Raw genomic sequence first — 71,731 nt, 5'->3', positions numbered from 1 at the left:
GCTCTACCACTGAGCCACGCCCCCAGCCCCTCACTAGGGGATTCTAGGCAGAGGCTCTACCACTGAGCCACACCCCCAACCCTTCACTGGAAGATTCTAGGCAGGGGCTCTACCACTAGGCCACGCCCCCAGCTCCTCACTGGGAGATTCTAGGCAGAGGCTCTACCACTGAGCCACGCCCCCAGCCCCCACTAGTAGATTGCAGTTAGGTGCTCAACCTTCAAGCTTCATCCCAGCCTTCCTTTAATTTATTAAGCTCCATTTCAGTGGTTCTCAGCCTTCCTAATGTTGGAACCCCCTAATACAGTTCCTCACATCATGGTGACTCCCAGTGATAAAACTATTTTTGTTGCTACTTTATAACTGTAATTTTGCTACTGTTATGAATCATAATGTGAATATTTTTGGAGACTTGGTTTTTCAAAGGGGTCGAGACCCACAGGTTGAGAACCACTGCTTGATTCCTAATTTATGATTTTTTTTTTTTAAGTTGAAAAGGTTGTCTTAGGAGGTTTATTGCTGCAAAACAAAAACAAAAACAGACAAACAAACAAAAAAAAACCCAACATGATCCGAGGCAAATTGTGATGGAAAGAGTTTATTGTGCTTACATTTTCACACTGTAGTCCATCACTGAAAGAAGCCAGGGCAGCAACTCAAACAGGGCTGAAACTTGGATGTAGGAGCTGATGCAGAGACTGTGGAGGCATGCTGCTTACTGGCTTGTTCCTCATGGTTTGCTTAGCCTGCTCTCTCTTTTTTCCATCTTTTTTCCATTTCCCTTTTTCTTTTCTTTCTTTTAATTTTTTTTTTTTTTTTTTTTTTTTTTTTTTTGGAGCGGGTGTTTCAAGCCAGAGTCTTTCTGTGTAGCCCTGGTTGTCCTAGAACTTCTCTGTAGGGGGCTGGAGAGATGGCTCAGTGGCTAAAAGCACTGGCTGCTCATCCAGAGGTCCCGAGTTCAATTCCAAGCAACCACATGGTGGCTCACAGCTCTATCTGTAATGAGATCTGATGCTGTCTTCTGGTGCATCTGACTACAAACAATTTCACCTCTAAGAACAAAAATAACAAGAAGCAACAATCACTTTCCCTTAATATATCTTAACATCATTAGACTCAATTTCCCAATAAAAAGACATAGATTAACTGACTGGATACATAAACAGGACCCAGCATTTTGCTGCAAACAAGAAATGCACCCCAGTAACAAAGACAGACACTACCTCAGAGTAGAAGGCTGGGAAAAAAACCTTCCAAGCAAATAGTCCCAAGAAACAAGTTGGAGTAGCCATTCTAATATTCAATAAAGTAGACTTTCAACCAAAACTTATGAAAAAGGATAAGGAGGGACACTGTGTACTCGTCAAAGGAAAAATCTACCAAGATGAACTCTTAATTCTGAACATTTATGTTCCAAATGCAAAGGTGCCCACATTCATAAAAGAAACTTTACTAAAGTTCAAAGCACACATTGTACCTCACACAATAATAGTGGGAGACTTCAACACCTCACTCTCATCAATGGACAGATCATGGAAACAGAAACTAAACACGGACACAGTGAAACTAACAGAAGTTATGAACCAAATGGATTTAACAGACATCTACAGAACATTTCATCCTAAAACAAAAGAATACACCTTCTCATCACTCATGGTACCTTCTCCAAAACTGACCATATAATTGGTCACAAAACAGGCCTCAACAGATACAAGAAGAATGAAATAATCCCTTACATCCTATCAGATCACCATGAACAAAGGCTGGTCTTCAATAACAGAAACAATAGAAAGGCCACATACATATGGAAGCTGAACAAGGCTCTATTCAATGACAACTTGGTCAAGGAAGAAATAAGGAAATTAAAAGACTTTTTATAATTTAATGAAAATTAAGGCACAACAAACCAAAACTATGGGATGCAATAAACGCAGTGCTAAGAGGAAACTCATATCTCTGAGTGATTTCCAGAGTGGTTGTACCAGCTTGCAATCTTCAGAAAATTGGACAAAGTACTACCTAAGGACCAAGCTATACCATTTGCTGTTGTGGTAAAAATAAAAAAGGTTCTGTTCTGTGAGAGCTGCTCCAGTGTGGAGCCGGAGCACAGTCCCCTAGGCGGTTAGTTACCAAGCCTGGTACCCACACATCTCATTCCACAGGCCCACATGCCCTCACCATGCGCAGGCAACAGAGCAGAAACTGCTGGTTTCAGCTGCCTCTGAGTCATTGCTTTCACATACTGTTCTCCACAGCCGGTAAAAACATGACTCAACAATCAATAACTCATCAAACAGATTTATATGTTAAATTCTCAGTCCACAATTTATCTAAGCAATAAATTCATTGCCAATTAATAAAGATATAAATAGCCCATCTAAACAAAGTAAAACTGATCTGATTCACCTCCATCTGAACCATCCTCCTCTGCCACCTCCATTGTGAATCTCCCGCTTTCTCCTCCTCTTCCACTTTACAAAAACTTTGTTCCTGCCCACTCTCTACTGTTCAACTCATGGGCATATACCCATATATACGCATGGGCTTAAATATATAGCAAGGACACATGCTCCACTATGTTCATAGCAGCCTTATTTATAGTATCCAGAAGCTGGAAAGAACCCAGATGTCCCTCAACAGAGGAATGGATGCAGAAAGTGTGGTACATTTACACGATGGAGTACTACTAGTCAGCTATTAAAAACAATGACTTCATGAAATTTTTAGGCAAATGTATGGATTAGAAAATATCCCGAGTGAGGTAACCCAGTCACAAAAGAACACACATGTTATACACTCACTGATAAGTGGATATTAGTTCCGAAGCTTGGAATACCCAAGAAACAATTCACAGACCACATGAAGTTCAAGAAGAAGGGAGACCAAAGTGTGAAGGGTCTCCCTTAGAAGGGGGAAGAACAAAATACTCATAGGAGGAAATACAGAGACAAAGTGTGGAACAGAGGCTGAAGGAAAGGCCATCCAGAGACTGCCCCACCTGAGGAGCCATCCCATATACAGACACCAAACAGACACTATTGTGGATGTCAAGAAGTGCATGCCAACAGGAGCCTGATATAGCTGTCACCTGAGAGACTCTGCCAGAGCCTGACAAATACAGAGGCAGATGCTCACAGCCAACTATTGGATTGAGAATGAAGTTCCCAATGGAGGAGTTAGAGAAAGGACTGAGCGACCTGAAGGGTTTGCAACCCCACAGCAAGAACAGCAATATCAACCAACCGAACCCTCCAGAGCTCCCAGGGACTAAACCACTATTCAAAGAGTACACATGGAGGAACCCTTGGCTCTAGCTGCATATGTAGTAGAGGATAGCTTTGTCAGGCATCAATGGGAGGAGAGCCCTTGGTCCTGTGAAGGCTCGATGCCTCAGCCCGTGTGTCTGTTTCAACTGACTTCACTCTGCAAATTGGCCTGAGCCCACAGAAGCGGCAAGAAACTGCAGCACACCACCAGGAGTTTTCTGGCACATTTCTCTCTGTGGAGTCCCAACAAATGCAGCTCGGCTATGCAATGCGAGGCAGACCAATACATGCATGTTGTTAGTGAAGACTCCTCCATCACATGTCCTCATGTCCTTTCATGTGCTTCCTTTAGCAGAACATCCTCTCTCCTATGTCTGCTTCAGCGAAATGTTCCTTCATGAGTCTGTTCCTTCTTAGCCTCTCAGCTGTGTTCACTTCAGTGAAATGTTGGCCTGGAAAACACCATCCAACACAACTGACTTTCCAAGAACCCTTAAGTTTCCACAACTCAGTCACTTGACTCTGGAGCCCTCTGGTTTGGTTAGAATGTCAGGCCTTGGAGCCCCAGGGACTCCGTCCTGTTCTCTCTAGTTTGGGGCAAGCTGATAACTCACAGATTCTTTTCCCTCCCTAATACAAGTTCCCAGGGTCTGAACTCAGACCCTCATGTTATTGCAGCCCAACTAATTTCCCACTGAGGCAGCTCCCTACTGTACCTCACCTACGCTGGCACGTGTTTAGAATCACAAATACCCAGGTTCAAATCCCTCAGCTGCACTGTGAGTGTGAGGCTAGCCTGGGCTACTTGAGAGTTCATCTGTACCCTCCCCCTACATTACAGCAGCAGCAAAAACACAGCAAAGAAAAACAAAACTCCAAACCCAGATTTTCTGCCTTAATGATTATTTCTTCTGGTGTTTTATTATTAAGTTATTAAAGTTACTTTTTATTAACTTACAAAGACTTAGGTTATGTCATTTTCCACTTCCCAGTGGTAGGTCAGGACTTCATCATTCCCACATGACCAGGATTTTCTGTCCTTGTGGTCCTCTGTCATAGCTGTTTTGACTGGGGTCAGATGGAATCTTAATGTGGTTCACATTTGCTTTTCCCAGATGGCTGTGGATGTTGAACATTTACAAAAGTATTTCCAGTCATTCAGTGTTTCTCCACTTCAGAATTGTCTGTTCATTTCAGTGGCCCTGTTGTTGATGGGCAGGATTGTGGTTGTGTTGTTTCATTTTTGGAGTTTTGGCCTTTAATCCCAGCAGGCAGAGGCAGATCTCTATGTCAGATCTACAGTCTGGTCTACAGCAGGAGTTCCAGGACAGCCAAAGCTACACAGAAAAGCCCTGTCTCAAAAAAATAAATAAATTGCAGTTCTTATATATTCATCAGTGCCTGGACTACATACACACACACTCCCTACACACAACACATACACACACATATACACACACACACATACTCACATATACACACACATACACACTACACATACACACACATACACATATACACACACCACACATACACACACATACACACACACTACACACACAACATACATTCCACACACACCCCCACACACATTACACATATGCTCACACATACACCACACACATACATACACACACACCAATACCATAAACACAACACACCACACACACACCCCACAAACATCTTTTTTTTTTTTTTTTTTTGAGACTGGGTTTCTCTGTGTAGCCCTGGTTGTCCTGAAACTCCAGCTGTAGACCAGACTGGCCTCAAACTCAAGAACTGGCCTGCCTCTGCCTCCCAGTGCTGAGCTACATTTATTTAGCAATATTCATATTAAATATAATGTGTATTCATGTGCTCGTGTAACTTTTTGCTACATCCCCTGAAGGTTTAGTATGTTTGCTTTCAAATGAATAGAGCAAAAGCTACTGATTCCATTTCTAAGGATTTAAGTAAGGGCCTTGTACTTTACCACTAAGCTACACCCACAGATTTGAAAACCTTTTTATTTGGACAGGGTAAGCCTAAAGTAGCCTAGGCTGGCTCATAACACAGCCAAGACTCTGCAGGGCGGAGACTGTCCAAGGAACAGCCATTTACAACCCTAGGAGAAGCTCCAGGGGCAACGGAACCTGAGGACCCCTTGATCATCTACTTCAGCACCAGGACAGCATGCCTTTCTGCTGAGGAAGCCTCCAGGTCTGAGGAGATGCAGTACAGCAGGCGGGCGGACAAGCACAGCCCCCAAGGCTGTAACTTCAGACTCTAACCTGAAGGGGGCGCTATGATTTGACTCCGGGACTGCGGGAGTAGGTCCAGTTCTGTCCACATCACACATAACTCGCAGCCTAGTCTGGTACATGAACTCGAGCATCCCAGGCCTTGGCTGCATCTCAGATGATGCTTCTGGGTTTCCCTTTGCAGTGTGTCCTGCAGTCTCTGAGGGCTCTTTGCTGCGGTGGGATCGTTTTCTTTTCTGTGCATGTCAGGATAGTGCTCATGCACAAAAGCCACACCTCCAAGCCTTTGTCTCACGCACTTCACTGGAGAATGAGTGTGAGGACAGACAGTGACCTAAAGAGACCTCAGACTTCCTGACACAAGTGTGCATAATGTGGAGCCTTGGGTGGGTTAACCCTGAGGGCTGTGCTGAGGAGGACAGGAAGAGGTAAGAAACAGCTGAAGACAGGGTTGAGATAAATGAGACCCAGCCAAAAAAGAAATGAGTGCAGAGAACTGGGGCGATGGGGGGGGGGCGAAAATGGCGGAAGAATGGAGAGAGGCAGGGAGAAAGGGAAGGAGAGAGGGAGAAAATGAGGGGGAGGGGGAGAGGGAGAGAACAACGATGCTGAGGTTGAAGGATGATGGGGCACAGGAGTTACGTGTTATTCACAAAAGTTAAATCATGGAGCCATCTGGCGAGCCTGTCAGAGAGAATGGATAAGGAAAATGCCCAGTATATATACCATGACTTTTTTTCCCCCAGGCACTAGATGAAAAGAAAGCATGCCATTTTGAGAAGATGGGTGGAAGGTGAGATGCTCAGAGAAAGTAAACATGACTTAATCCCAACCCACATCGCAGGCTGGAGAGATGGCTTGACAGCGAAGGGCGCTTCCTAGCAACAAATCCCTGCTTCGGATCTATTAGAGACTGGTTTCACGCAGTAAAACCCCTCACCAGGCCTGGTGGCTCACACCTGTAATCCCAGCACTTTCGGGCTGAGGCAGGAGATTTGCTGCAAGTGAGAGGCCAGCCTGGACTGCATAGTGAGTTCCAAATTAGCCTGATCTGGTGTAGGAGATCCTGACTCAAGGAAAAAGAAAATCTTCATTTTAAAATAAACAAGTTGGAGAGATTTTTTTTTTTTAGGGGTTAAGAGCACTGGCTGCTCTTCCAGTGGACGAGGTAAATTCCCAGCACTCACCTGGCAGCTCACAACTCTCTTTAACTCCTGCTTCAGGGAATCTGACACCCTCATACAGACACACATACAGGCAAAACACAATTGCACATAAAGTAAAAACGAAGTATAAAAGAAATAAAAGTGAGAAGCAGAGTTAAGCACCGTCTTTCTTTGTTAAAGCAAACCCAGGAAATTCTTAAAATAGTTATCCCTGAAACTCAGCAAAAAAACCCAAATTGTTTTATTTTAAGGTGAACCACTTAGAACGACGGCCAAGTCAAAATTAGAATTTGCCAGCCACCCAAACATTCCTCCCTGTTAGCTCAGCCTCAACTCTTCTCTCCAAAACTAAGTATGCACTGACTTCCCGCATAACACTCTCAGATTCCTGTCTTTCCCTGTATTTGCGCAGGGGAAGGAACTCAAGGCCGTGTTCATGCCACGCCCCCAGCCCCTCATTGGTGGATTCTAGGCAGGGGCTCTACCACTGAGCCACGCCCCCAGCCCCTCACTGGGGGATTCTAGGCAGGGGCTCTTCCACTGAGCCACGCCCCCAGCCCCTCACTGGGGGATTCTAGGCAGGGGCTCTACCACTGAGCCATGCCCCCAGCCCCTCCCTGGGGGATTCTAGGCAGGGGCTCTACCACTGAGCCACGTCCCCAGCCCCTCCCTGGGGGATTCTAGGCAGGGGCTCTACCACTGAGCCACGCCCCCAGCCCCTCACTGGGGGATTCTAGGCAGGGACTTTACCACTGAGCCATGCCCCCAGCCCCTCACTGGTAGATTCTAGGCAGGGGCTCTACCACTGAGCCACGCCCCCAACCCCTCACTGGGGGGATTCTAGGCAAGGGGCTCTACCACAGAGGCAGACCCATAGTTCTTTCTCATTGATGGATTATAAATTTGTGCTCCAATCCTGAACCCTACCTTCCAACCAGTGTTTCTTTCTCTCTATGAACGCAGAGAGGCTGGGAGAGAGAGTGCCTTCCTCGTGACTTTGCCAGCAGTGTCACCAAGCATTCAGACTTTTTCTGGGCTTAGGTGATAAGACAAATGGAGTCCCAGAGAAATCTTTACTGTTTGTCCTTCCGTCTTCCTTTTTTTTTCTTTTGGGACAGGGTCTCAGTCACTATGTATCTCTGGCTGTCCTGGACCTCACTCAGTAGAATACACCGATGTTGAGATCTGCCTAGGATCTGCTGCCCCACCACACCTGGAGGTGTGTGTCTGCCTCCCTCTCTAAAAAAAGAGTGTGTAATTTTATTTTCAGTTATGTGCATGTTTATTTATTTGTGTGTAGGTCTCAGTATACATATTCTAGAATATAGCATAGGATCTCCTGGAGGTGATGTGACAGAAAGCTGTGAGCGATTCACTGAGCGCTAGGAACCAAACTAGGGTCCTGTGTAAGAACAGTGCACACTCTTAAATGCTGAGCCACCTCTCCAGCCCCTTGTCTTTCTTCCTCTTCCTTCCTTCCTTCCTTCCTTCCTTCCTTCCTTCCTTCCTACCTGCCTTCCCTCCTTTCTTTCATTCTCTTCTTCCTTTTCCCCTTCCTTCCCTCCTTTCTTTCATTCTCTTCTTCCTCTTCCTCCCTTTTCTCCTTCTTCTTTGTTTCGGAGTCAGGTAGCTCAGGTTGGCCCTGAACTCCTGGCTGTTCGACTTCAGTCTTCCCAGCTCTGGGATGCTTAGATTGCAGGAACTTCCATAACCAGCTGAATAGGTGCTTTTTCCTTATTCATACGTACATACGCGCACAGGGTATTTGAATGTCTTGTGTGTGAATTCTCATGTATCTTGCCCACTTTTTCTTTTTGAGACAGGATTTCTCCATGTAGCCCTGGCTGTCCCGGAACTCACTCTGTAGACCAGGCTGGCCTCGAACTCAGGGCTGTGCCTGCCTCTGTCTCCTCAGTGCTGGGATAAAAAAACGTGCATCACCACTGCCTGGTTATCTTGCTTATTTTTCATAGGTTTCTTCAGGTTTCTCTGTATTTTTACTTTAAATTTGTTATTAATATTGCTGTTAATATTCCTTGAAGTTTTTAGAGACAGAGTCTACTTAGCCTAGGCTGGCCCCAAACTCCTGATTCTCTTGCCTCATTCTTCTGAGTGCTGAGACTACTGGTGGTGTGTTCTACCAAAACAAGTGTGTGTGTGTGTGTATGTATGTGTGTGTGTGTGTATGTGTGTATGTGTGTGTGTATGTGTATGTGTGTATGTGTGTATGTATGTGTGTGTATGTGTGTGTGTATGTATGTGTGTGTATGTGTGTGTGTGTGTATGTGTGTGTGTGTGTGTGTGTGTGTGTGTGTGTGATGTCAGGCTTGGCTGCAAGCACCTTTCTCTGCTGAGCCCTCTTACTCTCCTGTCCATACTGTTTTACTATCTGACAGGGCTACCTTGTTTGTTGACTTTTAATTTTGTTTCATTTTCCCCATGATTTGCCTGTTGAACTTACAGAGAAACCTGCTAGCAGAGTTCTCTAGTCCTAGAAACTATGAAAAACAACAAAACTATGATCATCCCCCAATTCCCACTTTTCCCTTCTCCCTTCGGGGAATGGGGGCAGGAGGCAGACAGACACCAATCTTGAAAATCGCTTCCTCGTGGTCCTTTTCTCCCCCGACCCCAGTCTTTCTGCTTGTTTGTATCTGTATTGGGACGGAGATGGGTTTGTGGACGCCTGACCAACAATGACCCTGTCTGTTTGCCTTTATCTTTGGACTTCTGTTGCCACCTGGTGGCCATCATAGGCAACAGCAGATTTCTAGATTTAAAAAGTGAAAAATCCCATTGCTCTAGGCAGTAAACATTTTATCTCATCCATTTTAAATGGGTCAAGTACTCCGGAGCGGATTATCTGGTGGTTCTGTTTCAAAGACTGTCCAGATCTCCCATCATCTGATAGCTTGACTGGTTCTAAGGGATCCTCACAAGAGGGTCTCATTCTCATACCTGGAAGACAGGGCTGGCTCTTGGCCAGAGGCCTCTGTTCTGACCAATGATGCCGTCTCCCTAGCAACCCGGTGATGATGTATCTGAGTCCCCCCAGAACAAGTGAACCTTCATAAGTAAGGAAGAAGTTGACTCACTTATTTTCAATGTAAAACATTTAATTTAAAAATGCTCATTTACGTGTGTTTTCTTTCACTAGATATACAAAGGGATCCCCCCACCCCTTGAGAGGCCAGCAGCATGGGAACAGAGACCTATGGCTCATAGCCACCTTGTAGGTGGTTTTCTCTCCACCATAAGGTATCTCTAAGGTGGTGGGGTTAGGGTGGGGAAATCCTCTAGTCTGGGCTTTTAGGAAATTTAATTTTTAGAACATTTTTTTATTTTTGTGTCAGGCCCCACACCCCTCCGTGTGAACACTAGCCATGTAAGCAGGGGTGTGCTTGGGAGCAGAGAGTCAGATGCCCTGGAGCTGGAGTTATGGGAGCATGGTGTAAGTTGCCAAACACAGATCTTGGGAGTTGAACTTGGGTCCTCCTTAGGTCTGCTGGAAGATCAGCTCTGAGCCATTTCTCCTGCCCTGATAATGTCACTATTGAACAGTTGCAGGTTTGCTGTTCAAGGGACTACTCAAGAGGATTGCTTTTTAAACTAAGTTTATTATGTGCGGGGGGGGGGGTGGTGTGTGCCTTTAATCCCAGCGCTTGGGAGGCAGAGGCAGGTTGATCTATGTGAGTTAAAAGTGAGCCTGGTCTACAAAGTGAGGTCCAGGATAGCCAGGGCTCTACAGAGAAACTCTATCTCTAAAAACAACCAAAAAAGCTTATTAGAAAGGTTATTAAATCCCTGGATAGCTCACAACGTGGCAGAGGCTCACTCGGCAGATTGAAGGAATTTCTTTTTTGTTTCTTTGGTTGATTTTTTTTTTTTTCAAAACAGGGTTTCTCTGTATAGCCCTGGTGGTTGGAATTCACTTTGTAGAGCAGGCTGGCCTGGAACTCAGAGATCAGCCTGATGCTGCCTCCCTAGGACAGGGATTAAGGCATGTGTCACCACTGCCCCGCATTGTGAGGGTCCTTTCCTGTACCTAATTCAGGGAGATGCCCTACGCCGTGTGATTGTCAGGTAATCTACGATGTGTGCTTGTAGCTGGGTCTCTGGTTCCTGGACACCAGGTTGGAGGGGGAGTTTGTTAACTTGGGGCCTACATGGAGAGTGAGTTATGAGTTTCAGGGAAGAAATTTAGGAAAACCAACTCCTGGAGGAGAGCCATAGCATGGCTTTGTCACACGGAATGGGGGACTATACTTTGGTCTACTGAGCCTCATGCCTTGATCCCTATAAAATGAACTATTTTTATATAAATATATTTATATTAAAATGTGAAGTAAATCGGTAGCTTTTTTTTTTAACTTTTGTTAGTCCCCAATAACCACACAGAGAAACCAAGCTGCACCTCAATATCGGGCAATTATTGATCTATTCATCCTAATTCCATCCCATGATACTTGCATATTATTATTATGTACCTGGCTCTTTGGAACTCACATGCTTTTTCTCATGCATCTTTTCAGACCGTCTCCTGCTCCTGGTGATTTGAACTCCCCCTCTTACCCCTGCCCCTGGCTGGTGGACGCCCCGCCCTCTTCTCGCTTCTGCCCGGCCTTTGGGTGGTCAGCGTTTATTGACTGGGCAGAGAATAAATGGTAAGAATTGTTTATAGAAACTTGAGGCAGGAGATTTTTTTTTTTTTTTAATCTAAGTATTACAATGTTCATGTTCGGATTGAAACAGGATGTTGAGGGGAGGAAAATCAGCATTTGAAAAACCCAAGGATGACCTTTACACAGGACACAGAAACATTATGGCTACTATTCGTTGAAAGCTTGCTCGGGTGCTCCTGTGGGTTTAGTGGGATGGAGGTTCTGAATCAGACTTCCATGAGCTCCTTACCTATAGCAAGCCTTGTACCTGTGGCCGCAGCACTGTCTATGTAGTGGTTTACAGATGCATGGTTTCCCCACAGACCTGGCTCTGTAAACACACTGTTGGTCCAGCCAAGTGTGTGAAATCTGAGCGCTAAAGAAAGGATTCTTCAGGCTGAAGAGATGGCTCAGTGGTTAAGAGCACTGACTGTTCTTCCAGAGGTCCTGAGTTCAATTCCCAGCAACTACTTGGTGGCTCACAACCATCTGTAATGGGATCTGGTGCCCTCTTCTGGTGTGTCTGAAGAGAGTGACAGTGTACTCACATACATACAATAAATAAATAAATCTTTAAAAAAAACGGGGGGGTGTTCTTCATCAGGTGTCATATGCAGACCAGGAAACACCCACAATGCTTCTGTTGTAAACAGACATGTTTCTTGGCTTCCTCAGCAAGGCAGGAACTTACTGAAGACTTGGTGTGACATCTTAGGCAAATGGGGGCTGAAGGTTGGGGAACAAGATGCTAGAAGCTGGTGTTTATTATGACTTCTGTTTGCTGTGAAGAAAAGTGCAGACTCCCACTGGTTGTTTTCTGATAGGCCAAGTGAATACCATGGTGTATATACACAGCCTTGCCCACAAAACGGGGATACTGACTCCTGGAAGGTTCCGGAACACCCGGTTCTCTGAACTCTCTGACCTAAATGAACTAGCTGAAAACCAACCATTTCCTTAGTTCAGTCTTTTCAAATTTATCACAGTCCGGTAGCAGGATTTTAAATCCATTGCACCTGGCATTTCCTCTGAGATGATGGCCATTTTGCCTTATAGTATATCTGTTGTAAATTTTCAGTGGTTGCTATCTGAGTTTTACGGGGTTCATTTCTATTGGAAACTTCAGAGCCTTAGCATGACTTCAGCCATAAAACATTCTGGGCAAACCTGGAATTGTTTAAGATAACTCAGTAGATCTGACACGAAATTTGGGTATTCGGGGAATTGACTTGCTAAAAGGCCTTTTGTGTAACAATCACAAAAGCCCTTCAGCGAAGCTGCTAGTCATCAGAGTGGATCCCTCTGCTTCTGGGAAGCCTACATTCATTCTGCAGTGTCCCTCTTGCTTTGATCGTCCAGAAAAACCCAGAACACTGACACAGTCCCTACCAGAGCACAGCGCCGTGGAATTCTGCAGTGGGTCTCAGGCAAAGCACGATCAAGTCAGGAACATCTCGACCTAATTTTACTTCCTAGTCTGCATTTAAAAATTAGGCTTGTCTGTTCACTCCACAGGAACGAAAATCAGTTACCTGAAAGGATGGAAAATACAGCCTAACCCTCCAATGATCCCAAGAAGTCAGAAGTTTAGAAATGTGATCTCACTCTAAAGGAGCCCTAACTCCAGCCTCCTAAGAAGCCCTAAATACCTCAAATTCTAGACTCTGCTCTCTGCCAGTAAATAGGTAAAAGGTCACACTGCTTGCTGGTCTAGAGCCTGCTTCCTAGAGGAAAGGGCGTAAGACAGGCCCTTGAATACGTGATCCTGGCCTAGTAAGATAACAGGAAATAAGCTGACTAACCACTTATCTGTAAACTGCTTGCACCATAAAGGAAAGATTACACACTGGAAACCCCCGGTCTAACTTAAGCCCTTAACAGCAATTTGTCACCCCCACCCAGGAGCCAGCGCAAATGCGGACCTCTGAGACTACAGGGAACTGATTGCTCCACGGAGCTCAGGCTTAGATGGTTTAAAATGGTTGGCCTAGAAACTACAGAGTGGTACAAATCGATTGGCTCTTGATGCTATGGCTTGCGATGCGCGGGCTTTGTTGTAAACCCTATAAAAGCTGTCCCGATCTGCACTTGGTCCTCTTGCTGTTTGCATCAAGACCATTTCTCGTGAGTGATTTGGGGTGTCTCATCTCCTGAGACAGAGCGTGGGGGTCCTCACTTTGAGGGTCTTTCATTACCCACAGAACCCGGGAGTACAGAGACGAGCCTGCTCTCTAAGGAGGAACCGCCGTGGGAACTCCCACAAAGCACTGGGCGCAGCTCACGGATCCGCTGGCCCGAGTTGCATGCTGGGATATCCCGGAACCAGGGATCGCTTTGCTTTTTGTAGTTTGGGCCGGGGGACTATATTTCCCAGGTAGCACAGGGTCGGAAGTAAGTCATCAACTTCTGGCGCGCTGGCGTGGGTACGGTGGACTGTCCCGGGGGGAGTAAGAAGTCGCTGGCTGGCGTAGGGCTCCATAGAGTAAGGCAGAGACAGCAGGCGGGTGTGGGTGTGGAAGGGGTGAGTGGATGCTGGTGTGTGTGTGTGTGTGTGTGTGTGTGTGTGCGTGTGTGTGTGCGTGCGCGCATGCTCTGTGCTTGTCGCTTTCTGCTCCTGCTTTCTCTCAAGTCCACAGGGGCTGAAGCAGAGAAGCAGCTTCAGTAAGGAGAGGTCAGGTGCGGAGTCTGAAGGGACGCTTTCCCTGAGGTGCGGACTTGAGCTTGGGTCCTGCAAGTGCCTCCGAGGGTCGCCTGGGAGGGCAGCGACTTGTTGCGCTCCATGACTTTCTCAGATCTCTACGGAATCTGAGGGTCATAGGAAGAGAAGGAAAGTTTTCACTGAGGATGCTCTCAGATGTAGTCTGGGATCTCAGGCTTGCACAGACTCCGGTGTAGACCGTTATTCAAAAGGCTGGAGAAGAATGAAGATATTATTGCTACCCAATCTAAGATTCAGGAGCGAGTTTGCTCATTTATGTTTGAGAAATGAGGTTTTAGTTTTAGAATACAGAATTGTTAGTAAATGAAGCAGAAACACGCAAATTTACAACGCCACTATTGTGGTCCTTACATTGCCCCTTCCCTTTGCACTGAGTATGCACATTATCTTTTCAATGACCCGTGACATCTTCTCTCTACAATCACTTCTATTTCCGAGCACGTTATAGATAGGAGTCTCTAGCGATTAACGTTAGGGCTTACAAACTCCAATTTTCTAAATCAATTCCTATTTCGATGGCATCCCATGGCAGGATGACCTTTGATTTTTACAGGCCTTCATTTCAAAGCAGGGGTAGAAGGTAGACGATAGATGATCTATTTACTCTTGAGGATTTCGGGAGTGGAGAAGTGTTAGCACTAAATTCGGCGTCTTTGAGAGCTAGGAATTTTCAGAGTATGTGCATGTGTGTCATGGGTAACATTGGCCAGATCCAGGGGAGCAATGCTGTGGTTGAACCTGGGCATGCAGGTCTGTGGTATCCGGGTTGGAGTCTTGGTTCTGTCCCCTTCTGGCTCTCTAGGTCTGTCTTGAACCTTAGAATGCCTGTGGGGAAGCCTATGCAGTGCCGCCACATACTAAGGGCCTGGTGTGCTTTGGTTGTGGCTCCGTGAGGCCATTTTGGGTTCATTCTCCTCAGTGTTCTGCAGGACAAGGGAATGTGAGAAATAATGCGATTCTGGTTGGATAGTTGAGAAAATGACTCAAGAACTCTAGGCTTTATGGTGTACACTTAATCTCAGTACTTAGGAGGCAGAAGCAGGAGGATTGCTATGAGTTCAAGGTCAGTTGGTCCACATAGCAAGTTTCAGGCTCGCTGGCCAGACGGTGAGATCATGTCTAAAAAACAAGGCAAAGAAAATGAATGTGCTAATTAATGTAAAGAGGAATTTTCTTCATTTTAAGATTTTATTTTGTATTGTGTAAAGCACATGGATTCTTTATGTCCTTTGGAATGACTTAATCTAAGTCACATTTTTGTAGTGAGTACACTTAATGTCTACCCTCTCAGTCTTTTCTTTCTTCTCTTTTTTAAAGATTTATTTATTTATATGAGTACACTGTCGCTGTTTTCACACACACCAGAAGAGGAAATCAGATCCCATTACAGATGGTTGTGAGCCACCATGTGGTTGCTGGGAATTGAACTCAGGACCTCTGGAAGAGCAGCTAGTGTTCCTAACTGCTGAGTCATCTCTCCAGTCCCCCTCAGTCTTTCCAAAACCATCCATCACAGTCCCCACATTGCCGGACACATCTCTGAATTTGTGTCGTGTGCCTGAAATTCTGTGGCCCTTGATCATCATCGTCCCAGCTCTGTCCCTGTGGACCTGTGTCTCCCACTGTCAACCACGATGCTGCACATCCAGCCTCTGTCACTCAAGCCCCAGTGACCAGCATTGTCCGGTTCCTCGGAGAAAACAGCTTCAGGTTCTCCGTGGAGATCGTGGTTATTTGTCTTTTTGATTAAAGACCATTTTCATTCACAACCATGAGTGTGGGGTTATGTGCACACGAGCACAGGTGACCTCAGAGGCCTGAGGAGTAGGATCCCCTGGAGCGGGAGTGACAGGCACTGTGAGCAGTCAGGACACTGACCTCTGTCCTCTGGAGAAGCCGTAGCAGCTCTCAGGCTCTGAGCCATCCCCCAGCCCCAGCGTTTGTCTTTCTCTTTAGAGTATTGCACTTGTTACTCTCCGTGTGCATTCATAGTGTAGTAAATGGTCCACTGCGTGTGAGCCTCATTCTGTGTCCATCTTTGTGGGGTCCATTTGTCCATCCGTCTTTGGTGGGGTCCATTTGTCCATCCGTCTTTGGTGGGGTCCATTTGTCCATCCGTCTTTGGTGGGGTCACACATCAGCTATGGAGATGATGCTGGAAGAAAGGAGTGTAGATGTCTCTTGCAGATGGTGATTTTATTTCCTTTTATTATTTTTTTGGTCTCAATACTGGGATTGATGGATCAAGTGAGAATTCTCTTTGTAGCTGTTTAAGAGTCTCCTACGTTATTTTTTACGGTGACTGTATGAATTTACATTCCGTTCAGTAATGTGAGTTTTCCTCCATGTGCTCCATGTTATATTTTCATTCTGACAATAGATACTAAGTTTAAAAAGATTTCTTTTTTTTTTTTTTTTTTTTGAGGGTGTGCCAACATGACCTGTGTTCACTATGCACACGCCTTGAGAGGCCTGAGGAGGACATCAAGTCCCCTGAAGGTGGAGGTGGGAATGTTGGTGAGCCACGGTATGAGTCCTGGGAATTGAACCCGGGGTCTTCTGCAAGAGCATAAAGTAATGTAAAATCACTAGGCCATTTCCACAGCCCCTGATCACAGACACTCTTGACGGGCATGGGGAGGCCTCTGATTGTGATTTTAACTCTTTCTGATGCTTACTTTTCTTGTGTCTCTGATAGCTATACTGTGTGGCAAATGCCTATTTCCGGCTTGCCTGTCTCTTAATTAGGATGTTTCCTTGTCACTGGATTGTGTGCGTCCTTGTAAAGCAGCTGTGCAGGAGTTCAGATGTCCCCTCCTAGTCAGCTGTGTACTTTGCCACAGTTCTCTCCTTTTATTCCATCCCTCTATCCTGCTGTATCCTCTGCTGTGCAACGGTTTTTAGTTCCATGTAAATGCGTTTGTGCATTTTGCTTCCATTGCTGGTGTTTTTAGAGTAACACCCACATTTCCACTGTCCTGAGGGTTTTCTGTACAGTTTTTCCTATGAGTGTTAGTTACAACTTTTAATGTTTTTTTTTTTTTTTTTTTTTTTTTTTTTTTTTTTGAGTTGACTTTTGGCTGTGACATAACAGAAGACATTAGGATGTCATTCTCCTTAATACCCAGTTTACCAGCACCACTAACAAGGGCTGCCCTAGAACTCACATAGTTCATAGAGGATTGTGGCTTAATTGAGAGGCTTATCTGAGACAGCACAGTGTCATCATAATGAGGGAAGGTATCAGGAAAGTGCTGCATGGTGCACAGTCCCATTTACTAACAGTCGGGACAGAATGCTGGACCCTCCTGAGCATGGCAGCTGCAGCCCCTCCAGCCCTGCTGTGCTTCAGCCCTGAGTTTACAAAGGAGGTGCCATGTGGCTGCTGTCAGCCCCTGTCAGCCTTGATAGGTGGGTTCCAGAAGGAAGATGTGCTCACAGTAGGAGGAGCGGCCCAGGTGCAGGGCTAGCTGGATGTCAGGGTGGAAGATGGGGTCCCTTCTGCTGGCATCTGCTGGGGGAAGTTCAGGGCAGACATGTTTATGCCCTGCACTCCCACACTGACCCTCTGCAATGGTTGTCTGGGGTTAGGAGAGGATCGGCTTTGTGTAGACTCCTGTGTGCTTCTAATGTGTGTGTGGGAGGCTGTGAGCGGTGGGAGGGGGAAAGTGAGTGGGGATGCTTGAGAAATAAATGTAGTTGTTGGAGTCACAGTGACAGAAGTCAGTCTGGGAACATCAAGTCACAGTGCAATGAAAGGCTTTCTTTCTGTCCCCCAGGGGAGGAAGCCTGAAGAAGAATGGCCAGCTCTGATTCTCAGCACATGGTCTGTGTAAGTTGTATTTCTTTCTTTGACATAGGGCGACTTTCAGGTTAGGTGACTCCTTCTTGTCTTTCCCTCTTGACACTTGACACTTTCTAATGATCCAGAATCCCCTGGCCCAGGGTTGAGAGTTGGCAGGTCTGAGCCCTTCCTGTCTGTGCCTCTTCCCAGCTGGTCCTGGGGTTGTCTGATGCCTTCCTCCAGGTGTGCTCTCTGCTTGGTCTGTGTCAGGAGGACTGTCCCTGCAGCAGAAGTGTCAGTCCCACAGGGAAACAGGCTTTGGGGGCTTCAGAGCTTTGGGGGGATGGTCTCATTGACTGCACTGGGAAACCTGATTGACATCTGTGGTGGTGTCAGGCCGATGACCCAGGCTGGGAGAGTGAGTGTCCCCTGTGCATGTGTGTGATGAGGTGACCTGCTTGAGGAGGCTTTAGGAGAGAGTTCAGGTATCAGAGGGAAAGGTCACCCAGGCTGTGACAGGGAGGTGATTGCAGTCTCCAGAGTCAGGGAAGACCCGAGACATTGTCACCTAGAAAGTTTTTGTTTTTGAGAAAGGCAAAAAAGTTAAACTTTATATTCCAGTAAAAGTTATTTCACATTCTTTTTATTATTTATTTATTTAATGTTTGTGAGTACACTGTCACTGTCCTCAGACACACTAGAAGAGGGCATCAGATCCCATTATAGATGGTTGTGAGCCACCATGTGGTTGCTGGGAATTGAACTCAGGACCTCTGGAAGAACAAACAGTCAGTGGTTTTAACCACTGAGCCATCTCTCCAACCCCTCATTTTTTTTTTTAATAGTACAGAATAGAGTTTATTCAGGTCATGAGAGAGTTAAGAGGGTAGTAGAGGCAGAGAGAGCGAGAGAGAGAGAGAGAGAGAGAGAGAGAGAGAGAGAGAGAGAGAGAGAGGAGTAGACAAGTAGAGGCCGGTCATGAGCACGTGGAGGGAGAGGGAAGAAGGAAAGGGGAAGAGGAGGGGTAGAGGTCCCAGCCCCTCATTCTCTTTAGGCTGTTACATAATTAAAAAAAAAACATTCCCATAACTTGAAGCCTTTATGATACCATCTGATACCATAATAAACCTCAAGGACTCACAGTATTTCTTAGGTATTTTACCCTAACCCCTCATTCTCATAAACAAATTTTAATGACATCATATGATAATATAATCAATTCAAGGACCCACAGTGTTCCTTATGTAATTTACACTGACCCCAGGTGACATTTTTCCTTTGTGGGGATAACCTGAAGCATGTGGATGGCGTGGCGAGGATACTATTATTGGATATGTAGGTGGGCACAGTTGTTGTTTTTGGGGAGCTCGTGCAGTCAGGTGCCTTGAGCATTTCCTTATGGCTCCCGTCCCACACTTGAGTCCTTTCCCTTCTGTTTTTCCATCTTGAAAGCTTCCCCAATTTCACTCTACTTGTGTTTGCTCTTTCAGGGGTCAGTGACATTTAGGGATGTGGCTGTTGACCTCTCTCAGGAGGAGTGGGCCTGCCTGGCTGCTACTCAGAAGGTCTTATACAGGGACGTGATGTTGGAGACCTACCGCAACCTGGTTGCAGTGGGTAAGGCCTGTGCCCTGTGGATGGGGGATGTGTCCTGTATGCTGTGTGCTTTCATCACTCTGAATTGAAAGTCATGGTTGGGGCTGGAGAGATAGCTCAGTGGTTAGAGCACTGACTGCTCTTCCAGAGGTCCTGAGTTCAATTCCCAGCAACCACATGGTGGCTCACAACCATCTATAAAGGGATCTGATGCCCTCTTCTGGCCTGTAGACATACATGCAGGCAGAAGAGTGTATGATGTATACATAAACAAAAATAAATTAAAAAACAAAACAAAGAAAAGTCATGGTTATCCTTCAATGTTTTATTGAGGTTGGGTTCGGTGTCCCCTCCCTGTCATTCCTTCACTCAGAAGGCTGATGCAAGAGGATTGCTGTGAGTTCCAGTCACTCAGAAAGGCAGTAAGTTCCAGGCTAGCCTGGTGCACATGCTGAGTCCCTGTTTCCAACAAACCACAGTATCTAAATGAAATAAGTAAGTAAGTAAATCAATAAGTATAACTGCGGGCTGGAGAGATAACCTGGTGGTTCTTGCAGGGGACCTGGGTTCAGTTTCCACCACCATAAGATGACTTAAATGCACCTGTGACTCCAGTTCCAGGAGAAAAACTAATGTCCTCTTCTGGACTCCATGGGCATCGTGCTCAAACATACATGCAAACTGACATTGACATATGAAGAAATTAAATCAATTTAAGTCAACAGAATTCTAAAAGAGGGAGCTGAGTTCCTCCTTCATACCAACGGAAGAATGTGAGGTTTGTTGGATTGAAATTGGAGTTCCATGAAGCACCTGCCTGCCTTCCCCTTGTTGGTCCTCTCTGTGAGCTCTACGTTCAGTGAGAGACCCTGTCTCAAATACTAAAGTGCAGATCAGTCAAGGAAAGCCCTGACATTGATCTCTGGCCTGTACCACAAGAGTGCATTTATACTGAAACACACTTGTGTGCATGCTCTTGTGAACTATACATATGTTGTACATGCATGAATATATACCCAAACAGCATGCATACATACATAGGCAAATAAAAGACCAATAACCTTTATGCTTCTCTTACTAAGGAATCAATAACATTGATTTAAAAAAGAATTGGCCGCATTCTGTTTCCTCAGTGAACCCTTTCCCTGCTTTGTAGAGCAGGTTTTAGGTTGTGAATTTGACACTTGCACTGAGCAAACCTGTAAGAGTGGGGAGTGATTGTGAAAGACGGTAGTGTAATAACCATCATGATAACACTTCATGGCTAGGGATGTAACTCCATAGAACACGTCCCCGGGGTGCTCAGGCCTTACTTCCTCCCTCAGCACTAGTAAGCAAATGCATGGAAAATTAATAAAATAATGATTTTCTGTTACTATAGGTAATACAGTACTCAAATTATTTCAGTATAGTATTTAATCTTAATATCACCTCTCTCCAATAGATATCATAAGCCCCATCTGAATTATTCATATTATCATTCTATCATTTGGGGTTTTATGATGCCAGGCTTTGGGCTTGCTATGACACTAAATCTGTCCTTGAACTTCTATTTTTTCAAAAAGATTTATTTATTTTATGACTACACTGTAGCTGTCTGCAGACATGCCAGGAGAGGGCATCAGATCCCATTACAGTTGGTTGTGAGCCACCGTGTGGTTGCTGGGAATTGAACTCGGGACCTCTGGAAGGGCAATCGGTGCTCTTACCCACTGAGCCATCTCTCCAGCCCTGGCCTTAAACTTATCTGCCAACTTCCACTTCTCAAGTGCACCACCACGCCCAGTTTGAGAGGGGAAATTAAGCACAGAATCCCATGGGACTCTCCTGAGCGCATGTCATTAGCAGTGAGCTGCAGGGATGGGTCTACACTGGACCGTGCAGCCTCCCTACTCAGGTGTGCTTTCCTGTCACATGACGAGCGCTGTCTGCATTTGTGGGAGATGAAAACCCCGATCTGAAGCAGCTGGGTTCTTGCCAGTTTCATTCCCACCATCTGGGTTTATAGCATGGCTCGTGTGCCAGGCTGTGTAGACTGTTACGATTATTATGTCTGTGACTTTAAAAATCTACACTGGGGGTCGTGGTTGAATACACTTTCTGTGCATTTGTTTCTTTTTTATAGAGTTTCTCTATGTAGTCTGTTCTGAAACTCACTCTGTATACCAGACTGGCCTCAAACTCACAGAGATGTACCCACATTCTGGGATTTAAGTGGACTGCTACCTGGCTTTCAAGGTACTTACTTTTAATTTTAGCATTGGGAGGCAGAGGCAGGCAGATCAAGGTAAGCCTGGTCTACATATAACCTTCCAGGACATCCTTGGATAATTAGACTGAGTCTCAGAGGGAATAAAGTCTGTACTATGAGCCATCTCTTTCTTTCAAGTGGGGAGTCGCATTTCCAAGCCGGATCTGATCACCTTACTAGAGCAGGAGGAAGAGCCCTGGATGGCTGTGAAGGAAGAAACAGACGGGCCGAGCCCAGGTGAGTAAGAGTGAGGTGAACCTGCAGCCTGCCGGGCACAGCCTGTGCTCAGAGAGGCCACAGAGCTGACACTGCATGTGGCAGACTTCCTTCAAAGCCCCAGGGCCTGTGGGAAACAAGCCTGAGGCCTGGGAAGGAAGTCAGGGTCACAGCAGAGGCTGTGGGAGGGGCTTCTGGTTCATGAGTCTCTTCAAGTTCTTATTTTCTTCCCTCCTCGGGAGCAGGTGCCCTCTCTCTATAGCGTTTACAAGTATTTCATTATTGGTTGTGTGCACACACGTGTGCAGGTGTCCAGAGGCCATAGAGAGGGTCAGCTCCCCTGGGCTGGAGCTATAGAGAACCTGCTGGTTCTCTAACCCAGGGCCTCTGCTAGTGTTCTTTACCACTGAGCCGATACTTAGACAGTTTCAGCACCAGTGAAAGCTGTAACACAGGGAGGCAAACCGAATGTTTTAATTCTCTGTTTTCAATGAAGGTTCTTATTCTGAGGAACCACCACATTCCTTGGCCCTGGGATGGGGTGGGCAAATGAGGGTCAGGGTGTTCTTTCACACTATGTTTGCCCCATTTTTATTACTAGTAAATAATCGGGGTTAGACGGGAGCGGTGCTATTATTAGACTACTTGTTGAACAGGGATGTTGAAGTCCTTGGGCAAGGTTGAGCTTCACCGTGAGGGTACAGTTGGGTGCTGCAGGCCTCTGGCTTCATAGGTAGGAGCCAGGGATCCTTTAACAGGAACAGATTAAAAATTTGTTTGTAAATGTTTTTTTCCCTCTGTTGTTGAAGAAAGCTAGACAGGAAGTTCATGAGACAGTGTGTGATTAGTAGGATTAAGAAAAGGAGGAGGGAGCCTGGGGAGATGGCTCAGTGGTTAGAGCACCGACTGCTCTTCCAGAGGTCCTGAGTTCAATTCCCAGCAACCACATGGTGGCTCACAACCATCTGTAATGAGATCTGATGCCCTCTTTTGGTGTCTGAAGACAGCGACAGTATATTTATGATAATAAATATATCTTTAAAAACAAAATAAAAAATAATGGGACGGGGAGTATTCCAAGACTGGTCATGGGTGGAGACTTGAAATGTTGAGAGGTGTGCATTGCTGACCAGTAACTGTTGTGTTCTTCACCAAAGCTGTCTCAAAAGAGAGAACCCTTGCTTTCTCTTTCTCTGCGGAATCACCATGGCGGCTGGCACTCTGTACACATGCCCTGAAAACTGGAGGGCTTCCAAGGCCCTCCTCGCTGCTCAGTACAGTGGGGCTCAGGTCCGAGTGCTCTCCGCACCACCCCACTTCCACTTTGGCCAAACCAACCGCACCCCTGATCTTCTCTAAAAATTTCCTGCTGGCAAGGCTCCAACATTCGAAGGTGGTGACGGGTTCTGTGTGTCCGAGAGCCGTGCTGTCGCCTATTATGAAAGCAGCGAGGAGCTTCGAGGAAGTAACGCCAGTGGCAGCTGCTCAGGTGGTGCTGCGGGTGAGCTTTGCTGACAGCGACATCGTTCCTCTCGCTAGCACTGGCTGCTCCCCTCCTTGGGCATTATGCACCACAACAAACAGGCCACTGAAAATGCAAAAGAGGAGGTGGAGCGAATCCTGGGGCTGTTGGACACTCACTTGAAGACTAGGACTTTTCTGGTGGGTGAGCGAGTGACACAGGCTGACATCACAGTTGTCTGCACCCTGCTGTGGCTCTATAAACAGGTCTTAGAGCCTTCTTTTCGCCAGGCCTCCCCCAATACCAACCGGCAGCTCCTTACCTGCATTAACCAGCCCCAGTTCAGGGCCATCGTGGGGGAGGTGAAGCTGTGTGAGAAGAGGGCACAGTTTCATGCTAAGAAGTTTGCAGAGAGCCAGCCTAAAAAGGATACCCCAAGGAAAGCAAAGGGTTCACAAGAGGAGACACAGAAGCCCCAAGCTGAGCGGAAAGAGGACAAAAAGGCAGCTGCCCCAGCTCCTGAGGAATAGATGGATGAATGTGAACAGGCATTGGCCACTGAGCCCAAGGCCAAGGACCCTTTCGTTCACCTGCCTAAGAGCACCTTTGTGTTGGATGAGTTTAAGTGAAAGTACTCCAGTGAGGACACCTTCTTTGTGGCGCTGCCATATTTTTGGGAACATTTTGATAAAGATGGCTGGTCCCTGTGGTATGCTGAGTACCACTTCCCTGAAGAGCTCACCCAGACCTTCATGAGTTGCAGCCTCATCACTGGAATGTTCCAGCGATTGGACAAACTGAGGAAGAATGAATTGCTAGTGTTATCCTCTTTGGAACCAACAACAGCAGCTCCATTTCTGGTGTTCGGATCTTCCGAGGCCAAGAGCTCGCCTTTCCGCTGAGTCCAGATTGGCAGGTGGACTATGAGTCACATACATGGCGGAAACTGGATCCTGGTAGCGAGGAAACCCAGACCCTGGTTCGAGAGTACTTTTCCTGGGACAGCTTTGCCCACTTCCAGCACGTGAGCAAAGCTGTCAATCAAGGCAAGATCTTTAAGATTTATTTATTTATATATATGAGTACTGTAGCTGTCTTCAGACACACCAGAAGAGGGCATCAGATCTCATCACAGATGGTTGTGAGCCACCATGTGGTTGCTGGGATTTGAACTCAGGACCTCTGGAAGAGCAGTCAGTTCTCTTAATCACTGAGCCACCTCTCCAGCCAAGGCAAGATCTTCAAGTGAACATGAACATGTCTTGCCAGTCGCCTAGCTGCCTTCACCCACCCTTCAAGGGACATGGGGGTCATTAAAAGAAACTGAACATTGGGGAAAAAAAATCCTCTTAAGGAAGTGGTGTTTGGAGACCTTTGTATGTTAGAAGGTGGGACAGGTGGTGAGGAGAGAACACATTAATAGGCTAACATCGTTGAATCACACAGAAGTTCATCTGCAGCCAAAGATCTCATACGAGCTGTCCATCCTTGGATAGTATGGTCCAATTCTTTTCAATAAATATACAGTGGGCACAAAGGAAGGTCCCAGTTAATGACTCAAGACCCTGAGGGCCTGTCCCCCCTTTTCAGTAGCATGGAGATCAAACAGTTCATTTCTAAGCGACAATAACACAGTGTCATTTGGTTAGCGCTATCTGTCACATTCCTTGTATCCAAATCTTTACCAAACAGTGTGTATTTCCAGTAGGATGCAAAGAGGCACATAAAATTATTTCTCTGTAGTTTGTTATAATCTCGTTAAGCACACACGTCTTCCCATTTTTAGCCTGTTCTACTGCAAAGAGAATTCTCTTACATAAATTTCCCTTACTGCTGCTCTCCTTGCTCCTGTTCTCAGGAAGTACGTTAGAGTCTGGCCATTCATTTAATGGATATGTGAGCATATTGCAAGAAAATAAAGTATTCTTACTTTCTTCTTTCAGATGTGGAGACATGTTTTGAAGCTGAAAATTTATCTCCAGAGAACCATATTTCTGATATAAATGTACACAAACAGGACATAAAGCAATTAAGTAAAACTTTTGACCTCAAAGACTCTACTTTTAGTGATGACCCCAACTGTTGTACATTCAGTGGACTACAGGGTCATCAAGAAGGAGATGCTGGTCAGCAGATTACTAACAAGGAAGAGATGCTTCCTTATACCTGCCAGACTCTAACTCACAATATGGAAAAACCATATGAATGTAAAGAGTGTGGGAAGTATCTAGGTCGTAGGTCAACTCTAACTCAGCATCAGAGTATTCACATTAGAGAGAAACCCTATGAATGTCATGAATGTGGGAAGGCCTTCAGACTCCAGCAGCTACTTACAAGACATCAGAAATCTCACAGTGGTGAGAAACCTTTCAAATGTAATGAATGTGGAAAGGCTTTTCATCTTTCAAGCCTGCTCAAGTACCATAAAACCATCCATACAGGTGAGAAACCCTTTGAATGTGAAGAATGTGGGAAGGCCTTCAAACGTGTCTCCCATCTTGTTGAACACAAGACTGTTCATACTGGTGTGAAACCATATGAATGTAATGAGTGTGGGAAAGCCTTTAATCGTCGCTCAAACCTCATGCAACATCAGAAAATTCATCCTGGTGAGAGACCCTTTCAGAGTAAGGAATGTGGGAAGACCTTCACTGTTCTGGCTCAGCTCACTCAACACCAGAACATTCATACTTCTGAGAAGTTTGAATGTAAGCAATGTGGGAAGATATTTAGTAGTGGTTCCTACCTCTTAAGACACCAGACTATTCATACAGGTGAGAAACCCTTTGAATGTAATGCATGTGGCAAAGCATTTAGACTTCAGGCGTACCTTAATGAGCATCAGAAAACTCATACTGATGAGAAACCTTTCAAGTGTAAGCTCTGTGAGTCAGCCTTCAGACGTAAGTACCAGCTCAGTGAACATCAGAAAATTCATACCAATGTGAAACCCTATCAGTGCAAAGAATGTGGGAAATTCTTTCGCCGACGATCAAATTTCACTGAGCATCAGAGTATTCACACTGGAGAGAAGCCCTATGAGTGTAAGGAATGTGGGAAGGTCTTCAGACTTAATATACTTCTCATTCGACATCAGAGTTTTCACAGTGGTAAGAGACCTTTTGAATGTAAAGAATGTGGAAAGGCTTTTCATTTTTCCAGCCAGCTTAATTACCATAAAGCCATTCATACAGGTCAGACACCTTTTGGATGTGAAGAATGTGGGAAGGCCTTCAAATGTGTCTCCCATCTTGTTGAACACAGGACTGTTCATGCTGGTGTGAAACCATATGAATGTAATGAGTGTGGAAGAGCCTTCAATCGTCGCTCAAACCTCATGCAACATCAGAAAATTCATTCTGGTGAGAGACCCTTTGAGTGTAAGGAATGTGGGAAGGCCTTCACTGTTCTGGCTCAGCTCACACGGCACCAGAACATTCACACTGGAGAGAAATCATATGAATGTGACCAGTGTGGGTCAACCTTCAGACTCCAGTACCAACTTACTCAACATCAGAGAATTCATAATGATGTGAAACCATTTCAGTACAAGGAATGTGGAAAGGGCTTTGTTCGTGGCACAGCTCTTAGAATCCATGAAAGAATCCATACTGGTGAAAGGCCCTTTCAGTGTAAGGAATGTGGAGAAGGTTTTCAGTATCATTATCAATATCTTTGACATCTTAGAATTCATACTGGCTAGAATCCTTATGAATGCAAAGAATGTGGAAAGTACTTTGCTCGTGGTGGAGACCTTAAAGTACATCAAAGAATCCACCCTGGTGAGAAACCATAGCAGTGTTGAGAATGTTGGAAGGCCTTTAGTTGAAAATCAAGCTTGGTTTGACATGCTAAAATTCATATTAGTAAAAAGCCTAATTATGTAAGGTATCTGGATGTCAGAGAATTCATACTGGTAAGAAAATGTTAATCCCATTGGTGGAGAATAAGACCACACCACAGTTTAAAGTCAAATTTGAAGTAAGCTTTAACTAAGTACTGGCCAGGTGATGGACTCTCTGGCCTGGTCCAGCTTTGAGTTTCTAGAAATAACCTCATTGCGGGGGCTTAGAAAGACAACCCCACAAGACCACCATTTTTTTTTAACCAGGTATAAGCAATGGCAAGCATATAATCTGATTTATTTTCTACTTTTGTATCTCCTGCCTGCACATCAAGTCAGGGGCCAGAGTTCATCCTGATATCTTTCCTTCTCTCGTACTTCCTATTGAACTGTGGTCAAGCACATCTGGAGTAGTTGGGGCAAACAAAGTCATTAAGGGGAATAAAAACATGTGGCTTGTTATTACCTATCAACAATAGCCTCCAGCATTTCAGGAAGTATTTGACCTTGGGCAAGGGGCTTACAGGTTAGCAGCATTTTTTGTTTCTTGGGTCTTTTAGACATGGTAATTAAAGCTTGAAATGTAACTTTGGTTCTCACAAAACCCTGTGAAGGTAAGAAAGGTGGGAAAATGTTTAGATGTAGTTTAGCCTTTACTAGACATTGGAGAATTCATACTGGTATGAAACCCTTATCACTGCAAATAATGTGGAAAGACCTTTAATTAGACCTCAGGCCTTCATAATAAAATAATCCATGCTGGTGTCAAACACTATGACTGCAAAGGAATGTGGGAACATTTATACAATAAGTTCAGTTCTCAAAGCTCATCAGAGAGTCCATATAGTTCTGAAACCCCATGTGTGTAAAGACTGGGAAAGCCTTTATTGTAAATGATAAGATTATACAATATCAGAAAACCCATGTTCATCACAAGTAAGGAAGGTAGACAAGCCTTTATCTGAAAATTTTACTGATCACCAGAGAACTCATACTGGAAAGATTGTGACTCAAAAGAATGTAAAAAGGACTTTAATTTGCCCTAGGATTTGGTCAACATCTGAATCTTTATGTATTCTTGAATCCAAGAAACTGTTTGAGAATGAGAGTGCAGGTAGTATGCTGTTCAGAGAAGATACTCTGCTGAAAGTGTTCTTGGTTTGCTCTCATCTTGTTAGTTGTACAAACTTAACCAAACACTACTCAGTCAATCCAGAAAGAGCATTTATTGGAACTAGGATTATCTGTAGTAATTTCTTTGTCACCATTAACATCCTGGTGTTCCTATGAAGTTAAATTGGATGTTTATTCCTGCATAGTTTGTTAATGGTGAGCATAGTACCAGCCAAACAGGGTTATAATAGATATAAAATTCTTGAGGGTATTCGGTTCATGTTCTGTACAGTAGCTTTTACAGTATTCTTGCTTTCATTGGCATTACTGTAATGGATATGAAAGGCAAGTAGTATTGCAGATAGTTTAGAAAAGCCTCGAACATTCCTGCAGTACTAAATTCCAAATACTTTCTTATGAATAAAATCATCTTCATTTCTAATCCATTTCTTGAGCTTTTGTGCAAAGATTTCAAAGATATAGCTGTTGGTGAATAAGTACTCTTTGAAGGAGTTAAACACATGTAACTTTCAAAAGGTAAAATCCTGTATTTTTTTCTCTCTGCTCAGACATTAAGATAAAATACATTTGTGACAGGGCAAGACAGTGCAGTCGCTCGCTATCTCATATTTTTTGTGGAAAATTACCCGACTCTAGTCTATGAACCAGATATCAAGATGCCCCTGCTAATTTATTTTGGCTTCTGTCAAGCTGCTGCATGTGTAAACCTCTTCTTTCAGCTAGCCTATTGTCTTGACTTCTGTTAAAGTGCCTGCTTGTGTAAAAGCTCCCCTTGTAGCTGTTGAGCAAAATAATGAAATGTAGTTTTTTGCTTTTAAACACTTGGAGCTATACTTAGATCACAAATACCTGAGTGTCATCCCAGACAACTGGAATAAAGTCTTTCAGTTGGCTAAAACTGTGTCTGAGTGATTTTTCTCTAGTGGGCTTGCCATAAAACATTAACAAAAATAGCCAGAACCTGAAACCATTTATAAAAATACATGTGAGAAAATTTTCATACACACAGAAAAGTTGGAAGAATCAAAACCACACTTATGTGTCCTCACCTAGATTAAAAATTGATAACATCTTTCATATATATATATATGTATATATATATATATATATATGGGTATTTGGGGCTATGAATATGTTTGGGGGAGCTGGAGAGATGGCTCAGCAGTTAATAGTGCTGTCTGCTCTCCCAGAAGACCCCCAGGTTCAATTCTTAGCACCCACCTGGCAACTCACAACTGTAGCTTCAGTTCTAGGGCATCTGACACCATCACACAGACATACATGCAAGCAGAATGCCCCAGTAAATATAAAAATAAAAGTATATTTAGGAGTTGGGTGTGGTAGTGCATGGCTAAATTCCAGTACTTGGAAGCCTGAGGTAGGAGGATCATACGCTGGAGGCAAATCTAGCTGTATAGTGACTTAAAGTTCAACTTTGGCTGTATAGAGACCCTTTACCAAAAAAAGAAAAAAAAAGTTGTAGACATACCATTTTATCCTTTACTACATTAGCCAACAATGGAATGTCATCTATACCACAGAACCATAACTATTCTTAAGAAATAAATAGGATTTTTACATCTTTCAGAAATATTTCATTGGCCTCTAAACTGACATTTTTATAAATGTATATATCCTTCAGGTGGGGTGGTGTGGGCCTTTAATTCCAGCACTTTGGAGATAGAGGTAGGCAGATCTCTTTGAGTTCAAGGCCAGCCTGGTTTACAGACTGAGTTCCAGGACAGCCGGGACTACACGGAGAAACCATGTCTATAAGCCTAGCAGAAACTAAAACAAATGTATATATCCTAAGGAGAAGCCAGTGTAGATATAGGTAGGCTTGGCTACTTTGATTCAAACCACAAGTGTTTTGCCTACATGCGCACTTTCTGTGTGCCTGGTACCTGAGGGGGCTAGGAGAGAGTACCAGATGCCCTTGGATGCAGTCCAGCTAACCCAACAATGGCTAGATTGGATGGAAAGTCTGAGAATCCAGTACTTGCTCAGTTTCACAAGGCTGGATGTCTCAGCTGGTCTTCAGTATGTGGTGAAATATCGAAAACATAGGCTCCGATGTTAAACATGGATGTGGTAGCAAGGTGAAGGCAAGCAAGCAAAGTTTCCTTTTTCTGTGCCCTTGTAGAGACTTCCAGCAGAGCTATGACCCAGATTAAAGGTATGTCTTTCTACCTCAAGATTTTCGATAAGAAGTGTGTCTCTTCCCTCCACCTCCACCCCAACTTTTAAAATTTTATTATATATAAGTACACTGTTGCCATCTTCAGACACCAGAAGAGGGCACCAGACCTCATTACAGATGGTTGTGAGCCACCATGTGGTTTCTGGGAATTGAACTCAGGACCTCTGGGAGAGCAGTCAGTGCTTTTAACCTCTGAGTCATCTCTCCAGCCCATCTTCCCCCTCCAATATCTTAACTAAAGTTCTGAGTCTTTCAGCCTTAAGATTCAGATCAAATGTGTTTGTCTTCCTACCTCAAAGATTTGGACTTGAAGTGAATTCACTCAACTCAAAACCAAGCAGAAAATCTCTCACAAGGGTGCCCTCAATTTCTGTATTGTGGCTCATTCCTAAAATAGTTGACACCCATGAATAACACCGCTAAAAATAAATTAACTGGAAGGAAGATACCTATCACCTTGTAAGATACTGCATGGTCATGCTTCTGTTACACAGAAGCACAGGTGAACATGTGTGTATGTTAATAGGATGCTGAGATGGACATGTGTGTTCCTCAGTGTCAGTAACTGGATAAGCAGCACGTTTACAACCTTAGTCTTGCTGGTTACAGTTCGTCAAGCAAAGCCCAATTTTGCTTGACAGCTGGTTGGTGACAATGACCAACCATAAGTTCTTTTATTCCAATTTCTTTTGTTTCTGGTTTTGTCTGTTTTGGGTTTTGTTTGTTTTTGTTTTTCAAGACAGGGTTTCTCTGTGTAACGGCCTTGGCTGTCTGGCTGTCCTGGACTGGCTTTGTAGAGATAGCTGGCCTTCAACTCACAGAGATCCCCCTGCCTTTGTCTTCTAAATTCTAGGATTAAAGGCATGCACAGCTGCCCCCATGACTGTTTTATTCAAATCTCAGTTACCAATGTGAAGACTTCCATTGCATATTAACACATCACACAAAACAAATATAAGGCTACAAAATGGCTAAGAAAGGGTTAAAGAGCTTCACGAGTTCAAAGAGGCTACACTGACTTCCATACACAGGTGATAGAGGCCGATGGTGAGTCTGGAGAGACCAGAAAAGGGTTAGAACTACAGGTGAAAAGAGAGTAATCCTCCTGGGTCTGTAGGCAGCATCTTCTGCCCAAGAGATCACCTCAGGGGCGGGGCTGTATCCTGATCCTTTCCTACAGTGGATGCTGTTGTTGCTATGATGGTGCTGGCTATACTGACAGGCATGAGCTACTCTCACCAGTTTTTATGAATTGACTAGGGACTTTCTCCGTAGGGGGCATCCCATTTGTATCTTAAGACCGTGTCCTCTTGATGAGGATGAAAATGCTTGGCTCCTGGAGCAGTTGCTTGTTTGGTCACTTGACTCCTACCTGCCAGGGGCCAGCCTTGGTTGTTTTCCTTGGTTCTCTCTTGAAAGTAAGGTGAGGAGGGCCTGAGAAGTGTCGGTGGGGGTGAGACATTTAGGGCTGCTGTCTAATAATAAAATGTTTACCTATCTTAAGACACTTAGAGAGTCATTACTACTGTAGCTGCCCTGCCTGAGTTCCTTTGAGGCCAGAAACTGCAGTCTCTGTGTTTAGGACCTCATAGTAAATCATCAGGGGACTAAGTAAAATAGCCTTTGTTCTATCTCTGCAGGAACTGCTCAGCTCTAACTTCCATCCTGCAAGCTGAAGTTGCAGGAAGAAAAGGGAACTTGTTGAAAGTGGTTTTAGCCTTTATTTCTAAGTTCTTCAGTTCTCCAAAATTTTTCTACAAAAGTTCTCCTCCAAAAAGTTCTCTCTAAAAAGCTCTCTCTGTTCTCTTCTAATCTTGCTCTTTCCTGAAGTCACAGTAATGCCCTTACTCTCAACACCATTACTCCCAGTGCTGTGCCTTCACCATGCTGTGCCTTCACCTCTAAGTTCTTTTTGAGTGCAGCATGTATACATCTTTCAGAATACTTGACCACATGGTAAAAAGTTCACCATAAGTTTACACATAAATTCAAATCATAAACTGAATCAGAAGTTTACAACAGAGCGTTTACATGCATATCCATTAGGAGTAATTATCTGGCTAAACATTATCTGTCACAAGCTCAACCGATTGATTGAAAGTTAAAAACCATAATTTTTGTGACTAAATTATTAATGAAATATAAATAAACTAAGTCAATATTTTATCTTCTGTTCTTGTACCTATAGTAAATCCTTTTTATCACCTTTGATTAATAAATTTACAACCTCTTATAATGTGCTCTAAGATGTAGATGCCTGCTTGCTATCTCAGAAACAATGGATTCATGACATTTGAAGATTGCAGAGTTTTCATTGCTATTAAGAGGACTTAATAGCAGTCCTATTATAAAAGAACTTATAATTACCAATATAATTTTAGAAATTCTCATAGATCATCATTAAGAATTAAGAAATTGGGCCAGAGAGATGGCTCAGAAGTTGAGAGCACTGACTGCTTGCTCTTCCAGAGGTCCTGAGTTCAATTCCCAGCAACCACCTGGTGACTCACAACCATATGTAATGAGATCTGATGCCCTCTTCTGGTGTGTCTGAAGATAGCTGCAGTGTGTTTATATATAATAAATAAATAAATATTATAGAAAAAGAAATAAAGAACCATCTATTTGCCTATACAGCATTACTATAAGACAGAACATCTTTGTAGTTCTGTAGAGATCTGCTCAAAAGGGTAGGCTAATGCCTAGTGATTATTATATGTATTTAATAATAACAGGTAAAGCGAATTAATAGCAGGAATCTTTCCTCAGATAAAAATTTTTTCTGGCCTTTCCTAGAGAAGCAAATCCGTAATTAACTTTATAGTCCATGCCAGACCCATCTCAGGAAAATCACCTGCTAGTTTTTAGCTTCTCCTTGATGGCTCCGGGTACCTGTCCTTTGTCCGTTTCTGCCTGTGTGAAAGCAGTAAAGGGTCCCTAGCCACCTATTTGGAATGCACACAGAGAGGGAGTTGTAGGTTGTTGTTCTTATGTAAGGAGAGCTGGCACAAGGCCTATGATAGGACAGTTTGTCTTATCTACGCAGTGACAGAGTTTTGGGAAAGGGGAGAAGCCAGAGAGAAGGGGAGAGAAGATGGAAAATGAGGAGATGACCGGACCCGTGTGGCCTTCATTAGCCACAGGTAGCTATGAATATTTTATAAGGGATGAATTTGTACAGGATGATTTGTCTTGCCTAGATGGACAAATTATATCATTTGTCTCTGAGTTTATAGTATAGACGTTCTGTGGAATGTAAAATTAACTGAGAAAATCTGAGATAAAGCCAATGATAAGTTACAAGTTTTTGGAGTTTTGAGTTTGTCAGGCTGGCTGGAGTGTGGGCAAAGTTCTAGGCTAGCAGAGAGGCAGCCAGGAGAGAGACTAACCAGAGGGCTGTTACCGGTGAGATAAATATGTTAGTTCTATATGGCCCACTAGTGCCAGAACTAATGTGAGAGAGACTGCCGTGGTCAGAGAGCACCTCTGGGCAGTGAGGCATGGCATCATGCTGAAACTGGTCACTGCATTTTTAATATTCCATAACAGGGAGTAATAGTCTCTCTTCATTCCCTTCCCAGAAAGCTCTAAGCAGCCTGTTGCACCCAGTTGATGGAAAGAAAAAAAATTTCCTCCTTCCTCTTTTATGGTTCATGTGTTTTCAGTCAGTAACCCTTATATTTGGAAAACTGTGAAAACGGTAGAGAAACACACCTGACTGGAAAGGATCTCTGCCGGACGATGCAGCCAGTGTAGAATGGATTTTCCCTTCTGTCCAGCACTGACTGAGGAGGCCATTTTCTCCAGACCCTTTTCAGAAAGATTGAAGACAGCTGCTAAAACAACTGTCTTGTCACCGAGTAACCCCAGGTATTATGAAAAAAAGGTTATACTTGAAATTAGATGGATTTCAAGGTATAAATAGTTCCAAGGTCCAGGAGGTAGCTCAAAGGGTATTAACAACAACAAAACCTGAGAGGCACAACCTTTGGTATAAACTGAAATCCACAATCACTTTCTTGATTGAGACAGACTATAGATACCCAAAAAAAATGTTGATGTCTTGCCCTTTGTCAGAATAATATCTCCTAACTGAAATTCTTGTCCCCAGTTAAAAGGTAGAGTTGGATTATCTTTAAAGATTGAGAACAGAGATTGCTAGGGGTGAGGGCAGAAACCAAACCACCAGGACTGGGCCAACACCAAGTTCAACTAACCATTCCAGCTACCCCAGGCAGATTGAACGATACCTAATGTCCTTGGAAACAAAAAAGGGAAATTGCAGTCTATATGTCCTGGCTTAGAGAGACAGGCATCCTGGTACCAAGTCAGCCAGCTTGGAATACACCTCTCCTGCCTGTGAGGAAACCTGAGACCTGTGATTACAGACTTAGCCAAAGTCTGAGGAAAATTAATAAGAGAGCCAAGACTCTCCACTTCAAGATCCCAAACACGGGGGTTGGGGATTTAGCTCAGTGGTAGAGCGCTTGCCTAACAAGCACAAGGCCCTGGGTTCGGTCCTCAGCTCTGAAAAAAAAAAAAAAAAAAGATAAAATAACAAAAAGATCCCAAACACATACTTTCTTGAGTCTGATTGCTTCAGAGAAGCAGGTCTTCACTATCTTGGTTATGTAAGATGCATCCTTTGTTTTGTCAGAGGTGAGTCATCTTTGCTTTTGAATGGACAGACCCAGAAGAGGATACAGAGGGCAGCTCACCTGGGCCAGGCTACTCAAAGGATCTAAAGAATCCAGTTCTCTTTGATGACACATTAAGCCCTTCCATCAGAGGTCTCCTGGGACCATACTGTTGTAATATGTAGATGATCTACCTTAGCCTCTAAAACTAAACAGATTATAAAGGACCACTGAGGGGCTGCTGTGAGAGTCATAGGACCTGGGCTTCACATGCCCAACGTTGTGTTTCAGAGGCTAATGGAAAAGTAAAAAAGAGCCTATCTTAGTAGGATTGCTGCTACCCTTCTGATCCCAAAAGCCTAAGACTAAGAGACAGGTTTGAGAGTTCCCAGGTGAAGGTAGGTACTTGTGACTTAGGATACCAGTGTCTGTGGAAACAGAATGGCCTTTATTATTAGAACCTAATCTGTACTGAGAATAGACAAAAGCATTTGAGTTCAGCTCCAGCTGTAGCATTTCCAGGCATCTCAAACCTTTGCATGTGTTTGTCCATTGAACAAAAGGCATCGCAACCAGGGCTTTAGCCCAAACATGGAAGCCACAAAGATGCCCTGTGACACACCTGTCCTACTGATTGGACCCTGTAGCCACAAGATGACCCAATCAAAGCTATAGGAACTTTTGCTAGTCATTAAGAAATGACAGTGACTTACCCATTACCTGAATAATCACATTAGGGTTCCTCTGTAGTTCTTGGGTGCAGAGGTCTCAGGACAGTGTTAGTGTTCAGCTGCCAGGCCCAGATGATCTCAGATTTTTCTGAGGTATATGAATTTGGATAACTGGCCTACCTTGTTATGCAAAGATGGGCAATCAAGTCCTGAATGTCTTGCTTGTACATAGTTTAGACAGGGTCCTGGCAAAGGTGGATGGGAGCTATTCATCCAGTGACTGGCTTTCCCAGACTTAAAGCAAGCTCCCAAGTGGAGTTCTTTTGTGTCCATAATCTTCTTTGGAAGAGATTAGGGTTGTTGCCAACAGCTGGCAGGTCTCTATCAAGGGTGAATGTGTGTGAGGGCTTTTTAAATTAAACATTAAATGCCATATTCAGTAGATCTCTGAAGAGTTTGTGGACCATCTCTCTATTAAGTATACTCGATTTTAGGCTTAACCTTGAAAATACATAAAGGAGGCTAAATAAAAGTTGTCATAAAATGAACAGTTTACAAGTTAGTACCAAAGACAAAGATCCTAGACAAAGATCCTTATTCATCAAACATAAGTTGTTACTTTCCTGAATTTTCTAGCATCTTGGTATTGAATAGTTAGCAAAAACATAGTAGTTAGATGTACATTTTAAATGAGCTTATTTTGTATGATTAGACTTTTACAACCTTAAAACATTATCATCACATACAGTGTATTCCAAACCAGAGCTTATCACATACATAGTATGTTGTAGCAAATATAACTTTTAATTTTTATCATCTTACAAAATCCATATTAATCCAAAAGTTTAGAGACTTGTATCCTTAGTCTAAAAGGAGACACAATGGTAGGAGCTCAGTAGGGCTGAGAATTTTATTTCTTAAGATTTATTTATTTCATGTATGTGAGTACACTGTCCCTATCTTCAGACATACCAGAAGAGGGCATAAGATCCATTACAGATGGTTGTGAACCACCATGCGGGTGCTGGGATTTGAACTCAGGACCTCTGGAAGAGCAGTCAGTGTTCTTAACCCCTGAGCCATCTCTCCAGCCCAAGAACTTTTATAACAGTTGCTTTATAGTATGTGATACTGTTAAGATGGTGAAGACACCTGTCATGTTACTCTTTAACCTTAGTAAAGATGGTTGTCAGCCATGCAGTTACTTACATCTTGATGAAGACATTAGCCAAGATGGAGGACAGCCACATAGTTGCAATTCCAGAACATCTCTTTTCTTAGACAAGAGTTGAATCTAAGTTACATATACAGTATGATTTAGACAAGAGTCGGATCACAGATCACGTGTAAAAATGTAGCCGATTAAAATCCCTATGTATAGGCCCCTGTCAGCCTGAGGCAGCTGGAAGACAGACAGCCAAGTGCTTGTCCCTTGACAGACATTGCTTTAGTGAATGAATATGTGGAGATATGGGAGAGAAAGTGAAGCCCGGTGGGTGGTTTATGCTCAGTGGAGATTAATTGAACTGGGGATGGAGGTGAGGAACAAGCATCTCAGGAACAACCACCTGAGGCTATGCTGATGTCCCAGCCAGGCTGCCAAGAGTTATGTCTGGGTCCATGACCCTATCACAGCTGGGGTACATGACCCTATCACAGCTGGGGTCTATGACCCTATCACAATTAAGGTCAATGGTTCTATCACATCTGAGGTCTATGCAGGTGGCCACCAAAGGTCATCTGAATGTCAGTGGTCTGGGTTACTGAGATCACGTGGATGTCTTAGTGTCCTGATGCCACCAGGGTCATGCTGATCTGAGTGGCCTGTACTAACACCTGAGGCCCTGGTAACAACCAATGGAAGTGGATGATTTATACATCCCTTAGAAGAGTCAGAGCAGCAGCTTGGTTGGAACAACTGAGTTCCTTGTGGAGGGAACACAAGTCATTTCTGTGCTTTCAGTGCCAGAGGAAGGAAAAGGACAGGCAAGGACAGGCTGGTGAATAAAGTTTATTATACACACGTGGGAGAGCACAGCCAGAGGCAACACATCTGGATGAGTCTAAAGAGGTCAAGACCCTGAGGTATGTGGGGGAGAGGAGGAGGGGAAGGGCAAGGGAGAAAGGGGAACCAGGAGCTGCAGCCAGAAGGAGAAAGGTACAAAAGGGGGTAGGTAATCAAAATGTCTGGATTATAAAAGAAGAGGCTCTCAGGGAAGGGCAGCCCAGCAGTGGGCTGGAGAGTTCAGGCTAGAGGGTGGAGTTGAGAGCTGTACCCTGTAACAGGTAGGAACTGAGGGACGCTGGCAGAACCAGGATCTGTTAAACAGGCACCTAAACCGTTTGTCCAGGGTTTGACACTTGTCAAGGCTGCTCCTTTTGACATAACGGCAGCCATTTTGTAGTCAGTCTCCATAAAGTGAGATTAAGTTCAGGTTCTCAGACTCTACTTCCCAGAAGTAATCATCCATGGCCGACACTACAGAGTGTTACTAACCACCAAAAGGTTACAGCTGCCTCCCTTGTACCCTGTTGTCTCAGTGTTCTGAAATTCCCATTAACCATCCAGCCAACACGCCTCTTCCCTCACTCACGGCCAATCAGCATATAGCTTAGCTGATAATTCCGTCTCCTTAGCCAAAAATGTTCTACCATCTCACTGCTTGCCTTCAAACTTTAGAACCTGTTTTTTTCCTACAAAAAGCCCGTCCTGGAGACAGACTGGTACCACAATTCCTTTTCCCTTCCCGTAGTCCTGAATGTTCAGTATTATGGTGTGTGTTCAATAAACTATTTTCACTTAACTGACATTGACGTACGTATGGTTTGTGTGGCGATTCCCAGACCCCAACAAACCTTAACGCCAAGGTTCTAGAATGTTGGCTAGGACCAACATAAAAGATGAAAAAAATGTACAAAAACGTGAAGTTACAACTGCTGTATAGTCTATTTCACCCCACGTATGCAGCAGGGGTGGGAGGGGCACATGCGCGTCTCTATTCATGAAACCCAAACTGTGGAGCCATCTGGCATGCCTGTCATAGGAGGCATATACGATAAGAAAAATGTGCAGTATCATGGCATTTTATTCAGGGACAAAGGAGAAAAGAAATCATGCTACTTTGGAAAAGTGGCTGGAAGGTGAGACACTCAGAGAAAGTAAACATGACTTAATCCCAACCCACATCGCAGGCTGGAGAGATGGCTTGACAGCGAAGGGCGCTTCCTAGCAACAAATCCCTGCTTCTGATCTATTAGAGACTGGTTTCATGGGGACTGGAGAGATGGCTCAGTGGTTAGGAGCACTGACTGCTCTTCCAGAGGTCCTGAGTTCGAATTCTAGCAACCACATGGTGGCTCACAACCATTTGTAATGGGACTGGATGCCCTCTTCTGGTGTGCCTGAAGACAGATACTGTGTACTTATATATAATAAATAAATCTTTAAAAAAAGAAACTGGTTTCATGTAGTAAAACCCTTTATCAGGCATGTGGCTCATACCTGTAACACAGGTGCCAGGCTGAGGCAGGAGATTTGCTACAACATTACCCTAACTCCTATTTCAACTGTAATCTGTGTTCTGTGTTGGTGTATCAGATACTGACTCAAGAAAAAAACATTTTCCTCTTTAAAAAAACAAAACAAAACATAAACAAAACCAAACCAAACAAAAAACCCCAAGTTAAGGGTTTGGAGAGATGATTCCATGGTTAAGAGTGTTGGCTGCTCTTTCAGGAGACCAGGGTTCAAATCCCAGAGCCCTCATGACGGCTCATAGCTGTTCTGAATTCCACTCACAGGGTTTCTGACACCCTCATACAGACAGATATGAACACCAGTGAACATAAAGAAAATAAATTAAGACAAAGCTAACAGTAAAAAGTGGAGTTAAGCACCATCTTTCTTCGTTAGAGCAAACCCAGGAAGATCTTAAAATAGGAATTCCTGAAACTTGGCAGGAAACCGTACAGTGTTATTTTGATGCCAACCATACAGAATGACGGCCAAGTTAAAAATAGAATTTGCCAGCCACCCAGACATTCCTCCCTGTTAGCTCACCCAGCCTCAAATCAACTCCTCTCCATCAAAACTAAGTAGGGACTGACATAACATTCTCAGATTCCTCTCCTCTGCTGTGTTCATGCCCCGGCCCCAGCCCCTCACTGGGGGATTCTAGGCAGGGGCTCTACCACTGAGCCACGCCCCCTGCCCCTCACTGGGGGATTCTAGGCAGCTGCTCTACCACTGAGCCACGCCCCCAGCCCCTCACTGGGGGATTCTAGGCAGGGGCTCTACCACTGAGCCACGCCCCCTGCCCCTCACTGGGGGATTCTAGGCAGCTGCTCTACCACTGAGCCACGCCCCCAGCCCCTCACTGGGGGATTCTAGGCAGGGGCTCTACCACTGAGCCACGCCCCCTGCCCCTCACTGGGGGATTCTAGGCAGCTGCTCTACCACTGAGCCACGCCCCCTGCCCCTCACTGGGGGATTCTAGGCAGGGGCTCTACCACTGAGCCGCGCCCCCAGCCCCTCACTGGTAGATTCTAGGCAGGGGTTCCACCACTGAGCCACGCCCCCAGCCCCTCACTGGAGGATTCTAGGCTTATGCATCACCACTAAGCCATGACCCCAACCACAGTATGACATTTCAATACATGTACACAGCATGCTATGAGTAAATCTGGCTAATTGGCTCGCTCACCATTTCAGGCATATATAGTTCTGTCTCTGTGGAGGCAGGGAGGAAGGGATGGAGAGCCTGGAGAGCCCCTTCTCCATGGCTTTGCCAGCAGTGTCACCCAGCATTAGGGTTTGTGCTGGGCTCAGGTGACAAGACAAATAAGATCCTAGGGAATTCCTACTGTTTGTCTTTCCTCCTCCCTTTTTCCTTTCGAGACTCCCTATGTAACTCTGGCTGTCCTAGAACTCACTCTGTAGACCAGGCTGGCCTTGAACTCAGAGATATATTCCTGCCTTCGCCTCCCAAGAGCTGGGATTAAAGGCATGTGCTACCACCGCCCAGCTACTTAAAATTACATATACATGTTTATTTGTGTGTGTGTGTGTGCGCGCGTGCGCGTGCTTTTCCACATAAGTGTGGGTACTTACAGATTCCAGAATATAGCACAGGATCTCCAGGAAGTGAGATGACAGGAAGCTGTGAACTGTTCACATTAGTGTTAAGGGGGTCCTCTGTAAGTGCAGTGCCTACCCTTAAAGGCCTAGCCATCTCTTCTGCTCCACTTCCCTTCCTTCCTTCCTCCTTCTTGTCTCCTTCCTTCCTTTCTCTGAGACAGGTCTCTGTAGCTCAGACTTGCCCTGAACTCCTATTTCTTCTGACTCAGTCTTCCTAGCTCTATGATGCTAGAATTACAGGGACTCCCTCAATGTCCAGCGAAATAGGCACATTTCCATTATGCATAAGTGTGTACTTACACAGAATATTTGCATGTATTTGTGTGTGAAGTCTCATGTATATTGCCCACTGTTCTGGGAAGAGGATTCGAGATAGGGTTTCTCTGTGTAGCCTTGATTGACCTGGAACTCTCTGTGGACTAGGCTGGCCTAGAACTCACAGATCCACATGCATCTTCCTCCTCAGTGTTGGGATTAAAGGTGTGTGCCACCACTGCCCGGCTATCTTGCCAATTTTTAATAGGGTTCTTCACACTTTCCTTTAGTTTTGCTTTAGATTGTTATTATTGATGTTGTGATTATTTGAAATCTTTAGACAGACGCAGCCCAGGCCAGCCTCAAACTCCTGATTCTCTTGCTTCATTCCTCTGAGCCAAGACTACGGGTGGGTGTGCACCACCATATCCAGCTGCACTCCTTTTGGGAGCCGGTTTCTATATCTCAGTGTGTGTGTGTGTGTGTGAGTGTGTGCATGTGTGTGCGTGTGTGTTTCTAAGTGCCTCATCCCACATGTGGAAATCAGAGAACAACTTTGTGGGTTGTACTTTTTCCTCCTTGTGGTGCCGGGATGGAATTCGTCCTCTGGCCCGGCTGTAAGCCCCTTTATGTGCTGAGCAATATTGTTGCTTTCATATCTGGCAGAGGTACCTTGGTTGTTGCTTTTCAATTTGTTTTCTTTTTTTTTTTTTTCTGGGGATTTCCCTATTGAACTTACAAAGCAACTTCATAGAAGAGTTCTTCAGTTCTAGCAAAAACGAAAAACAAGAAAATGTTGATCATCGCCAACTGCCCCCCCCTTCTCCCTTCTGGGGATGGAGAATGGGAGGGGGTGGGGATCTAGGGGATGGATGGACAAAAACAGAATCTTGGTCATCTTCTTGCCTCTCCCTCCTTTCTTTCTGCTCGATGGTCTCTGTAAAAGGATAAGAGACTGGTCTGTGGACAGCTGAACAGCAATGAACCCCTTCTCTTTGCTTTTATTCTTGGATTCCTGTTGCCACCTGGTGGTCATTCTGTGTAATGGCAGATTTCTAGTTTTTTTTTTTTTTTTTGTTAATTATTTTATTGGATATTCAGTGTATTTACATTTCAAATGTTATCTCTTCCCTTCCCCCTCTCCCCTCCTCCTCTACTTGTTTCCATGAAGGCACACCCTCTCCCAATCACCTTCTCTACCTCAGTGCCTTGGCATTCCCCTACACTGAGAAAACATGCCTTCACTGGGCCAAAGGCCTCTTTCCCATTAATGTCAGACAGTGCTATCCTCTGCTACATATGCAACTGGAGCGATGGGTCTCTCCATGTGTGCTCAATGGCTGGTGTTTTAGTCCCTGGGAGTCCTGGAGGGTTTGGCTGGTTGATAATATTGTTCTTCCCATGAGAGATTTCTAGTTTTAAAAATGAAAAAGCAGTAAACATTTTATCTCATCCATTTTAAGTGGGTCAAGTACTCCCGAGCGGATTATCTGGTGGTTCTGTTTCAAAGACTGTCCAGATCTCCTGTCATCTGATAGCTTGACTGGTTCTAGGGGATCCCCACAAGAGGGTCTCATTCCCATACCGGGAAGACAGGGCTGGCTCTGGGAAGACAGGGCTGGCTCTTGGCCAGAGGCCTCGGTTCTGACCAGTGATGCCGTCCGTCTCCCTAGCAACCCAGTGATGTATCTGAGTTCCCCCCCAGAGCAAGTGAGCCTTCATAAGTAAGGAAGAAGTTGACTCACCTATTTTCAATGTAAAACATTTAATTTAAAAAATGCTAGTGGGGTGTGATGTATTTTACTTTCACTAAATATGAAAAGTAAGCATGTTTCTATAACTTCCCAGGGCAAACTGGTCAAATCTGGCAATCTAATCAGGGACCCCCCCCACCGCCAGAGACCCCCAGAGATGGGAAGAGAGTGCCCAGGCCTGCTGTGCAGCATGTGGTTCAGCATGTGGTTCGTATCATCTTGCAGGTGGTTCTTCTCCATCATGAGCAACCTCCAAGATGGTGGGGTTGGAAAACCCTCTAGTCCAAGCTGAGCCATCTCTCCAGCCCCTATGTGTTACTGAGATTGAAAACATTTGAATGTGGTGCTGGATTTGGCGGCCATTCCTCTTTGCTCTAACAGGTTTTCCTGTACTTCAAGTTTGAAACATGCTATCAGGCGTATACTATGAGTTTACTTTTGTTTTCTCTCATGTATTACATCCTGACCACAGTTTCTCCACTCCACCCACCCCCAGCCTTCCTCCCTCCAACCTCTTAGATCCCTTTGACATCCTGACATCCTCCCTTTCTGTCCCCCACCCCTATCTTTTTAACCAAACCCAGCATAACAAGGATCAGTAAGACAAGGCACATACCATCATATCAAGACTGGGAAAGGCAACCCAGTAGGGGGTCACACAATTAGGCAAAATAGTCAGGGTCTGTCCCCATTCTCACTGTTAGGATTTCTACAATGTCTTAGTGTTTTATTGCTGTGAAGAGACACCATGACCAAGGCCAACTCTTATAAAGGAAAACATTTAATTGGGGCTGGCTTATAGTTTCAGACCATTATCATCATGGCGGGACACATAGCAGAGTGCAGGTGGGCATGGTGCTGACAAAGGAGCTGAGACTTCTACATCTTGATCCACAGGCAGCAAAGAGGCTGTGTTCTGCCCTGAGGTATAGCTTGAGCACAGGAGACCTCAAAGCTGGCTTTTACAGTGTCACACACTTCCTTCAATAAGGCCACACCTACTCCAACAAGGCCATATTCCGTAATAGTGCTACTCTCTACGGGCCATGCATTCAAACACGAGCCATGGGGTCCATACCCAGTCTAACCACCACACCCAAGAACACACAAAACTATTTAGCCATAAGATATATGCAGAGGACCTAGGTCAGACCCCTATAGGTTCCCTGCTCTCTCAAGTTCCCATGAGTCCGTTGGCTCTGTGAGCTGTGTTTGCTTGGTATGTCCCTAACCTCTCTGATTCCTCCAATTCTTTCCCCTCCCCCTCTGCATGGGGCTGAGTTCCACCTAGTGTTTGGATGTGGTACTCTGCAACTATCCCTGTCAGTAACAGGAGGAATCCTCTCCAGTCTCATCGACGATGATTCTGCTGGGCTCTAGACAGTTGCTTAAATTTTACTTGTAGACCTACTTTTAATATGGCTCTTAAGCACTTTAACTTCCCTTCTAGCCCACCACCCACCACGGATAATTACCTCGGGGAAGCGGAGTCTGTGAACCTGAACTTAATTTCATCTTCTGAGCAAAACAAGAGACTGAATACAAAAGCGGCTACAGTTATGTAGGAATTGAAGGGGTAAACTTACTAAATCATTCAACCTGTGATTGGTGATGTTTTCCTGTCATTTTAAGAGTCAACACATGGGGTGGGAGGGCAGATGTAAAAAAAACTTGTACAATTTTAAAATATCACAATTAAACGTGAGCTAGTTTCCCATTTCAAAAAAAAAAAAAAAAAGCAGGCTTTAACGGGTTGAAGGTTTTGTGGCTGGGTTGGTGTCCCAATCCTTTCACTTCTGGCCTTGTCTGGTTAGACAATGGCTGGTTAAGGTCTTGGGTTCTCCATTACTAGGAGTCTTTGCAAGGTAATCCTCATAGATTCCATGGAGTTTCCAATTTCACTATATAGTCCTGGCCGTTCTCAACCTACCTGGTCTTAATGGCACAGACCTCTACTTGGTTCTGCCTCCCAGTTCCTGGGATTAAAACGCATGTGCTAGGGGTTGGCCACTTTCTTTTGTTTTGTTTTTGGTTGGTTGTTTTTTTTTTTTTTTTTTTTTTTTCAAGACAAGGTTTCTGGGTAAAGACCGCTGTGAAATTCGCTCTGTAGACCAGGCTGGCCTTGAACTCAAAAAGATCTGCCTGACTCTGACTCTCAAATGCCAGGATTAAAGGAATGTGCCACCACACACTGCCTGCTGAGGATGGTCACTTTTAGTCAGCTAGAGTATTTACCAACATATTTTCTGTAGTTAACACATTGTTGGGACTGACTTATTTAAAATCTAATCTGTCTCTACCTTAGGCGTTTAGATAACTTACAAAGCATTTAATATTAGTGGTCATAGTAAGATCATCTATAACCTTGACATTAGTTTTCTCCTACGTTCTGAAAAAAAATGTGTAAATATATTACGCTAAGTACGTTTTCCCTACATAAATGAGGCTTTTGTTTACTTTAACGTGCTATTTATTCACCTTTCAAAATGGGCGCAGTTCTGTTGCTATTTATCAACTGGCCCTCACTCACGTCTTTCCAATCTAGAGAACAGGGACACTGAACTCCGGGAGGGTCGAGAACATCTGTTTAAACTACCACGCTTAAAACCAAGCGATTCTTTAGTTCAGTCTTTTCAAATTTATCATAGTCCCTACCAGAACAAAGAGAGGTGGAATTCCGTTCAGTTACACCACGACCTGATCTTACTTCCTATTCCGCTTATCCGTCATCTCTACAATAGAGAAAAATCAACGACGCGCAAAACCGGAAGTACCTTTTGATCACTGGAGGGACCCTCTTTAAGCGCGCGCTATCCTTCACCCGGGAAGCTCCCACAAACCACGGGTTCAGCTCTCACAATGGCTGGTCCAAGTTGCATGCCGGGATCTCCCAGAACTGCAGAGTGCTAGGCTTCGAGGAGTTCTGCACGCCGGCACTACATTTCCCAGGAGCCACCGCGCCGGAAGCAAAACAACTTCCGGTGTCTGGGCGGAGCTATTGCGGGCGGTCAGATCTTTCAGGTGGGAGTAGGGAATTGCTGAGTGTTTGCGGTCTCCGAGGAGAAAGGCCCGGAGCCAGCGGGCTGGGTGTGGACTGTCGGGTGGGTGTGTGAGAGTTTAGGGACGGTGCTGTGTGTGTGCGCGCGTCTGTGCGTATACACGCCTTGAGCTCTTTGCGTTATCTGTATCACTGTGCTTGTCGCTTTTCTGCTCCCGTTTCTCCCGCGGCCACTGGGGCTGAAGCAGAAGACAAAGCTTCTTTGAGAGGTGAGGTGCGGAGTCTGAAAGGAAGCTTGCCCGGAGGTTCAGACTTGAGCTTAAGACGAGCATTTGAGGTCGGAATTGCCTCCGAGGGTCGCCTAGGAGGGCGGCTACTTGTTTGAGTTCCCTGTATTTCTCAGCCCTAGGAGTGTTGAGGGCAGTGAAGGAAAGTGCACAGTGAGGGTGCTCTCAGATATAATCTAGGGTCGCGTGCTTCCTCAGGCTCCCTGATTAGGCCATTTTTCCAAAGGAGGGCTGGAGGAGCATGAGATCATTATTGCTACCCATCTAAGCATCAAGGGCGAGCCTGCTCTTTGTTTGAGAAACGAGGATTTTATTTTTAGAATATAGAATTGTCAGTAAATGAAGGAGGTACGTGTAAATTTATACCTCCACCATTGTGTCCCTTAAAAAAAAAATAGGGCGAGTTATGAACATGATGATTCCAGGACCTCCAGTTAGAAGCTGTTGATAACCTCTAAATTCTAAAGATTTATTTATTTATTTTATGTGTAGGAGTACACTGTCTCTGGCTTCAGACACACCAGAAGAGGGCATCAGATCTCATTACAGATGGTTGTGAGCCACTATGTGGTTGCTGGGAATTGAATTCAGAACCTCTGGAAGACCAGTCTTGTTCTTAATCTCTGAGCCATCTCTCCCTCCCCTTTGTGTCCCTTATATTGTCCCTTCCCTTTCCACTTAGCATTCACATTATCCTTTCAATAACCCTTGGCTTCTCTCTACTATCCCTTCTTTTCTCAAACTTGTTATAGATCGGAACCTATAGAAGTAGAGGTTAAACTCAGATTTGCCAAATTGATTCCTTTGTTGTTGGCCCCACACATTAGATGGCCTTAGATCTTTTTCCAGGCCTGCCTGAGGAGGTAGACGATTTCTGTTCACTCTTGAGGGTCTTGTGAGTGGGGAAGGGGTAGCTCCCTCTCCCTCCCCTTCCCTTCATCTGGGCTGGATCTGGTTCTGTCCCCTTCTGGCTCTCTAGGTCTGTCATGAACCTTAGAATGCCTGTGGGGAAGCCTATGCAGTGCCGCCACATACTAAGGGCCTGGTGTGCTTCTGTTGTGGTTCCGTGAAGCCATTTTGGGTTCATTCTCCTCAGTGTTCTGCAGGACAAGGGAGTGTAAGAAATAAAGCCATTACTGGTTGGATAATTAAGAAAATGACTCAAAAAGAAAAGCCAGGTTTTGCTGTGTACATTTTACTGTGAGAGGCAGAAGCAGGGGGAATGATGTGACTTCTGTAGCAGCTTGACGGGCTGGCTACACCGTGAGAATCTGTTTCAAAAACAAGAAAAGGGGGCCAGAGAGATGCTCAGTGATTAAGAGCGTTGACTGTTCTTCCAGAGGTCCTGAGTTCAATTCACAGCATCTACATGGTGGCTCACAACCATCTGTAATGGGATCTGATGCCCTCTTCTGGTGTGTCTGAAAATAGCTACAGTACACGTATAAATAAAAAAAATAAATCTTAAAAACAAGAAAAGGAAGATGGGTATACTAATGTAGAGCAGAATCTCTTTCTAAATTTTGTGATGAATTTTTTTTTGTATTGTGTAAATCTGTAAAGTCTTTGTGTCCTTTGGAGTGACTTAATCTAACATTTTTGTAGTGACTACACTTAATATCTACCCTCTCGGTCTTTCCAAAACCATCCATCACAGTCCCCACATTGCCGGACACATCTCTGAACTTGTGTCGTGTGCCTGAAATCCTGTAGCCCTTGATCATCATCGTCCCAGCTCTGTCCCTGTGGACCTGTGTCTCCCACTGTCAACCACCATGCTGCACATCCAGCCGCTGTCACTCAAGCCCCAGTGACCAGCATTGTCCGGTTCCTCGGAGAAAACAGCTTCAGGTTCTCCGTGGAGATCGTGGTTATTTGTCTTTTCGATTAAAGACCATTTTCATTCACAACCATGAGTGTGGGGTTATGTGCACACGAGCACAGGTGACCTCAGAGGCCTGAGGAGTAGGATCCCCTGGAGTGGGAGTGACAGGCACTGTGAGCGGTCAGGACACTGACCTCTGTCCTCTGGAGAAGCCGTAGCAGCTCTCAGGCTCTGAGCCATCCCCCAGCCCCAGCGTTTCTTTCTCTTTAGAGTATTGCACTTGTTACTCTCCGTGTGCATTCATAGTGTAGTAAATGGTCCACTGCGTGTGAGCCTCATTCTGTGTTCGTCTTTGTGGGGTCCATTTGTCCATCCGTCTTTGTGGGGTCCATTTGTCCATCCGTCTTTGTGGGGTCCATTTTTCCATCCGTCTTTGTGGGGTCCATTTGTCCATCCGTCTTTGGTGGGGTCACACATCAGCTATGGAGATGATGCTGGAAGAAAGGAGTGTAGATGTCTCTTGCAGATGCTGATTTTATTTCCTTTTGTTTATATCCACACAGTAGTGGGCTTCATGGATCAGGTGTGAATCCAGTTTGTAATTGAGAATCTGCCACATTGTTTTCTACAATGACTTAAGTTACATTTTTTCCATAATGTTCTTTTTCCTCCACATTTTCCACATTTTGTTTTCTTTCTGATAATGGTTAGTGTTTTTAAAAAGAAGTTCTCCTCTCTTTTCTTTCCTCCCTCCCTTTCTCCCTCCCTCTTTCTCTCCTTCCTTCCTTCCCTTCCTTCCTTCCTTCCTTCCTTCCTTCCTCCCTCTCTTTCTCCCTCCCTCTTTCTCTCCTTCCCTCCCTCCCTCCCTCCCTCCCTCCATCCCTCCCTCCCTCTCTCCCTCTCTTCCTTCCTTCCTTCTTGTACCTACATGACCTATGTGTTCCTTATGCATGCCTAGTCCCCTAGGTGGCCTGAAGAGGGTATCAAGTTCCCTGAAATTGGAGTTAGAACTGGTTGTGAGCCACCATGTGGGGGCTGAGAATGAACCCCTGACCTCTGCAAGAAGGAGTATTCTAAACCTCTTTGCATGTCTCTGGGCCTCTGGTGACTGATGGGCTGAGGAAGCCTCTCCTTGTGATTTTAATGACTATCATTCTGATGCTCATTTTTTTAGTATAACTATTAATGGGCCATATTGATGTTCCGCTTGGGGAAATACTTATTTTTGCTTTGCCTGTCTCTTAATTAGGATGTTTCCTTGTCACTGGATTGTCTGCATCCTTACAAAGCAGCTGTGCAGGAGTTCAGATGTCCCCTCCTAGTCAGATGTGTACTTTGCCACCATTCTCTCCCTTTATTCCATCCCTTTATCCTGTTGTTTCCTCTGCTGTGCAAAGGTTTTTAGTTCCATGTGAATCCATTTGTGTGTTTTGCTTCTGTTGCTGGTGTTTTTAGAGTAAAACCCATATGTCCACTGTCCTGGAGGCTTTCTTGTATTTTTTTTTTTTTTTCTAGTAGTATCAGTTCATTAGTTTTAATATGTTTTGAGTTGACTTTTGCATGTGGAGTGACTGAAGGTCTAATGTCATTCTCATAAATGTTAATATTGACATTTTTGCCAGCACCAAGTTGGTTCAGAACTTTGAACACGCCTCCTTTCTCTGCCTCCCCAGTATGGAATGACAGACCTCTGGTACCATATCCAGCAAGACTTCTGTACTTTTAGCAGTGGTCTTTAGGATCACAAACTTTATGAAGCATTGGCAGTTACGAGTTATCACGGGGTCACAAACTAACTATCAAAATGTGGGCATGGGAGATGGCTGTGGGGTCATAAATCATTTATGGTTGACAGTAAGAAATTAAGGAAACTTTCTCAAAAGGGTTCTGGGATGTGACAGGATGCTCTAGAAAGTCTCAGGTATTTTAGCCTCATTTAATCCCGTGTGCCATTTGAACAGATCTTTTTCTCTAGCCACTGTTAGGATGTGTGACTTGACTGCCTTTAAATGCACTTTGGTTTATTTGTTTAAGGTGGGGAAACCAAACAATAGAGAAAAGGCTGTATTTATTGTGAGGATGCATTATCTTCAGCATAGAGATAACCTTTAACGTAAGGAACAGTAGTTTCCTCAGAGGGGAACTTTGGCAGAACTTTACAGAGCCATTGCATCAGGCATGAGTTCCAGTGATGACACCTAGGCTTTGAAGTTGCCTTTTCTCAGTGACTTCTCCTGAGACTTTATGGGCTTGTTCTTTAGGCAGATTCTTAGAATCTTTTCATAACTTAGTTTTAGACATGCCTGGCAAACCAGGAAGTCTCATGCTAAAAAGTTGCTTAGTGGGGAGTCTTTCAAGACGACAGATACGTAGGAGTGATGTTCAGAAATTGACTTTCTAAAAGTGCCTTTGTGTACCAATGGAAAGACCTTCGAGGAGGCTGTCCGAGTTTAGTCCTTTTGAGGAGGATCCCCTGCTGCCGAGAAGGCTAAATTCATCCTGCAGCGGCTGTCTTTTCTTCGGTAAGTCTGCTCATATAACATAGAACACGGATAGGTGCAGTGCCAGATACAGCAGTGCATGTCTGCAGTCCCAGCCCTCCTGTGGCAAGACTGGAGGAGGACACAAGAGAGGCCATGCAGGGTGGCTAGCCTGGGGTATGCAGAAGCAGGAGGGAAGGAAGGATAAAGATACAAGAAAAAAAAAATCTGTATGTAAATATTGTGGGCAGAAAAAAACATATAATTTCATAAGATTATCTGATGTCTACTTGAGAGGTGTCCAGGCTGGTGCACGGCTGTAATCCCAGCATGGAGGATGGAGGAAGGAGCTTTAGGAATTCAGGGTTAGCCTGGGGTACAAAAGATTCTGTCTCAAAAAAAACAAAAACAAAAACAAAAAACAACTAAACAGTGTATTGAACAAGGCTTAGACCTGTCAGCTAGAGCCCTGGATCCCCATTTGCCAATGGCTGCTCCCTGGGGCCCCATCTTAGGGAGGTCTGAGGGTTGTGTGTGCTGCTCAGAGCTTGTGAGTAGAGGCTCAGTGCTGCTGAGTGTAGTCCAGAGCACAAGGTCCTCACAGCCCCAGACAGAACAATTGTGTCAGCCGTGCTGGGGTTGAGAAACCCAGTTCTAGGATCAAAAGACCTAGGACACCCCGAATGAATTTACAGTTATTTTGTTCAGAATATCCCAGAATATGGAAAGAAACATCACACTCACTTCCCGTGACAGGGTGTTTTATACTAATTATCTTCATAAAGGATCGTGGCTTATCTGAGACAACACAGTGTCATAATGAGCGAAGGTATCAGGAAAGTGCTGCATGGTGCACAGTCCCATTTACTAACAGTGGGGACAGAATGCTGGACCCTCCTGAGCATGGCAGCTGCAGCCCCTCCAGCCCTGCTGTGCTTCAGCCCTGAGTTTACAAAGGAGGTGCCATGTGGCTGCTGTCAGCCCCTGTCAGCCTTGATAGGTGGGTTCCAGAAGGAAGATGTGCTCACAGTAGGAGGAGCGGCCCAGGTGCAGGGCTAGCTGGATGTCAGGGTGGAAGATGGGGTCCCTTCTGCTGGCATCTGCTGGGGGAAGTTCAAGGCAGACATGTTTATGCCCTGCACTCCCACACTGACCCTCTGCAATGGTTGTCTGGGGTTAGGAGAGGATCGGCTTTGTGTAGACTCCTGTGTGCTTCTAATGTGTGTGTGGGAGGCTGAGCGGTGAGAGGGGGAAAGTTAGTGGGGATGCTTGAGAAATAAATGTGGTTGTTGGAGTCACAGTGACAGAAGTCAGTCTGGGAACATCAAGTCACAGTGCAATGAAAGGCTTTCTTTCTGTCCCCCAGGGGAGGAAGCCTGAAGAAGAATGGCCAGCTCTGATTCTCAGCACATGGTCTGTGTAAGTTGTATTTCTTTCTTTGACATGGGGCGACTTTCAGCTTAGGTGACTCTTTGCCCTCTTTCCCTCTTTATTTTTTTTTTAAAGATTTATTTATTTATTACATATGAGGACACTGTAGTTGTCTTCAGACACACCAGAAGAGGGCATCAAATCTTATTACAGATGGTTGTGAGCCACCATGTGGTTGCTGGGAATTGAACTCAGGACCTCTGAAAGAGCAGTCAGTGCTCTTAACCGCTGAGCCATCTCTCCAGTCTGCCCTCTTTCCCTCTTGAAGTTTCTGAAGGATCCAGCATCCCCCAGCCCAGCGTGTCCCTTTGCAGTGAGAGTTGGCAGGTCTGAGCCCTTCCTGTCTGTGCCTCTTCCCAGCTGGTCCTGGGGTTGTCTGTGATGCCTTCCTCCAGGTGTGCTCTCTGCTTGGTCTGTGTCAGGAGGACTGTCCCTGCAGCAGAGATGTCAGTCCCACAGGGAAACAGGCTTTGTGGGCTTCAGAACTTTGAGGGGATGGTCTCATTGACTGCACCTGGAAACCTGATTGACATCTGTGGTGGTGTCAGGCCGATGACCCAGGCTGGGAGAGTGAGTGTCCCCTGTGCATGTGTGTGATGAGGTGACCTGCTTGAGGAGGCTTTAGGAGAGAGTTCAGGTATCAGAGGGAAAGGTCATCCAGGCTGTGGCAGGGTGGTGATTGCAGTCTCCAGAGTCAGGGAAGACCTGAGACATAGTCACCTGAAAAGTAATTTTTAAAAAAAGTAGGCAGAAAAATTAAAGCTAATATGCAAACAATATGAACTCTTAGTTGGCTTTTGTTGTTTTTTTTTTTTGGATTGTTTATTTGTTTTTTGGTGTTTTGAGACAGGGCTTTTCTGTATAGCCCTGGCTCTGAAGACCAGGCTGTCCTGGAACTCAGAGAGTATCCACCTGCTCCTGCTTCCAAGGTCTGGGATTCAAGGGCCAAAAAATCATTCTCATTATAACAAATCTTAATGACATTATTTGACAATGTAATATACTCAAGGACCCACATCTTCATGTAACTTATGCTGACTCCAGGTGACATTTCTCCTTTGCGGGGATAACCTGAAGCAAGTGGATGGCGTGGAGAGGATACTATTATTATTATTAGATATGTAGGTGGGCACAGTCGTTGTTTATGGGGAGCTCGTGCAGTCAGGTGCCTTGAGCATTTCCTTATGGCTCCCTTCCCACACTTGAGTCCTTTCCCTTCTGTTTTTCCATCTTGAAAGCTTCCCCAATTTCACTCTACCTGTGTTTGCTCTTTCAGGGGTCAGTGACATTTAGGGATGTGGCTGTTGACCTCTCTCAGGAGGAGTGGGCCTGCCTGGATGCTACTCAGAAGGTCTTATACAGGGATGTGATGTTGGAGACCTACCGCAACCTGGTCGCCGTGGGTAAGGCCTGTGCCCCGTGGATGGGGGATGTGTCCTGTATGCTGTGTGCTTTCATCACTCCGAATTAAAAGTCATGGTCATCTTTCAGTGTTTAATTGAGGTTGGGTTTAGTGTTCCCTGCCTGTCATTCCTTCACTCAGAAGGCTGATGCAAGAGGATTGCTGTGAGTTCCAGTCACTCAGAAAGATAGTAAGTTCCAGGCTAGCCTGGTGCACATGCTGAGTCCCTGTTTCCAACAAACCACAGTATCTAAATGAAATAAGTAAGTAAGTAAATCAATAAGTATAACTGCAGGCTGTAGAGAACCTTGTGGTTCTTGCAGGGGACCTGGGTTCAGTTTCTACTGTATTATGCACACTTCAAGCTTATCCCAGACTGGTTACAAATGAAGGAGACTCCGCCTATGGTTACCTTTTGACTTTGACAATTCCTGTGGTCAGCCCTAATCTCCTCCTTTAAGTGTTAGCCTGGCTTCCTTCCAGTCGTGTATCCCCAGACACTTGCTGTTTCTCCTCCTGAGCTTTGGTTCCTCTCCCCTCATGGCAGTTTCTTCCCCCACTCTCTCCCTCCATCTCTCCTCCAGCCCGGTCACTCCAAACCCACCCTCTGGTAATTCATTTTAGCTAATTTTATTTAACCAGTAATTTTAAGTCAAGGAACAAGGTTTGTTCGGAAGCTTGTAAACACTTGAAGCCACTCAGGCCTAGAGGTATAGAGTTTTTAGTATTACAGTACGTAGCAGAAAACCAAATCTCTACATTCTACTCCCATGAGCTTTCTCAACTCCATCTCTAACTTCCGATCCCCAGGGATCTGATGCCCTTGTCTGGGCTACTTAGGCATGCATGTGGTGCTCTGTCATACATCCAGACAGATCCTCAGATACACACTAAATACATGATAATCAATAGACTTCTAGAAGAGGGAGCTGAATTTCTCCTTCACACCAAAGAAAGAATGTGAGGTTTGTTGGGCTGAAATAGGAGCTTCACGAAGCATCTGCTTGCCCACCCCTGGTTGGTCCTCTCTGTGAGTTCCAGGTACAGTGAGAGACCCTGTCTCAAATACTAAGAACAATCACGGAAGAGCCCTTGCACACTGGTCTCTTCCCTGTACACACATGCGTGCATGCCTGCACACATGTACACACACCCTGATGGACACGTGTACATTGAAAGTGCATACATACAAAGCTAGTAAAAGACATGGTATACTTAATAATAAATCAGTAGAGTTGGGGGCTGGAGAGATGGCTCAGTGGTTAGAGCACTGACTGCTCTTCCAGAGATCCTGAGTTCAAATCCCACCAACCACATGGAGGCTCACAACCATCTGTAATGGGATCTGATGCCTTCTTCTGGTGTGTCTGAAGACAGCTGTAGTGTACTCATATAAATAAAACAAATAAATCTTTAAAAAAAAATCAGTAGAGTTAATTTCATACCAGAACTGGACACATTTTTCTAAATGAATACTTTTCCTTTGCTTTTAGTGCAAGTTTCAGGCTGTGACTTTGTCCTTTTTAGTTAATCTGAAGAATGAGGTGCAAATGGGAAAGACAGAATAATAATCGTGAGAATAGTTTCTATGGATCAGGATGTAGCTCCGTTGTAGAGCACTTCCCCGGCATGGTCAAGACCCATATTTCATCCCCAAGATTGCTAAATAAATAAATGAAAATTAAAAAAAAAATTTTTTTTTTGTGGTTTTTGCGCGCTTGACTTGCAAAGATGGCGGTGGCCTATGTTACGTAGGCTCCTTTAGGAGCCGTTGTTGGGCTCTTCCATGATAAAATGTGTATGCAGCTGAAGGCTGGTACTGCTGGAAGGAGCATAGCTTCCTGGAGGAGCACAGCTGCCGGGAGGAGCACAGTTTCCCAGAGGAGCACAGCTTCCCGGAGGAGCACAGCTTCCCAGAGGAGCATACCTGCCCAGAGAACTGTTGCCCGGTGGCAGAGTTGTGGTCACTAGCGTCCTCCCCCACCCCTCACCCCCACCCAGCAACTCCCAGCTCAGCCAGGCGGGAACTCTGCGCAGCAGACGCACGTAGCGGTGGGCAGGGCGGAGCCCCGGGGGAGAAAAGAAGGAAACACCAACGCAAGTTCTGAAAATGGATTTATCTCCTATACCTTCAGTTCTCTAAATGATCTAGGTGGACAGACTGATATTTTCTGGGATCAAAGTTCTCCAGTGACAAAACAGGTAAAAGAAGGAAAAAGCAGTTTTCCAGTGCATACAGCGATGAGATCAAACACTGTCAGTTGTATTGCTCTCCGTGAAGAAAACCAGTGACAGACTCCATGCTGGGTGTATGGATTGGCAAAGCTGCTCTTCCTCGAACTCCTAGTATAGCAAAAGAAAAGTCAAGAGTGAAAATCAGCTGCACAAAATTAAAAACAAAAATCGAGAAAAAGAACTTATGAAATTGGCCCAGCAGTTTGATTTAAAAAAAAATATGGAAGAACTTGATGTGATCCAAGCACAAGATGGGAAAAATCATGATTTAATCCAGACAACTTCAGAAATGGGACATTTACATAAGGATTCTGTGAGGATGGCATCGGATGATACAGTTTCTGAAATCAGTTGTACTCCAATAAAGAAGAAATGGAAAGAGACAGCAGATTATCTCAGGAAAGGGGGCAAGACAGCAGTCAAACCCTTTGACCAAACCAAAACCAAAAAAATTATGTGTTACTATAGGTCCGACTGTACAAAGGATTTGAACATAATATGTGTTCTTAGCATCAGTCTAGTCCATGAGATAAGTCAGTGTAAACTAGTATTATTGTCTACACATGGTTTTTATTTGTAGCACAGGGATCTGTCTGCCTCTTCCTCCCCAAGTGCTGGATTAAAGGCATGTGCCACCGTAGCCCAGCAGTATTATTATTATTATTTGGTTTTAGTATGACCAGGTTTTACGTAATACAGGCTGGCTTTGCACTTGCTAGAAAACTAAAGCCAGCATTGAACTTCTCATGTGCCTGCTTCCCCTCCTTGGGTAGAGTGATTTCAAATGTGCCACCACGCCCAAATATAGATGTGAAAATTGAGCATAGAATCCTATGGGCCTTGCCAAATTGGATGTCATTATCAGCGAGCTGCAGGGATGGGGTCTGCACTGGGCAGTGCTGCCCACGGGTTCGTGTTCTTACTACTCAGGTGTGCTTTCCTCTCGAGTGACAAGTGCTGTCTGCATTTAAAGATTAAAACATTTTCCTGAAACATCTGGTTTCTTACCCAGGTTGCTTTCCCTCCTTTTTTGAAGTCTTTCCTCAGTGTTACTTTAACTCTTAGAATTTTTAATCTGTTTTTTGAGACAAGGATCTTGTTGTGACGTCCAGACTGGACTGACTCATTCCCCCACCTGCTGGGCTCACAGGCATGATGCGCTATGCCAAGCAGTATACACCTTTATAATGAATGAGTCTGTATTTTTAAAAATGTACAGGCAGGGCATTATGGCACACACTTTAATCCAAGCACGTGAGGCAGAGGCCAGCAGGTCATGTAAATTCAAGGACAGCTTGGCCTTTGTATCATGTTTCATGATATCCTGGCTTAATTTAAGATTCCGAGTCTCAGAACTAACTGTCTACACTATGATTCATTTCTTTCTCTTTTTCAAGTGGGGAGTCGCATTCCCAAGCCAGCTCTGATCACCTTACTAGAGCAGAAGAAAGATCCCTGGATGGCTGTGAATGAAGAAACAGGCAGGCCGAGCCCAGGTGAGTAAGAGTGAGGTGTGCCTGCAGCCTGCCGGGCACAGCCTGTGCTCAGAGAGGCCACAGAGCTGACACTGCATGTGGCAGACTTCCTTCAAAGCCCCAGGGTCTGTGGGAAACAAGCCTGAGGCCTGGGAAGGAAGTCAGGGTCACAGCAGAGGCTGTGGGAGGGGCTTCTGGTTCATGAATCTCTTTGAGTTCTTAATTTCTTCCCTCCTATGGGAACAGGTGCCCTCTTTCTGTAATTTTCAAAAAGTATTTTATTATTGATTATGTGTGTGAGAAAGTATGGATAGAGTAGACAACCTTGTCCTGTTACAGATTTTAATGGAATCATTTTCAGTTTCCCTCCATTCAAATGGATGCTCGCTATGGCCTTGCTGTACACTACTTTATTATGTTGGTGTCTGTCCCTGGTGTCCCATATTGCTCCAGAACTTTTCTCAGGAAGTGGTGTTGAATGTTATAAAAAGCTCTTTTCTACAGTCGATGAGTTGATCCTGTGGCTTTTGTCTTTCGGCCTGCTTATATAGTGGGCTGCATATATCAGTTTATGTATTTTGAATATATTTATAGATATTCACATATTGTACCATTCTTGCCTCTCTGGGATGAAGCCTACTTGATCATGATTGATCATCTTTTCCATGTGTTCTTGTATTTAGTTTGCAAGTATTTTATTGAAAACTTTTGTATTTAAGTCCATCAGGGAAATGGGTCTATAATTCTCTTCATTGGGTCTTTATAATGTGTGAGTACTTGGATGCCTGTCGCCTTGAGAACAGAATTGAATAATGTCCTGTTTCAGTGTTAAGGAATAGTTTGAAGAGTATTGGCATGAACTCTTCCTTGAAAATCTGGTAGAATTCTGTATTGAAACCATCTGGCCATAGATTTTCTTTTTCTTTCTTTCTTTCTTTTTTTTTTGGAGGGGGAGACCTTGAATTTATGATTGTATTTTACTAGGAGTTATAGGTTTGTTTAAATTGCTTCTCTTATCTTGATTTAACTCTTGTAAGTGGTATGTGTTGCAAAAATTATGACTTCCTTTTAATTTTCCAATTCTGTAGAGTATAGGCTTTTAAGGTGTGTTCGTATGATTCTCTGGATTTTTTTTTTTTTTTTTTTTTTTTGGTCTGTCTTAGATAGGGTTTTACTGCTGTGAATAGACACCATGACCGTAGCAGGTATTATAAAGGACATCTAATTGGTGCTGGCTTATAGTGTCAGAGGTTCAGTCCATTGTTGTCATTGTGGGGAACATGGCAAGTGCTTAGGCAGACATGGTGCTGGAGATGGAGCTGAGAGAGTTCTACATCTTGATCCGCAGGCTTCAGGAAGAGATCTGGTGAGCCATTAGGCCTGGCTTGAGCTTCTGAAAACTCAAAGCTCACTCCCATTAACACTCATCCTTCAACAAGGCCACATATCCTAATAGTTCTACTCCCTATGACCAAGCATTTAAACACATATACCAGTCTATGGGGCCTTTCCCATTTACACCACTACATTCTGTTCCTTGGCCCCCGTAGGCTTGTAGCCAACCTTATCATAATGTGTTCAGTCTAACTTCAAAATTCCCCATACCCCGAACAGTCTCAGATCTGCTTCCATGTCTGAAGTTTTAATTCTCTTCTGGGATTTATGTGCTCTTCCTCGATTCTTCCCCCCCCCCCCCCCCCCCCCCCCCCGCTTTTCCCAGAAGACCTGGCTTTAGTTCCAAGAATCCAAATGGTGGTTTGCAGCTGTCTGTAAGTCTAGTTCCAGGGGATCCAATGCTCCCCTTTTGCCTTTGTAGGCCCTGCCTGTATGCATGTGTTAGATAGGCATACACGGAGACAAAACACCCATACATAGGGAAAAAAATGTTTTTTTAAAAATAGAAAAGAATCAAGACACATTCAAGGTTTTTTTCCTTATGCAGTCTCTTAATGCTAATCCTTTGTAAAACTGAAATAAAATAGCAGATCACATACTTCCAATATATAATGTCACAGGATATACAGTATCATTCCAAAAAGGAGGGTTGTAAGGAAGCACTGGAGATATTTAAAAGGAAGTCAGAGAATCCGTTGCAGTGACTGCAAACTCTCTGTCTCCAGGCTGAAGTCAAAGCAGTCTTCTCTGCAGCTCTTCCTTCGTCTTTGTTCATTGCAACCCATTTCCTTCTCGTGGTCTGGCTCCACTCTGTCACCAGATCTCCTTGGCAGGTATTCCACTGCTCCAGCATTTCCAACATTTTGGAGCCTCCCAAGGCAATCCAAGCTTCACCTGCACAGCTTCACACAATGGCCTTTCCAGGTCTCCAGGCAGGGACAGCTGTGACACATGGCTGGCCCCATCGGCTTTCCTTAGTTGTGGAGGGGGATTCCATAACCCTTTCTATCCTTGACTCTAAAGCCAAAGCTGCCAGGTTCTCCTGCTTGCTGGGCTGGACCAAAAGCCCCTCATTCAGTTACATCTTCATTAGCTTTTTGTTTGCAAGACTTAGCTGAGTAGTATCTTGCCTTAGGCCACCATTCCTTCTATTCCATTTAACACCAGACTTCTCCTTGTCCTGTTTATCTCCCTGAACACAGGGTTTAGCGCCATTCTACTTCCTGGTGTCCCTTTTCTTCCAGAACCGTACATTTTCTGTTTTCCCTTGTTCAGCTTGTTCCTTTTCATTATAGAGCAGCATAAATGTGAACATTAACAACTACATGACAGTCAATACTAGGCTCTTTTGAGATTTCCTTTTCTAATGCCATTAATCCAAAACACATTTTAGCCTCAGGCACATTTTTTCAGACAAGGGCAAAACAGCCATTTCTTCATGAAAATATCACAAGAACAGTCTCTAGGATACATACTAAAAGTCTCTTCTGAAACCTCTTGAGTCTGCCCTGCACATTTCAAATCACCCTCAGAACCACAGAGTCCTCTGTTCCTGTTAGGATGGCCCATTAAGCTTCACTTAAAACATTCAACTGCTTTTCGAATCCCAAGTCCCAAAGTCCACATTCCTCTAAACAAAAACCTGGTCAGGCCTATCACAACAATACCTCTGTCCCTGGCAACAACTTCTCTTTTAGCTAGGGTTTTATTGCTGAGAAGAGACACTATGACCATGGCAACTCTCATAAAGGACAACATTTAAGCGAGGTTATTTACAATTCAGAAGTTTTAGGCCATTATCATCATGGCAGGAAGTATGGTTGGAAGCCACACTTCCTAATAGTGCCACCCCTCTGACTGGCATTTAAGCGTCCAGGTCTGAGGGGCTGCTCCTGTTCAAATAACTACAGTGTCTGTTGCAGTTACTTGTGTAACTTTCACCTCTGATTTTCTTCTGTTAAATCGTCTTCCTTTTCCTTTGCCTTTGACTCAGGTTTTGACGTTCACACTGACTTTCTTAACGAACCATCTCTTTGTTTTACTGGTTCTTTGTTGTTTCTGTTTTACTAACTTGAGATCTGAATTTATTTATTTCTTGCCATGTCTTCCTTTTGGGTATAATTTTGCCATTTGTGTTCTAGAGCTTTCAGGTGTGGTGTGATGTTGATAGCATGAGGTTTCTTTATATTGGTACATAGTGCCGTGCAGTTGCCCCTTACAGCTGCCTTTATTGTGTCCCATACATTTGGGTTTGTTGTATCTTCACTTTCATTCAGTTAGGAAGAGCTTAATTGTTTTTCTTTTGAAGATTTATTTATTTATTATATATAAGTACACTGTAGCTGTCTTCAGACACACCAGAGAGGGTATCAGATCCCATTACAGATGGTTGTGAGCCACCATGTGGTTGCTGGGAATTGAACTCAGGACCTCTGGAAGAGCAGCCAGTGTTCTTAACCACTGAGCTACCTCTCCAGTCCCACCAGGTGTTATTCTAATATGTTTTTCTTTATGTGTTACTTTGTTTGTTTTCTTTGCAGGTCTTAGTATTCTTTATCCTGTACACTTAGTATTTTGATTATTATGTGCTGGTGGATGGGGGCAGATTTTCTTTTATATTCCAGTATATTTGGTGTTCTGTATGCTTCTTGTACCTTGATAGCCATCTCATTCTTTAGATTATGGGAATTTTCTTCCATGATTTTGTTGAAAACATTTTCTGTGCCTTTGATCTTCTCGTATTCTTATTCTTAGATTTGGTCTTCTCATTACGTCCCAGATTTTCTGGATTTTTTTTTTTTTTTCCCTCATATTCTGTTGGTGAGGCTTGCCTCTGAGGTTCCTGTTTAAACTTTTCATTTTCAGATTTCCCTCAGGATTGGTTTGTTGGTTTGTTTGTTTATTTTATGACTAATTGAAATCCTCAAGATGATACTACAACAGCTGACCTTTCAGGCTTAGATGTTGTTCCTTCACGGAGTCCATGTCTGAATCTGCCTCATGCGACCAGTCCTGGTAGTGTTTCGTCTCTTAACCTTGGCACTCTCGTTATATCTACTCTTGTGCTTGGCAGGGTAGCCACATTTGCCACAGGTTGACTTCTGAAGGTGGTAGTCCTTAGAGCCACAGTGGCGGCACAGCGTGTGCGTCTTATTGTGACCCTTTCCAAAGGGTGACATTCCTTTTGTCTTCTTGTTTCTACTAAGGCCAAAGAGACCCTTGTTTGTTTGATATATTTCCACTTTCAATTCTCGAAGCATTTTATTTATTTCCTTCCACAGTTTGTTGATGTTTACATAGGTTTTTTAAAGGGATTTATTGTAGATTGATGATGTCAAGGTGATACATGATTAGACAGTAGAAAGTGGGATGGGGATAAAGTTTTGGTAAGGCGGGAGAGAAGGAGAAGGAGGGAGATTCAAGATGGAGCCAAAGAAGGAGGTTCTAGACCCAGGTGGTCCTAATTGGCGATAGGTAGATTTGATTATTTCTAAGGGTTTTTAATGGGTCAATTTGTTTTATCCAGGTGGGCGGTTTACATCTTTGTCAAATGGTTGTAAGCTTATTGTGTGGATGTGTTGTGGATTGGGAATTTAACATCTAAATCTGTTTGAGAAATTACAGATTGTTGAGTGTGTTGAAGAATGTGAGCTAAATTCTCGGCTGGTAGAGAAGCAGGAACTGGTAGCCAAAGTTCCAGACTTAAAGAGCTGAGAGAGGGTGGTGCGGGGACCGAGTGGCAGACAGGTAGGTGTACGGCTCCCACCTGGAGTGAGAATTGGTCAGACGGTAGCCGCAGATTCTTTTTTATGTTTACCGCAACAATTTACTTCCTCTTTAATAGTCTCCCATATTTACAGTGACTAACGTAATGTCCTCTTTTGGGGTTCAGTACTCAGAGCCTGCAGAGTTGCAATACTCAGAGCCTGCTGTGGTAAGGTTGCTAGGCTCTAGTGCACACACACTGTTACTGTGCTTTTACGTTGGCATCTAGGCATTTGGGTTTGAAAGTTTTAGGTGCTAACGTCTGGTCTTGGTTTTGTTGGGTGGGTGTTTTGTTTCTCGGTTTCTGTTGCACTCTTTAGTTCTTAGGAGAGTGTGTTGACTGTGTGTTGCCCAGTAAAAGGTCCTTGTGGTGTGGTTCACCTGAGAGGTGTGGCCACGGGGTTCCAAGTAAAATGTGTTTCTAGGTATTGAGAGCTGATACTTACAAATGGGGATGGCATAGGTGGGTGGTCTTGAGGGGGTCCCCAGTAGGGAGAAAAGCAGGTCTTCCACTAGGATCTGCTTAGTACCCCACAGATGGGGCAGAGAATGAGGAGAGGCTACACCCATGAGTCTGCTACAGAGCTGGGGATGAATGTGGGGACTGGGCTTGGAGGAATGGAGGGAGAAGTGAGGCTCTGCGGCTAGTTTATCTCTTCCACTAGGCAGGGTGTCCTTCCTGTCTCCAGGGAATGGCTGTTGGAGTTGGGGGCTGGGATAAAGCAGGGAGAGACAGAGGCAGTTTGGAGGTGTTCTGTGTGATGGACTAGAGATGAGGACGTGGGTGAATGGCAGGCAGCGGTTTGTCTGCTGCAGATCCAATTGGATTTGGAGGAGAGGAGGGTAGGGAGAGATCTGCAGCTACCTACCTGTTGCCCTGGCTGGGTAGCCTTAGTCTTCTTAAAAATTCTAATGGAGTCTCTCCCGTTTCTTTCTATTTTCTTTTTATCTTGTTTTTGTTTTTCTTAGGCAGAGCCTCACTATCTAGTCCGAGCTAGCCCGGAATCCTTGACCCCGTTACCTCTGGCTTCTTGTCGTTGATGTTACAATTGTGTACCAACCACTACACAACAGATTTCTACTCCTTTCTATTTTTAAGACTCCCAAGACCAGGCCAGGAATTGGTGGCACATGGTTTTAATCTCAGCACTTGAGAGGCAGGGACAGGTGGATCTCTGTGTTTGAGGCCAGCCTGGTCTAAAGAGCGAATTACAGGACAGCCCAGGCTGTACAGAGAAACCCTGACTGGAAAAGCCAAAAGTAAAGTAAAATAAAATCCAAATCTAAGCCAGTTTTCTTAAAGAATGACAAATGATATACTCATGTTGTATAGTTTTTTCTTCTTCATTTGGTTTGTTGTGGCATTTGAATCCACCATGAAAGGCTAAAGACAGACTGAATTCAAATTTAGATTAAATGAATTTATTTGTACTGCTAGCAGAAGGAAGGCAACCTAAGAGCCAGAGAGTATGTCCAGTGACAGAGGTGATAAGGTGGGGTCTCACTCATCAGAAAGGTGGGCATTAGAACTATCCATCCGTCCACATCTGGACAGCAAGACTGTTTTACTTTCCTGAGTTGTTGCTCTTTTACTGTGGAGTAATGCATTCTTACAGACATCGGTACGTTCTTTTTGTCCTTTGGTTCTGTCTCTCTCTCTCTCTCTCTCTCTCTCTCTCTCTCTCTCTCTCTCTCTCTCTCTCTCTCTCTCCAAGAGATAAATAGGTTTTACAGAAGCAAAGGCAGTGTTAAGGCCTCACAGTCCATTTTCCTATCTTATCTCACCTGCAGGCCACTGGGGTCACCCAGATATCCCACAGCAAAAGGTCATTGCCAATTAAGGGATTCCTGGCTTCATATTAAGTGTCCTTAGCCATCGCAGAAGGCCTGTATACATTATTACTTCATTCTAAGCACTAATTACTGGGATAAAGCAGTTTATTGCTGGACAGGCGAAAAGTCAGTGCCATCATGTTGGGGACTAGCTGTCATGTCCTCACAGGTGCTAAAAAACCTTGATAAAGGGCATGACAGATACATATTTATGTGGTATAGATTTTTCATTCTCTGTGATCTGGTTCAGAAACCTTCAATAACATCTACGTATTTGTTGTAGTTTGCAAAGAAGCAATAAGATTATTACAGTTCAGCTCATCATAATCCCATTAAGCAGACAGGACTTCCCAGTCCCAAACTGTTCTACTGTAAAGAGTTTTGTCTTCCGTACACTTTCCTTATTGCTGCTCTCCTTGCTCTTACTCAGCTTCTCAGAAAATACCTTAGAGTCTGGTCATTCATTGAATGGAATTTGTATGTACTAGAATTTGTCTTACAGGAAAATAAAGTGTTCTCGTTTTCCCCTTTTCTTTCAGGTTCGAAGACACGTTCTGAAGCTGAAAATATATCTCCAGATCATCATACTAATAATAAGTTGCCCAAACAAACCAAACAGCAATTAAGTAAACCGTTTGACCGCCAGGGCTCCAGTTTTAGTAATGGCTCCCACAATAGTGCATTCAAGGGGCTACAGAACTGTCAAAAAGGAGATACTGCTCAAAAGATTACTAACAAGAAAGGAATGCTTACTTATTCTAGACAGAATCTTGCCCACATTATAGGAAAACCATATAAATGTACAGAGTGTGGGAAGTGTTTTGGCTGTAAGTCAAATCTTGCTCAGCACGAGAGTATTCACACGGGAGAGAAACCCTATAAATGTAAGGAATGTGGGAAGACCTTCAGACTCCAGCAACTGCTTTCAAGACATCAGAAATCTCACAGTGATCAAAGACCCTTTGAATGTGATGAATGTGGAAAGGGTTTTCATCTTTCTACCCTGCTTAAGTACCATAAAAATACTCATACAGGTTCAAAACCATTTGTATGTGAGGAATGCGGGAAGTCCTTCAACCGCATTTCTACCCTTTTTCAGCACAGGACTATTCATGCTGGTGTGAAGCCATATAAATGTAATATGTGTGCAAAAGCCTTTAATCGTCGATCAAACCTCATGCAGCATCAGAAAATTCACTCTGGTGACAAACCCTTTCAGTGTAAGGAATGCGGGAAGTCCTTCACTGTTCTGGCTCAGCTCACACGGCACCAGAACATTCACACTGAAGACAAATCTTTTGAATGTAAGCAGTGTGGGAAGATATTCAGTAGTGGCTCCTACCTCTTACGACACTATGATACTCATACCAGCGAGAAACCCTTTGAATGTAAAGTATGTGGCAAGGCCTTTAGGCTTCATCTATACCTTAATGAGCATCAGAAAACTCACACTGATGAGAAACCCTTCAAGTGTAAGCTCTGTGAGTCAGCCTTCAGACGTAAGTACCAGCTCAGCGAGCATCAGAGAATCCATACTGATGTGAAACCGTATCAATGCAAGGACTGTGGTAAGTTCTTTCGCCGACGATCAAATTTCACTGAGCATCTGAGTATTCACACCGGAAAGAAACCCTTTGAGTGTAAGGAATGTGGGAAGGTCTTCAGACTTAATATACATCTCATGCGCCACCAGAGATTTCACAGTGATGAGAAACCTTTTGAGTGTAAAGAATGTGGAAAGGCCTTTCATTTTTCCAGTCAGCTTAATTACCATAAAACCAGTCATACAGGTCAAACACCTTTTCATTGTGAGGAATGTGGGAAGTCCTTCAAGCGTGTCTCTAGCCTTGTGGAACATAGGATTATTCACAGTGGTGTGAAACCATATAAATGTAGTGCGTGTGGAAGAGCCTTCAATCGTCGCTCAAACCTCATGCAACATGAGAAAATTCATTCTGATGAGAGACCCTTTGAGTGTAAGGAATGTGGGAAGACCTTCACTGTTCTGGCTCAGCTCACACGGCACCAGACTATTCATAATGGAAAGAAATCATATGAATGTGACCAGTGTGGGTCAGCCTTCAGACTCCCATATCAACTTACTCAACATCAGAGAATTCATTATGATGTGAAACCATTTCAGTGCAAGGAATGTGGAAAAGGCTTTGTTCGTAGTACGGGCCTTAGAATCCATGAAAGAATCCACACTGGTGAGAAGCCCTTTCAGTGTAAGGAATGTGGAGAAGCCTTTCAATATCATTACCAGTTTCTTGGACACTTTAGAATTCATACTGGCAAGAACCCTTATGAATGTGACGAATGTGGGAAGTGCTTTACTTATGGTAGAGACCTTAAACTACATCAGAAAACTCATGCTGTTGAGAAACAGTTAGAATGTGAGAAGGCCTTCAGTTGAAAATCAAAGTTGACTTGACATGCTAAACATTACGAGGCCTTACAATGTAAGGAATGTGGAAAGCTTTCAGTAATTCTAAGCTAGCTGTACATCAGAATTCATACTGATCTGAAACCCTGTGATTGTAAGAAGTGTGAGAAAGTTTAGTTCAGCCTTCAGTACACATCAGAGAATTCATACTGGTAGGAAACCCTACGGCTGTAAAGAATGTGGAAAGACCTGCAGCTGCAGCTCAGGCCTTGAACATAAAAGTATCCGTGCTGTTGTTAAACACTGCAAGGAATGAGGGGACATTTATGAACTAGCTCTGAAAGCTCATAAAGGCGTCCATATAGGTCTGAAACCCTAAGGATGTAAAAGTGTGAAAACTCTTGTTAAATGGTGAGCTCATACAACATCAGGAAAGGGAGGTGGACAAGCCTTTATATGGAAATTTTACTGAACATCAAAGAAGTCATACTAAGACTGGGACTGAAAATTGGGAAGAACTTTAATCTGTCATAAGATTTAACCAACATCAAGAGTATTTATATACTCCTGATACCAAGAAACCCTTAGAGAGTAAGAGTGTGGGAATTCTGTTGTTCACAGAAGATACTGTTGAGAATGTCTTTGTCAGAAAGATATAGTGTAGCCTTGGTGTTCCTAAGTTATCTTTTAAACTACAGTTAATTACATAATCTTAATTCATCAAGCAATTTAGCTAATTTAGGAAGAAGAGTTATTGAGACTAGTATTATTTGAGGCACCTTGCTATCATTTATATCCCATGGCTCCTGTGCTATCAGACTGGACGTTTACTTTCTTTCTGCGTAGTTAATGGTGAGCACAGTACCAGCCAAACTTGTGGAAACAGGGTTATGATATAAAATCCTTGAGAGTATTTGGTTCGTGTCCTGTACAGTAGCTTTTACAGTATTGCTTTCATTGGCATTACTGTAACTGATAGAAAGGCAAGTTGTGTTGTAGATACTTTAGAAAAGCCTCATGCAATCCTCCAGTATTAAATTCCAAATACATCCTTATGGATAAAATCTGATGGATGAAAAGGTACATGAAAACATTTTTATGCACAATCCATTTCTTTTGTGCAGAGATGTCAAAAAGCTAGCTGTTGGTGAATAAGTACTTTTAAAGGAGGTTAAACACATACAACTTTCAAAGGGTAAAATCCTGCAATTTATGTTCTCTGCCCAGATATTAAGATGAAATAGATTTGTGCCTTGGTGAGACAGTGCAGCCTCCTCCATCTCATGTTGCTGAGACCGTTTTAGGTTTGACTAGAATTTGACTTTTGATGGAGATTCTTGGAAATTTACCCAACTCTAGTCTGTGATCCAGAGGTCAAGATGCTCCTAATTTATTTTGGCTTCTCTTGTACTGCCTGCATGTACAAATGTCCCCCCTTCAGCTAACTACTTACCCTGGCTTTTGTGAAACTGCCTGCCTGGGCTAACGCTCCCTCTATAGTTGCTGAGCAAGATAGTAGAATGTGGTTCTTGGTTTTAATAGCCCCCTGCTCTAAATGCTTGTGACTATACTTGGACCTTGAATACATGAATGTAGTCCCAGCCAACTGGAATAAAGACTTTCAGTTGGCTATAATTTGTGTCTGACTCATTTTTGCTGGTGGGCTCTCCATAAAGCATTAACAAAAATAGCCCATTGAAGCTAGGTATAAAACTACATGTGTGAAAATTTTTATACATATGTAAAAGTTGGAAGAATCAGAAACACACCTCTGCATCATCATCTGGATTAAAAATTGTTAATTTACCATGTTAACTTTGTTTATCTGTATATATGGGTTTGGGGGCTATAGTGTTAAGAATGTGTTCTAGAGTTGAGTGTGGTAGTGAATTCCTAAAACCCAATTCTTGAAAAGCTGAGGCAGAAGGATCAAGTTAGACTTTTAAGTTTGACTTTAAATCCAACTTTAACTGTGTAGAGAGCCTTTCTCTAAATAAATAAATAAAAAAAGTGTAGACCTAAGAAGTATCTAATATAGGTATAGATTTGGCCTTGTTCTTGCCTTTATTAAAATTTCAGGGTTATTGAACCCAGGGTCTTGTGTGTGGTAGACATGAACGTAGTCACCCAGCTACATTCCTGGCTTTTATCCTGTATCTTCTATCCAAGAGAAGTTAGGTTCAGATGAAACACTTGAGGTAAGAACACATTGTAGAGTGTATGTCTTGTTGCCAGCATGTCCAGAAACATTTAGGTGTCAGCTGTCACATTAGGTAAGATGGTAGCTGCCAGAGCTCCACTAAAAAACTTAAGTAATATATGTAAAGAGACTATTATTTCAAATATTTATAGATATGGATACTTTAATCCTGGGTCCAATATGAGTAAGATTGAAATCAACTTATGAATGAATAGCATCATAAATATCATAATTCAACATGTTTGGTGTAACTGGTAGAATACTCAGTACAAAATTAATACTATTCAGTGTAATCAGCAAGCTAAGACTTGACTGGAACCTTGTTTTTGTTGGCACTTTAGCTCCAATACATGCAGTGTCCCAGGCACATGAGCAATTGACGAAGTTGAAAGCAAGCATTTAAGAAGCTACATAAATACAATAAGCCCTAAACCAATGTGAAGATGACACCAGCAATAAACAATAGGACACAGTCTCATGTTTTAAGACTTCAGAAGTTTTTGGTTTTTGAGGCAGGGTTTCTCTGTGCAGCCTTGGCTGTCCTAGAAATTGCTCTATAGGCCAAGCTGTCATTGAAGTCAGATCCTTGGAGTTCTGCCTCCTGAATGCTGTTTCAAAGGCGTGTCTCACCATGACCTGGTGACATTCTGTTTTTTAATTTAATCTTTTAATGTGTGAGTGTCTTTACATGACTTTCTCTGTTCCCTGTGCGTGAGGGGCCAAAAGAAGATGCCAGATTTACCTGTGAGTGGAGTTAAGACAAATGTGAGCCACTATTTGGGTGATGGAGACTGGACGAGGGTCCTCTACAACAAGTGCTCTAAACTGTTGAACCATCTCTCCAACCCCAGTGATAGATTTAGTGTCAAAAGAGGAAAACCATTTAAGAGCATACATTTACACTTGAGTTTTTGCCACTTAGGTTTCCATAATCATTTGAATTTGGTATTTTACAGGATTCTAAAATATATTGTTAAGGCGCCATCTTGAAATTTTCTCTTATTTTGTTAGTGCCTTTCTCGAATGTGTGTGACCCTTTTAGGAGGGATTGCTCCGAGTCAAGTTTGTCATGGTAAAAGAGCCTTGTCTAGTGGGAAATGCAGTAATGGTTAACATTGAGCATATTATTCTTTCCACCTGTATCAAACAGGGTTCTCTTGAGTCACAGCATTTAAACAACAATTTTCTTCCCAGTATATGTATGTGTGTACACAAACACATACATATACACATTACATATATCACACCACCAAAAACGAAAACCCAGCCAAAGGAAGCGACGACAACTGGAAGATATCTTGTCACCCTACAAGATACTGATGGTCTCATGCTTGTGTTACATAGAAGGACAGATGAACACATCACATGCATGTTACAGGATACTGTGTGGTCATGTGGAAAGATGTGGACCCATGTGTTTGTACAATGTCAGTTAATCAGTAATAAATTTACAACCTTTTATCATGCTGAGTACTTTGTCAAGTAATTCCAATTTTGCTTGCTGATGGGTTGTTGACAATAATAGAATTAGTCCATTGTTTTTAATCCTTTGATTCTGGGGGTGTGGGGGCTCTTTTTTGAGACAGGATTTATCTGTTTATCCCTTAGGTTCTTGGAGCTCTCGTTGTAGACCAGGATGGCCTTGGACTCCCAGAAATCTACATGCCTCTACCTCCCAAGTGCTGAGATTAAAAGCTCATGCCACCACACGTGGCCTTTTTATTCTGATCTTACCTATACAAAGTCTTCCGTTGCACTTTAACACATCACGCAGCACTATACAAATGCACAGGATACAAAATGGCTCAAAAAGGGTTAAAGAGGTTTCAGGATTCAAAGAGGCTTTGCCAAAATCCAGACACAGATGATAGAGGCTTTTGGAAGAGTGGAGAGACCGGAAAAAATGTTACATGCTGCAGGTGTTTTTCAGGCACAGAGATGCCAAACACAAGTCCAGATGGCAGGTCATCTGAGGGTCTGTCTGTAGTGATCAAGGATAGGAGAAACTGCACTCAAGGTACCGTGTGGTGATAGAGGCAGGTGACTTTATTGTAATTTTCCTGAGAATGAAACTCATGGTGTGATGAGGTGACTCAGCATGTCTACCACAGTTTGGTCTTGGGATGGTCCTTTTAATGTGCAAGGTGAGGTGGTCCCATCTTCCACAACTAGTAAGCTAATATGTCCAACATGAATTGGTAGATTTTTCAGATGCCATGACTGAAATAGATTATCCATTATCCATAGCCAGGTGGTTGTACACTTGTTAGGTGTAGAGTCTGGTGTTCTGTTTCTGTTTTTTCATGGTACTTACAACAGAGTAACTCGAGCCAGGGTGCCTGCTAAGATAGAGCCATCCAGTGATAGGAATGGCCAGAAAGTTGATGTTCCATACAATCCAGTGACCCAAAGCCAGCCCGCTGTTCTCCATGTGTGCTCACCAGGTGTCAGGTGTGAGGGACTTGTGATTTCCATTCTAATGTCCACAGTTCCATGTTAGTGAGTCTTTTGCACAAGTTATGGTGTCTAGGTTTCTGTTGAAATTAGTTACCATCAATCAAAGTGAAAACAATCACCTTGGGTTCCCCAATGAGTACTCATTTTCCCAGCCCTCCTGCCATATTCAGTACACTCTGCTTATATAGTTAAAGAAATGGCGATATTTAATAATTGGCTATGGCTACCTAGGATTAATTTTTTTTCTCCATGGTTCTGCTGCATGGCTGGCCAACGGGAAGTATTTTGGCAATTCTAGAGTCCTTTAAAATAGCTTAGTATTTTAATAATCTGGGTTAAAGGTGTTAAAAAGCAACAAAACAGTTTTCTAAAATTTCTGTACGTTTAAATGCCTTATTTTGTCAACAGTATCGGGGAGATACAATCCAACACCACTGGTAGCCAGAGGAATCTCTTTGCCCTTTGGGAGCCAGGTTATGGTTTTGGTGCCTAAAAGTTTATATGAGAAGGGTTTGGGGATACACTAGGGTCCAGATCACCAGTGCAACTAATAACGTTGCTGGCCAACT

At 44.1% G+C, this 71,731-nt stretch overlaps 2 protein-coding genes and 1 pseudogene across 3 annotated transcripts; all 3 read left to right on the top strand.

Annotated features, from left to right (window-relative positions):
* Positions 1–17,851: 17,851 nt before the first annotated feature.
* LOC308413620 (zinc finger protein 59-like) lies at positions 17,852–21,928 on the top strand (the record flags this gene model as incomplete). Its single annotated transcript, XM_080908679.1, has 3 exons — positions 17,852–17,884; positions 19,327–19,453; positions 21,822–21,928. The coding sequence occupies 3 exons, from the start codon at positions 17,852–17,854 to the stop codon at positions 21,926–21,928; spliced, it is 267 nt and encodes an 88-aa protein (XP_080764805.1).
* A 1,164-nt stretch (positions 21,929–23,092) lies between these two features.
* On the top strand, positions 23,093–48,169 carry LOC308413619 (elongation factor 1-gamma-like; annotated as a pseudogene). The gene is made up of 4 exons: positions 23,093–24,443; positions 25,456–25,487; positions 45,735–46,014; positions 48,069–48,169. The product of its transcript is annotated as an elongation factor 1-gamma-like (transcript).
* A 2,382-nt stretch (positions 48,170–50,551) lies between these two features.
* On the top strand, positions 50,552–67,246 carry LOC308413371 (uncharacterized protein). The gene is made up of 5 exons (XM_080908314.1): positions 50,552–50,625; positions 51,950–52,002; positions 53,291–53,417; positions 57,049–57,147; positions 64,659–67,246. The coding sequence occupies exons 2-5, from the start codon at positions 51,970–51,972 to the stop codon at positions 66,533–66,535; spliced, it is 2,136 nt and encodes a 711-aa protein (XP_080764440.1). The 5' UTR covers positions 50,552–50,625; positions 51,950–51,969; the 3' UTR covers positions 66,536–67,246.
* Positions 67,247–71,731: the final 4,485 nt, after the last annotated feature.

The sequence above is a fragment of the Micromys minutus genome (assembly GCF_963924665.1).
Source record: "Micromys minutus genome assembly, chromosome: 32".
NCBI lineage: Eukaryota > Metazoa > Chordata > Mammalia > Rodentia > Muridae > Micromys > Micromys minutus.
Note: the sequence above shows the minus strand (reverse complement) of the source record. Positions and strands in the feature narration are given on the sequence as shown.

Excerpts from the sequence above, each read along its gene's own strand:
- LOC308413371 (XM_080908314.1), top strand. The coding sequence starts at position 51,970 with ATGGCCAGCTCTGATTCTCAGCACATGGTCTGT. Across the intron at positions 53,418-57,048 it reads CCGCAACCTGGTCGCCGTGG|TGGGGAGTCGCATTCCCAAG; the intron begins GTAAGGCCTGTG and ends CTCTTTTTCAAG. Across the intron at positions 57,148-64,658 it reads AACAGGCAGGCCGAGCCCAG|GTTCGAAGACACGTTCTGAA; the intron begins GTGAGTAAGAGT and ends CTTTTCTTTCAG.